Source organism: Drosophila serrata, unplaced genomic scaffold (genome assembly GCF_035046125.1).
Source record: "Drosophila serrata isolate PLE 108 unplaced genomic scaffold, ASM3504612v1 contig_273, whole genome shotgun sequence".
NCBI lineage: Eukaryota > Metazoa > Arthropoda > Insecta > Diptera > Drosophilidae > Drosophila > Drosophila serrata.
In genome coordinates this window covers 1,781,968-1,854,056 of record NW_028257171.1, presented here as the reverse complement: position 1 = coordinate 1,854,056, position 72,089 = coordinate 1,781,968, and the positions used below count along the sequence as shown (strand labels likewise).

Genomic DNA, 72,089 nt, shown 5'->3' with positions numbered 1-72,089 from the left:
TTTTCCCATTTTTTTATCGTCAAAATTGTAAAAATATTGGATAAAATTTTAGTTCTTTTAAATTTTAAGTAAAGTAAGCAGATTTATAGCACTAACAAAAACCAATACAGAACAGTTTTCCGAATTAAAATTAATCCTTTTTTGGTTTAGTTATGAGTTTTTGAAATTTTGGTTTTAGTCAAAAAATTTTCATTTAAAAATATCGATTCAAAAAATTCGAAGATGACCCTATAATTCATTTTTTTTGTATTTAAACTTTGGTTTTCCGCACTTAGTTTCTTTTCTTGTTATTGCTAAAATTGAATTTCCCTTTAGCTAAATTCCATAACTGACACAATTTGCAACACTTAATGTCTAATGGATATTATGTCATCGTTCTCATTCCGCCTTAATCCTCTATATTGATCTTTAATCAAGGCAATTAATTAACATAATGAAACAACTTGCGACTAGCGAAGGGCAAAACTCAGTGTGTCGCCATTCTCCTTGAAGTTCAAGTACCTCTTAAATATGTTTGCAGAAATGTATATGGGTTTTAAAGTTGCTAAACAAATTAAGAAATGATTTTTAAGTAAAATTTATAAAGAAAAAAAGAAGGGGTTTTCTAAATTTTATAAGAATTTGTTATGTAAAAATTATTAGAATTCAGTAAACAAAATATAATGAGACCTCAAATTTATATAATAATAAAAACTTTATATTATAAAAAGGTATTAATAAAGTGCAATTTATTTATAAAACTGATATATGATTGTTTGAATACCTGCTTATTTAATGTTTTCATTCAAATGGAAGTAATTTATTAAGAAAAGAGTAAATGTTATAACATTTGAAGTATGAGTTCTTATTTTTCCTATTGTTTATTTAGATATAGATTTATGTTTACATTTATTATTTGCCAAAATGTCTCATTTTAATATTTATTTTCTACTCTAAAGGGTATTCTTGAGTCGTTTGGAACTCCTTTTTACCGATTCCACTTGTTTTTGTTTTGTTTTTTCGCTGACTTCTGTCTCAGCCACTTTATGGCCCCACCACTTCCACCCACTCCTGTCACTCTGCCACTCCTCAACTGTTTTGTTTATGATTTTGTGCCGTCATTGGATTTTTAATTTGCCTTCCACCCAAAGTTTTGTATCCCCTCCCTCTTCCCCCTGGTTGACTGCCAAGTGCAGTTAATTCCGCAATTGCAATTGTGGGTGACTTGTTGTTGTTTGTGGATTGTTTTTGTCCCCAGAACCATGGAAAACCCCCAACTGGAAACCCCTTCTCTTTTCCCCCAGTGATTTGCATAATTTGTTCTATAATTTATGGCATGCGAAAGCCTTTTCTCCGCCTTACTACTACTATTTACTACTATTATTATTATTATTATTGTTCCATTGCTGTCACTCAGTCAACGTCTCCGGGGAGAGAGAGAACCTCGTCTCGTCTCGTCTTGGGCCTGATTGAGAGATGGCTTAATTAACTAAACGATGCGACTGGAATTTAATTGGAAATGCTGGGCACAAAGGCGGAAGCATTTTTCCCGAGTTTAGTTCTAGTTCTAGAAACATTTCCACACACAGAGCAAACGATCTACTAATGCCAGATGGCTTTAATTTATTTTGTAAATTATTTCCTATATCAAAAGCTATGAAAATACATACATGCCCTCCGTGGTCTATTTTTTTTTGTTCATAAACAATTTTGTTTTTGTTGAAAATACACAACTTGTAGGAACATTTCTTGATTCTTGATGGAAATCAAAGTGAAAATTGGAACGAAAAAGAGGCCTCAAGTGAACCGAAAAACAATAAATAAAGTTTTTCTCCTTGGTTTATAATTATAATCATTCCAGGAGGAGGAGAAGCTGGAGGAGTACGATTTGAGGAAAGAAAAATAGCAACATGTTGCAATTGGTTATGGGCTGTGGCAGGCCATTAAAATAAAGAATATATAGAGGGAATGTTATTGGAATGTTTTCAGGAATTGTTTTGGGTATAAAACAAAGATCAAATTTGTATTTTGTACATATTTGTTGAGTTTGCTTTAAAGTAGAATATGGGATAAATATACGTAGCTAAAATCATAGCCTACTTTTCAGGGCGAATCCTTTGGTATAAATAAATATCTTTGTAATTTATAAAAATTATCTCTGGAATCTTGTTCCTTTAATATGCTAAATTTTATCAGCCATATTTTTTGAAATGTCCTCAAACCTAATCAAATTTTCTTTCTCTAACCATTTCAAAGTCCAGAAAATTAGTCGTAATTATGGTTAGGACAACTCCAACTCCATCTCCTTCAGCATTTCTGTCAAAAAAGACAAAAGTTTCCAAGTTTTCTTGCCTTCTTGAGGATGGCTGTGACTTCCCCGCTCGATTTCCCTTTGCCATCTCATTATCTTTAACTTTGAACTTTTCCATTTTCTCTCAATGAGGAAAAATTCCGCTCAAACCACTCCCACTCTTCGCTTTTCTCTTCATTTTAATTGCGTTGGTCGAGCTAGCGCCAAACGATTCTCGGAATAATTTTCCATTTTGCTGCTGCTTTGGTCTTTTGCTTTTTAATTGAGTACACACACACACACAACCGAAAAAGATGAGAGGACAGGAATTAAAAACAAAGAAAAAATATAAAAAACAACTCAAATTAAATTATGTGCAAAGAGCCCAAAAATCTTTTTTCATTTGAATTTGTATTTTTTTTTTTTTTGGGAATGGAAGGCAGCTGAAGCAATTATGAAATTATTTATTAAATATTGTGAAATCACTCAATGCACATGGGCCCATTTGGAACCTTGAAGTGTCGCCGTCGATGCCGTCTCAGTCTCAGTCTCAGTATCCGTATCTGTATCTGCATCTGTATTTGTATCTGTATCTGCTTATGGTTATGTAGATGAAGGGAGGGGGGAAAGGGAGGAGGTACTTGGGTGCTTGGATTCTAATTGTCGGAGTCGTCAGTCGTCGTCATTCGTTGTCGCTTTTTCATTGGCGTCATCCATTGCTGTCGTCGGGTGTGAGATTTAAGTCAGTTTATCGACAGCATCGTCGCCGATTTTGGTTGCGTATTGTCGCCTATATAGGAGCTATACACGGGAAAAATATAGGAGATACTTGGGGGTGAATTTTGAAATAAATAAAAAGATTTTTATACTTCAAATAATTTAAACAAAATGGTTCCAAGTTATATTTTATTTAGTTATTTTAGTTTTAGCCCGAAGCCTGTAACTTTAAAAGGAGTCATTTCCGACCCTATAAATCATATATATTCTTGATCAGCATCAACAGCCGAGTCGATCTAGCTATGTTCGACAAGAATTTAATTTTTTCAAAATTTTGACATTTTTTTAAGGGCTTACATTGGGCTTACAATTGTCAAAAAATTTAACAAAAATTTAAACTTCTTAAAATGTTAAATTTAGTAAGCAAATTTATTGGCCCAATAAAAACTAACATAGGACAGCTTTCCGAATCAAAATTAATGCATTTTTAGCTTAGTTATGACATTTTTAAACTTTGATTTGTGGACAAAATTTTCATATAAAAATAGCGATAAATATAGATTAAAAGAATGGGAGTTTTCTTTATAATCGATTTCAAATTTGATTCTATAATTTAATTCTATTTATCAGCCGTCTGAATTACTTCCCTTGTTTTTTTTAAGCCCGAATTTTATATTTAATATTAAAAAGTTTGTAAAAAAAATTACTGAAGTATAGAAAAGTGTCCAAAAGTATATTTATTATATTAAATTAATTATTTTCATTTATTTGTATGACTCTAGTAAGCTCGACTCAATTAAAACTTAATACAAATTCAAATATTTATTTTCAACTAAGACTAAACTGAATTGGATTTTGGATATAACAAATAAGAGAAACTATTAAAACGAGAGTTAATTTAAGTCCCTAAAATCGTATAATCTTTCATATAGAATTATATAAATTTTATTTTCAATGTATATCCCTTATTTTCTCTGTGTAAAATCCCCTGAAGCCACCCAATCGATGATCATCATCATCATCGGCAGGCCTTTGTTCGTGTTTGTGCGGCTCGCGCGTATTTCTTCAATAAATTTTCAGTTTATTCGGTTTATTTATTTACTTATATTTGCTATTGCTCTTTAGCTGCGCCCCACCGACACCGTCGCCACCACCGACAGCACCACCAGAACCACCAGCACCACCGCCGCCCCACTTCATTTCGCATGGCGGCGGCATCGGTTCCCTTTCCATTTTGGCTTTTTTTTGTGCCAGTGCCTCCTCCTCCGCTTTGCTTTGTTTTCTCGCAGCTTTATGATTATTTTTCTCAGTTTTCACCTCATCCTCTCCTCCCTCCTCTCTCTTCCCCCCATATTTCCCTATTTCCCTACAACCCGCTCCCCTCATCATCTTCGACTTCGCCTTCAGCGTCTCCGTTCGTCGTTTCGCCGTAATTGAATTTCAACTTGTTTGCATTGTCGACGATGATGATAATTCGTCGGGGTATTTTGCGTATTGAGATCAGGGCCTCATCAATTAGTAAATTAATTTTATGCTCAGCGCTTTATGGAAATAAAGTTTTGCAGTTGAAAATCCGAGGGAGAAAAGTGGAAATGACAGAGAGTAGGAGGAGTAGGCGTCGCCTTAAAATGGAAAGTTTTTCAATTGTTTACTCGGTTAGAAAATTGAGGGGAATATTTAGAGTTTTCTAGATTTATTAAAGAAGTTTTAAGATTTTTATTTTAGAATTTTAAAGCTCACCAATTACATATACTAAATAATATAAATTTCTTTCATATTCCCACTTGAAATATATATTTAAAATATACACCAAAATACCTTTACTAAATAAATCTGGAAAAAATCAATAACATATAAACCTTCATATTATTTTCCCTCTCAAAATATATATTTTAAATATAAAATATAACAAATTATCTGTACTAAATAAATCTGGCAAAAAAATCAATAACACATCAAACTTTCCAATAAAATTATTTTCTGTTATTATTCCCAAACAGTTTATACAATTTCCCTTTTGCATATTTACATTTTTCCCCATTTTGTGAAATGTATAATTTCCGTAACTATTTTTGTAATTATCCGATTCATTTGTTGCACCATTTTGATGTAACAAAATTTCAATTATAATCAGCTTTGGTTTCTGTTAAAATATGGCATACATTTTCCCCCTCATTTTCGATTTGCTCTGATTTTCCACCACTTTACCATTTTCATTTGCCTTTTGCAATTATCATATTTGACTTTTTCGCATAAATTTTGCGGAATTATCTCACCACAAGTATTTTTATTTATTTTAATTATTATTATGGTAGTGTTTCCAGCATTTATATTCTGTGTATATATAAATATATATATATATATAATTTTTTATTACAGAGAGCGGACTAAATATTTGTGCTATTGATTCTTATTTGCGGTTGGCAAACCGAAGCAAAATGTGCAACAAATTATTTCAGATATTATAATTTATTTATAGAGAGAAATAAAAGTTGAAAAAAATTGAGAAAAATTGAAACAAGAGAGGAAGGGGGAGGAAAAATCAATGGGAAAATATGAAATGTGACAATTCAATCACAAATTGCGATATGGATTCGTCCGTTAAAATGCAATCTTCATTTATTTAATTTGTTTGAATTTTTGCTGGCAATAAATATTCATTTTTGACAGTTGCTGTGTGTTGTGAAAATTATATGCAAATGCGATTAAATGCTTTCATTTAGATCTTTTTCGTTGGGAAATGTCACCGAAAAATTGTTATACATGGCGTATACTTAATATGAATCAATGAAAGTGGTAAGTCATAGTTCATAGAAAATGTCAAACAATTGAGCTTCTATTTTATCCAAAAGATTAATCAACTGAGACATACACACACAGAATTAGAGGACTTTCCTGGACATAAGTCTTTTGGCTTTACTGAATATTTGAAATATGCAACAATTCCTTTGGCATTTCCTGGCATATTTTAAGCCGCCTTTTGTCTCTGGTCTGGTCAGTATTTGTAGTTGTAATGCAAATCAATAATAAATTCAAAACTTATTAGAACAAACAAGGATTCATTAGGCACAATCCGTGCGGCATCCGTCTCTGGGATGTTATTTATATCGATATAACAAGGTAATAACTGCACACTTAAGTATGCAAATAGCCCTGGCCCACACCTAGGGGTGTGTCTGTCTCTCAATGTGTGTGTTGTGTGTGTGTTTGCATATGCAAATGTTATCATTTGTGATTAGTTACAGTCCTGAAATGCTAATGCCCCTTGACAAACAACAACAATTGCAAACCGCAAGACAACTCACTTTTGGGTTAACTTGGTATTTGAGAGAATGTGTGTATCCTTTTGATCCTTATGAATAAGCTGAGGCAGAAGCAGGAAACGTAGAATATTCCCTGCATCTCTCTGAATTATTTACACAAATCCAACTGCAATCGTTTGTCAATTTGCCAATTGACAGTGAACATAATTGATGGTGATTAAGGTTGAACAAATAAATAGGCTTTGTCTTTGTATAAATTCGAGTGAATTTTCGTTAAAAGAAAACGATTGTTTATACAATTTAGATGCACAATAAATTACATTAGTGAAAAAAGGATTGAATAGCTTGATTTAATCGACTGTCTCTCTACTCACTTGTCATTCCTGAGGGCTTCTTGCAGTTGCTTCAAGCATCTATCAATTTTTCTCTCCCTCACTTGTGAGCCATATTTGGAGGAGGAATAAGGATCGTACATAAAAGGATAATAGGGATGCGTGTCAAAGGTGAACAAACACGAATCTGAATTGGAGTTTTCTTTTGGAGAAACCTCCTTGACATCCTGTTCTTGCTTTTGCTCCTGCTCCTCCTCCGTTTTCTCTGATTTTTCACTCATTTTGCGTTACGCATACGCCACGTTGATCACACAGAATTTGTATTCTCTCTGCTGCACTTCCGAACGCATCAAACTTTCAATGGCAACTGCCGGCAAAAAGTACCTCATTGTCCAACTTTCGGACTGATTACTTCTTTATTTATTTATTTTTTTATTTTTTAAGCTTTGGCAGCACCTCCAGTGCCTGGTAGCAGTTATTACAGTTGGCCAGCACATCATCATTGCGGCTTAGTGGCTAGACTAATCACAGTCGGCCATCAGCAGCTTGCCTGGCACACGATTGCGCCTTCACCGTTGAGATTTTCTCAAGGCCATTCGAATGGGTATTTTCTTTTTGCGTATTGCGTATACGTCATGTGGTCACCGGGTATCGGGTTCCATTTCATGGTAATATATGCAAAATTCCTGGTAATGCAACACGATCCTACAACTGATTGTCTTAATGATTTGTTTATTCAGTTTGTAGACAAAACGGATAAGAATTGAAGCTTTGTTTAGGTTGGTTTTATATACAAAACTCGAGTTTCTCTCTCTCTTTATCTTTTGTAAGTTAAGTTTACCTTTGATTTTGTAAATAATTTAAAAAAAAACTAAAAAATCGATAAATATAATACTCTGAAATGTAAGCAAAGCATAAGCATTCCTAAAAGCTGAAGCCAAGTTTATTTCCAATAACTTATCTTCCAGGAAGGAAAAAAACCACAAAGCCAATTAATTCAAGGGAAAAATAATAAACAGTAAAATGTTATAAATAAAATCCGATTTTAAGAAATGCCACATTCAAGAGCATCTCCAAGAACTTTAATCTGTAGATGTAACTTAATATTTAGTAAACTGTATACAGATTTAAGCTCTCTTCTTTTGTTTAAACTTTGTTTTCCCCTATTCATAATCCACCCACATTTTGTGACTTTCCCTTGGAAAATGGACACTGAGGTAATGCCTCAAATATTTTCATCATTTTGCTGCTTCAGCTGCTAAAGTGAACGGAAAGAAACATCCAGGAGTGAGAGGTGGAAAAAGTGACCTCATTTGGCGGAGAACCTCATTTCCCGAACCCCAACCATTGGTATTTTCTCTCTTTTTTTGTCTACCACAGTTAAGTGTCCTTTCGCATTTCGTTTGCTTAGCGTTTCGTCCTGTTGTGGGCGGTTGATTTGCTCCTTGGCTCCACCCACATCCTGTTTTTCTTTTTTTTCCTCTCGTCCTGCCTTTGTTTTGCTTTCGGTTTTTGTGTTTTGCGTTTTGTGTTGTGCCCATGTAACTTGCTGGAAAATTAATAATAATAAAAAAACACCTACCACAGAAGGTGGAGAGCAGGGAGTACACGCGTGACCCTATTAAATGTGTGCTAATAAAAGCTTGGCAGCTCCGAGAAAAAAATATATAGGGACAAGCCACACGCAGGACGAAAAGGAGAGGGACGAATAGCTGACCAAGTGCGTAATGTTTGTAGATGGAAAATTTCAATACCTAAACAGGAGAGTGGGATATACACGGAGGAAAATTGAAGGAACTATGATCAGCATTTAACTATGATCAGTAAATAACTCTGAACAAAAATTATCTATAAGCAGTAAATAACTCTAAACAGTAAGTATCTATTACGAGTTAATAACTGTGATCAGTATGTATCTGAGGCCAGTAAATAACTAAGATCAGTAAGTATCAATGAACATTAAATAACTCTGAACAGTAAGTATCTATGTCCAGTTAATAACTATGATCAGCAGGTATCTATGACCAGTAAGTATGTAAAGGGGACCATGGCAATATGAAAATAAATTAGAAGGTAAAGTCTAGACCTAGGTCTGATTCCACCAATAGCTTCTTAATACAAAATATAAATGTCATGGTTAAGACTTACCGCAGTAAGGGACACGTCATTGTTTACTTCCTTCCAGAGTAGTGATCAAGAGTGGGTGACTTCATCCAAAGTGAATTTCTTCCTCGTCATCCAGATGTATTGCATTGGCCACGTCATAGTTTTGGGTTCGGAGGTTGATCACTTGCACTATCACTTGAGATGTTAACACTAGGTACCCCTAGGACAGACTGATGCGCGCGCGACCTCAGCGCCTCTATTTATAGTCCACGAGCAGAGCAGAGAAGAGCAGAGCAGAGCAGAGCAGAGCAGAAGAGAGCAGAGCAGAGCAGAGAAATTGAGTGTGAGTGGGCGGGAGAGTAGGAGTTGCCTCTAGAGATTAACATAGAGCGATTAACATAGCGAGAGTGGGGGAGAGGCAGAGAGGAGCAGCGAGCTGCTATTTAATTTTACTATAATCAGCAAGTAACTTTAATCAGCAGTTAATTCTGAGCAGTAAGTAACTCTAAACAGTAAGTATCTATGACCAGTAAGTAACTCTGATCAGTAAGTATGTATGATCAGTTACTAACTTTGAACACTAGTAAACAATGACTTGCAACTTTTGTAACAACACATTTCTGAGACCTGGCCGGCAGAAGTCACTTCGTTCCGGGGATGTTAGAACTACTTAAAAATCATATTCACACATGTGCGAGACTTGTTTTGGAACAAATTTAAGAGCAAGCTATTTAAATGAAATTATGGAGATATTCTTCTATATAATTGTACTAGGATAAAAATCGGAGAATGGCGAATCGGTGGACTATATAAAAACTTATATATAGCTGCCATAGAAACTATCGGGAAATTTTTAATTTTAAGAAAAAAAATTATAACTTTACCAGTTTTCAATAGATTTTCATCAAATTTGATTTATAGCCATTATATATTAATTTAGAATTTTGTTGTAAAATTGTATGAAAATCCGAAAGATCGTTAAAAATAGATACAAATTCAAAACTATTTATTTAAAACAGTAGAAATAAAATGAATAGGTTAATGATGTGAATGCAGGCATTACTTTATTGTTTATTAATAATAAATATCAATAATGTATATTGGATTAATTCCTAATTTCAATCTGCAAGGGTACATATTAATTGAATGAAAATAGGTTTCGATTAAGAGCTTATCCCTTCAATTTTTTTTTCCGTGTATAAAAATCCTGCTTACAAATTTCCAAAGTGGACAAAGGAGAAGAGAAATTACTTAAAAATTCAGGAAGAACTGACGGAAGATGACGACGTCCGACGTTGGCAATGATGATGAGGAAAACAAAATCAACGCTCACAAAAGCGGAAACATTTCGAAGAGGATGGGCCCCCATCCCCCAAACCTCATTTTTATTTTTGTTTTGGAGTGGGCGCGGTATTTCTATTTACGCTAAAGGTCAACTTTTTCCATTTGCAGCATGGTCATTTATAAAATCTTTGGGTATTATTAAGCAAAGCGAGGAAAACCCACCCAAACCCAAGTGGGGGGAGGGAAAAAGGTGAGGGTAGCAAAAGTCTAAGAAGGTACATAAAGAAAACCCAAGGAGGAGCCGAAGCCGAGTTGTGTTGTGCCCACGATTTATCAAATTAATGAGTATCATTTTATTTTCATTTCATTTTCCATGCGCCAGCAGAAAAAAAAATAAAAAAGGACGAAGGACGAAAGACGAAATCTTTAAGCAATCGAAATTCCTGCAAGGAGAGCTACGAAAATTAAGGTAACTTTTGGCAAAGCCAACAAAAAAATAAAGAAATAGTCAGTGAGTGAGTGGAAAAAATGCACGAAAAAAGAAATCAAAATAAATGAGAATGAAAGGGACAAGGACAGGTCAAAGGTGGGGACAGGAGGGGCACAGGATGCTTTTCCATTTTAGGTAACAAAAAAAATGAGGATATAAGTTTCGGTCAAGGATAGAGAGAGAAAAGTCTTCTATACTCTTAGGGTTCAAAGAAGATATAGCTGGTTCTAGGAGTTTGTTGTTCAGAAAATAATTAAAAGGATAATGTTAGCTTTCCATGCTTGCAGCTCTTGTAGAGATTACTTCCAAAAATTATAAATAATTCAAGGAACTATTTCTTTCCTTCTAAGTATAATATATCTCTTAAGTTTTCCAACTATTTTAGCTAGTAATCATACCCCTTAGGAAGTGAACACAATAAAGAGTAGCAAAACACATGGACGGGCAGCGTCAGGAACTAATGTCGGCGATTACATAAACAGGACACATGAAAGGACGAACCCAGACGAAGGCATGTCAAGGAGTTGGGGGTTAAATATAACACACCCACACACACACACAAGCCAAATAGGAACTCCCAGAAAAAAAACATCCAACATGAGCATAAATCCTCGCACCCGAAAGCCAAACCCAGTTGAACTCCCGCCCTCCCCAACTCGATCCACAAAAAAGGATACAAAACACTTTGCATTGGCAAGGTACAAACAAATAAAGTGACCAAACCCGAGGGGTAGCAGATATAGGAAGGATATAGCCACACACCCACACACACACCCACACACACACTCATATAATAATAAATAAAATGCTTATGCGAAAAAAAAACCAAAGAGTCCCAAAAAAAAAGAAGGCAAGAAGAAACCCAAAGGAAGCGCCAGCGACAAGAAGAAAGGAAACGAAACGAAAAGAAAGGAAGCCAAAGCGAATTGTTTTATATCCCTCATTTGTCCATTTAATGGCAGAAACGAGCCACATCCAAGGAACCAAAACCAAACGAACGAGCAGAGTAGAGGACAGGACAGGACAGGACCCAAACCCAAACCCAAAACCCAACCCAAGGAGCAATCCAGGACATGAGCAAACAAAGCTGGAATGGCAAGCAAAAGGATGGCTGGGAAAAACGCAACCAAGCAAAGTGAAAAAGAATATTGAAACACTAATAAAAATGAGGATAAGCAGGGAATGCATTAAGTAAAATATAGAATAAGTGCCCCGTACATTGGGGGTTGGGTTGGGTTGAGATACATGGGATGTCCGTAAAGGTTAGGGCAAGGGTTTTACCCACCCATTATGGGTTACTCTCTAAGGGTTGCTCTTCCGCCCCCGTTCAAATACAAATACAACTACGGATATAGCCATAATTTAACCCTTTCGCTTGGAGAACAATACCAGGTACAGCCCTGAGCAACAGATTTTTTGGTCATATCTCGGGGGTTATGTTCAAATTTCATGCTTTCCCCCCCCTTCCAGTAAGGATATGGTTGTAATATGAAACTTTGTTTTGCTTTAATACGAAGAAGAATCTCCCTGAAATGGACATACTTTCAGTGCTAAGTAGACTTTGGATATATAATCCGACATATTTCAAAAATCGACAGCAATCATAGTTCGAAAGATTATCTTTTTGTCCATTTGTTTCCTTTTCGAGATTAGTTTGAGTGTGGAGGTTTTCATAAGCGGGTTATTTGTAATAAATAATAATAGATATAAGTTCATATCAGAGGGTTTGCTATGGAATTATTAGATTTGTTTTATATAAATAAGGGAATCTATAAGAAATATATGAAATATTTATGAAATATTCTTAAGGATTTAAGATTCAACTCCTTTTTATTTTAAAAATCTACTTTTCTGGTAGATAACTCCTTGAACTCTTGAATACTTATTCCTACTATTAACATTACCTCTAAATATTTGTTTCTTTACACCCTTATCTAAATTTAAAAGTTATTTAACACAATCCCTAGTTAATTACATTTCCCATTTTCCCAGCTTAAGCCCTCCGAAATCCTATAAGTCTCTCTTTTGGCGGACAATACTCCCCTGAGCGGACACTTGTTTCAGGCTTAATATCCCCATTACCTGGTACTGGTGCTGGCATTCACTCCTTCTCATTGCGGTGAATGTTTTTCCAACTCAAATGTCAACTTTGTCACACTCCCACGCAGTGAACTCTGACCGGAGAGAGGGCGGGGAGGGCGGACAGGTGCAGTGCTGAATGGGAGTTGTACAGTTTGTCAGAGACCCCTGACCCCATATATATATACATACATATATACAACTGAACCGAACCGAAGTGAACCGAGTGAACGAGTCAACATTTTTGCAGTACTTTCCTGCCAGGGGAAAGAGAAATGTAAAACAAAGTTGAAGCCAAATAGAGAAAATAAAAAATGGACAAACAACTCTGGTGGGGTGGCTTAAAAATAAATTTTAAACGAATCAGAATATGGCAAATGGAAATTGGGGGGAAAATGGTGGGGAAAAATAGTGTGTGGCGAACATATTTTAGCTGTTGCGGCTTTGGGCAAAGAAATAAAAATGAGAGCAACAAATATGAATGCAAAAATAGGGTTGCCAGGCTGCTGTGCGATGCACATGCTGAAGTGTGGCAACAACGCGAAAGTTTTTATTTTCTTGGGTTGGGTGGGTTGGAGGGGTGTTGCATGCAACATTCAATGCATACAAATGGCATTTAAGCTTCCAAAAAACGGACCTTCAACGGGCTAAGCGCAACACACACATATAAGAGAAGAAGAGCAACGCAATTTATATGCGTGGCTGAGAAAGAGATAGAGAGAATGGACTAAAAAGAGATAGATAGAGAGTGTGAAAGAGAGAGAGAGAGAGAGAGAGAGGGAGACTCATACAAAGCTGAGGGGACATGGCGAACTTAAACCGAGTCAAACAGCCGGCAAAAGCTACTAACTTACGCACACAGATGCCCAACGCACATACACTAATACATGCAGATAGCAAAGCACTCGGAAAAATAATTATTTTTTTAACTTTAAGAAGAATTTCTAAAATTTTATTTGCTTAATAAATAAAAAAAAGGTGTTGTTTAAGCCTTAATTCTTCTCCATCTCTTACAGAATGATTCATTTTATAATTGTAACATTTTCTTTGCTTAATAATTTATAAAAAGTAGTTGTTAATGCCTTAATTCTTCTCCATCTCTTACAAATGAATTTCATTTTAATGATTTCTTTTTAAAGTTATTGAAAAATTCCCATTTCTCTCAGTGTTATCCCACTCTAACTACCATATAGTATTATTTCGACATGGCCTGCAGCTCGACGGCTCCTCCATTGTGCATAGGCATGGCTCTGTATAATAGTTGAAGCAACTGCCAAGGGGAGGTGGTTAAGCGTGTGGGGTGAACAGGAGGTGTTTTTGGAGGATATAGAGTGTGCCAGGATATGGGAGAGAGAGTGGAAGGTGCCGAGCCGAGTGTCGGTCGGGCTGTTTGGTTATGGTCATAAAATAAACCAAACAAACAAGCCGGAACCATGTCAGAAGGCAGCATGTGTGATATATATATGTGTGTGTGTGTGTCTCGGTGTGTGTGTGTGTGTGTGGGTGTCATGGTGTGTACCCCTGTGTGTGTGGGTGAAAGTGTGCAAGTGTGAGGCGCTAACAGCAAGGACGAACCTCCGGTTAGGGACAGTGGTGTAATTTAGGCCAAGCAATTAAGATATATAAGGAATTCATTGTTAAAGAAATTATAGATAAATAACATATTAATTTTTAAAAGTATTGAAAAACTTACCATATAAATATTTATATTACCAGATGTGCATTTCTAAAAAAAAAATAAAAAAAAAATATATAAGTATATACAAATAATAATATATATAAATATTTACAAATAATAATAAAAATATATATATTTATAATAATTTTTAACATACAAAAATAAGTGTCTTGAATATATTTTAAGTAATTGAACATAAAATAAGAAAGGATATTTCTAGTAAAGTGTCCCCAATCATTGGAAAATGTTGCTAACAAAAAGTATTGCCTACTTTTCAGATGCATTTCCTTAAAATATTCAAATATCCATTCAAGTATTTGATTAAAATACTTAGTTTATGTTTTAATCCCACAGTTAAGCTGCCTGTTTTGGGACGATGGGTCAAGAAGGGTGTCCTTTTTGGTTTTGTGGGTGGCTGTGTGGCTTTTGTGTGTTTGTGTGTGTGAATTGTGGGTGGTGCCCTCGCGACCACGACTAACGGGTGCGAGTTGTTTCATAATTTTTTATACACTTTCGTTGTGCTGCGCTGCTGCTGCGTTTTGCGGTTCAACATAGACACAACCCACCAGCACACACACACACACATTGTAACTTTTACAACTAAGATAAGCAGAGTGTGAGTGAGTGCGAGTGTGTGTATGCTCGATTATTCCTCCCACTTTTCCACATTTTCCTCACTTTCGTATGTGTTTGTATGTCTGCGCATTTATCAATAAAAATTCTCTTGTTGCCATTGTTATTGTTGTTGTTGTTGTTGACTTTGCGGTTTATTTTTTTGTTTTTAATATTTTCACCGCTTTAAGTGTTAAAAGGATATCTGGCATTTAATGTGTATGTCCTGTGTGTGTATCCTGTGCACATCCTTTACGGTTGGCATGTGTGTGTGTGTGTGTGTGAGTTTGGTTGCTTATCGCCATAAATATCATATTTATGTCTCTCTTTCTCTTTCCATCTCTGCGTGTGTGTGTTTTTGTGCTGTGCCTGAACTCGTATATTAAGTATACGCAGTGTGGCACCGGAGTGAAAACAGGGAAAATGAGTGCACAGAACACGAAGTTTGATTAAAAATAAATAGTTTTTGTTACTTTAATTAGAGTTAATAATCTCTTGAATTAATTTTTGTTATAAAGATGACATTATATTGTATACTAATAAGCATTATAATAGTACTTTTGTTAATTTAGAGATGTAATTGTTACTTAATTCATAAAGAAAGAACTTCTAAATATTTATTATACATAAAAAATAGTAAAAAATATATTTGTTTTAGAATCTATTATAATTTATTAATCTAATATAATAATAGTCATAATATTTTCCTTAGTGCACCTCTGTTAGTTTTTTTGGTATCCTACGCTTTTTCATTAGTAAAGCTGAAACCAAAGGATAAAGTTAAATCCCTCTTTTTTTTTTGCTCCAACTTCCCTCTGTGCTATCTTTCTATTTTACAACTCTCTATCTGGGGGGCTACGCTTTTGGTACATTTTATTTTATAATCTGACTTTATTTCTCGAGTGGATGTTTGTCATAAAACTCCCTCAAGTTCTCCCCTCACAATTTCTACAAGTTCTACGCTCCTGTTTTCCCTTTGTGTTCCCCCTAGAGAGATTCGCAATTGAATGTGGACCGCGATGCATTTTTTTAAAAAATGATGTGAACTTTGTTGAAGAGCTCTGCTTGTTCTTCGCCTTTTCACACAGAAATAGAGCTGAAAATCGCTAGAATTATAAATTTATGATTAAGTGTGCGGAGGGGGTGGGCGAAAATGCTGTTAAAACTTTGGGAATTTTATGTTGTTTAATTAAAGTAAAGATGTGTTTTTTTGTTGGAATTAAACGGTTTTACTTTACTTTGTTTGAGCTGTAGTAAAAACATTTAAAGGTATGGTTAAATGCCTTATTTTGTAGTATTGAAATTTTAAATAAGTATTAAATATGTTTAAAATATTTTTAGTTTATTCCTTTTTACATGTCATTATTGTCTATATTCTGATTTTAATTGAAAAAGTTTAAAATACTCTCTTTTCCAAATCCTTTTTTCTTAACTAAACAAAGGGACATAAACCTGTGTAGCAACCCCTACATCTTAATCTCGTTTTTATCGCCTCATTATTCTGCTGTCCTTACAGGCAACATTTCCTTCCCCCCCCTTCGTTCCAATCCCTGCCAATTTTCCTCCTGTTTTTCAGCACATACAAAAATCCTGAAGGAAAAACACATTCTTACCCATTCCTTCAGAGTCTGAATCCCTGGCAATCATCGTCAACGCATTGCTCAAGGTGTCATTTCCGGCTGCCCGGACGGGAATTCTCCCCTCTCTCCTGCGCCTCATCCTGCTCCTGATGCCATTCCATTTCCAACTTGGAGCTGTGTCAGGAGCAGTTGGTAAGTAACAAAATTAATTTTCGTACAATCCGGCATCAACGAGGAACAACAGGAACAACAATGGGAAGCAATAGCGGAGCGTTAAAAAAGGTGCAACCAAGCGGAGAGCTTTATCTGAGGAGTGTGCCTTCCTCACAAGCACACAAAAAAAAGAAAATAAAAACACACACACACACACACACAAAAAACCTACCCACACCCAGAGAGTCCTGCAGCATCCTTAGCCATGTCCTTTTCTCTGCTTCTCTGCTTCTCTGCTGGCCTTTTGTCCAGTGGAGCATGGCAAAGCGGCTCCTTGACAGGGCACAGGAACAATCGCAGCGTTTTCAACATGTACTAATTTTCCACTCCACACCAAGGAACAATCACGCACACACACACACACAGAGAGAGAGAGCGAGAGAGGGAGAGAAATGAAAACTCTCTGGCAAGGGGGGAGGTGGTGGGAGCACAGAGGACAAAAGCCATTGCAAGGACTTGGACTTGACGCGTTTGGTCCTCGGCACTACAAGGGATTAACCTCAAAAAATCTCATCAAAGTCAAAGCCAAGAGGAAGACAACGGACACGAAAAAAATGGAAAGATGGTGTCCAGGGAAATGGTTTGGGGAAAGGTTGATGCACTGAAATAAAGGTATATTTTACTTTAAAATTTAATTAATAATATTTTATGTTACTAAAAAACTTAATGAAACATTTTTAGTCAAAGTTTTTGGATGAATAATAATAATAATAATTTTGCGAATAAAATTGCAAAACATTAATTTAAATGTGTCAAGATTGGGGGATTTTTATAGATTGAATTTAATTATTATTTAGTATGTAGATTATATTATTAACATATATATAAATTAATCATTAATAATAACTCCAAATATCGTTTTGTCCCGTTTTTCAAAGCATTTTTTGCCAAGTATTCATAACTTTTAATATGTAATCGTATTTCTTTTTTTTTTAATTTGTATGTATAAATTAAATTTAATTACTATTAAGTTTGAGGATTATTAAATTCAAATAAAATTTTTAATTAATTAAATATTAACTTCAACTATATTGAACTTTTTGTATGTTTTTTCATAGCACTTCTGGCTTAATCCTTATAACTTTAAAAAAGTTAACATATTTGCTGTTAATATTTGTATGTATAAATTAAATTTAATTAGTATTTAGTATGGATTTTTAAATTCAAGTAAACATAAATTATTAATAAACTAATAAAACCAAGCATGTGCAACTTTTTTTATAGTTTTTTATTGCATTTTTGTCTAAGTTTTTATAACGTTTAGTATGCAAACATATTTGTTTTTAATATTTTATGAAGTCTCAAAGATAGCCTGTTAAAATAAATATGTTTTTTATAAAATCTATGGGTTTGGACTTATTTTTGATAACAAAAATAAACAATAAATAATTTAAAAGCTGTCATAAACCACTTTATATATTTAGAAAATACCATTTAATGTAGTTTTTAAACCATTCGCTAACCATATAATAACTATGGATTAATATTATCCATTTATAATATCATTTTATCACAGCTCTAAATACCATACCCACTTTTATTCCCAGTGCATCGCATGTGGGTGTGAGCCTGCAAATAGCATAAGAATCCTACGCAGACACACACACAAACACACACACATCGTCAAGGAAGGCAACCCAGGAGAAGGAGAGGGAGAGGGAGAAGGGAGCTGCAGAAAACTGTGGGGGATGGAGCCATAAAAATAAACCACCCAAAAAGTGGGCTAAAATGAAGTTGTGTGTGCCAAGAACAATAAAAATGGCAAAGGGAAGCTGCGAACAAAAAAAAAAAGAGCAGGAGAAGATGCAGAAGGAAATCAAGAGAAGAAGGAGGAGCAGGACTTGCAGGAGGAGAAGGAGCAGAAGGAGCAGGATCACGATGATGATGGCTAAAAGTTACAGCCCCGAATGAGAGGCGGAATAAAACCCCCCTCCCAAGCCCAGCCGGGAAAAAGAAAGCTCGCAAGGAGCAGGCAAAGGAATGAAGCAAGGAATAAATGAAAAAAAAGACGTGCCACACAGACAGAGCGAGCTCACAAGAGGGGGGGGATGGGAAAGCTGCACCAGAGGGTGGCAAGGCGACAGAAAAAATTATACAAATACAAAAGGAAGAAATCAAATGGGCACAACACAAAAAAGGGACAATGACAAAAGAAAAATAATACAAGCGATTGGGCCGTCAGTGTGTGTGTGTGTGTGTGTGTGTGTGGGTGGGTGGCAAGGACTAAAAAGGGATGAGAAAGGAAGGGGTATGAGAGGCTGAGGTATATCCGAAACGGGGGTTGCAATGACGAACGTCCGATGACAATGACGTTTTTCACCATACATATTCTTCTTGAATAAAACCTGTGCATATGCAGCTCACATTTATATCCGATATTTTTCAGCCCAAAACGGAAATGTTGAATGGGGCGCAACAGAAAAATATCCTGGCAGCCTGTCAAGAGGGTCGCAGAAAAACAAAAAAAAACACCGAGACTCTAAAGGTTTGGGGTAGAGACACTCCTAGGGGATGACAAACAGTGGCAAACCTTCTTATGGAATAATATCCCAAATATGCGTAAATTCTGTATAATTTTTTCTGCTCTTCCTCTCTGCCTGATTCATTGTCCTATGCAAATGAGCCGGAATCTGGGAATCACAGGACCCGCGAAACGAAACTGGTATGGATAAATGGAAAATGACAGAATTTTCAAGCGAAAACCGCAGGAACTTTTGCCTTGCCTTGAGTATATATCTATATATATGTTTTCGCCAGTCAAACCAAAAATTCCTGCCACTTAACGTGGCAGCTTCGTCATCTTTTGGGTAATTCGAAACTCTTCCCGAGGGCTTTCCTTTTGAGGGGTGTCCAGGGTGTATTTAGGTGGCTATATACTGTGGCATGTAAGTTTTTGGCTTGACTATTATTTTAACAATCACAAAAAAAAAAAACCTGCAAAAATGTACAGAGCACCCTAGTCTGGTGTCCTTAAAGCTGCTGCTTTGCTTATGGCCATCTCATTCTGTTCTCTGTGTGTTTGTGCCACCCCCTCCTAGAAAACCACCCACATCAATGGCAAACGACCTTCGCTGCCAAAATGCACAGTGGCATGGAAAATTAAACTGATGCTGAGGGAGATTTTCCTAGAAAATGGGTAAGGGAAAACATTTATATAAAGGGGAGAGTATATTTTATACTTTTGCATGTACAATTATTAATTGTTTAAGGTCATGAATATCTACCTTTGGTAATAGAAATATTAAAAAAAAAAATTATTCATAATATTTAAATGATTTTAAGGTATTACTTCAGTCTGAAAACAAAAGAAGAATTATTTGTTCCATAAATATCTATCTTTGGTAATATTAATGTTCAAATAAATAATTATTGATAATATTTAAATAATTTTAAGGCATTGCTTCAATCTTAAAACATTTAGAAAAAGGAGATTATATGTCAGAAACAAACAAACAAATTATACAAGACAAGTATTAATTGTTTAAGGTCATGAATAGCTAACTTTGGTAATAAAAAAGTTAAATAAATATTTATTTATAATATGGAAATGACTTTTAGGTATTCCTTCAATCTTAAAACAATCTATAAAAAGGTTTATACATTTTTTTTTATAATATTTATGAAGTTACAGGTATACCTTCCCTAACCCATTCCCACCTGTGGGTTAAAATCCAAAATGAAATGCTTTTCAAATCACAGTTTTCGTCGCTCTTTTCTCCTCCCATAAAATATAGCTTAATTTGTGGTATCTGCTGAGCCAAGCTCTTAGGGATTAATCCCTTAATTTTCGACCACTGTGCCCATGTCTGTGTTGACTGGCTGTCGCGATGGCTCGAAGCTCTAAGCCAAACATTGTGTTGACGGCTTTTAGGCATGTGCGTGGTTCTGTGTGATGGACTGGGGGGATGGTTCTGGGTTCCATTCCAGCCCGGGGTTTGGGTGTGCCAGAGGGGGCTGTAATAACAATGACGATGACGATGGCGAGGACAACGTCGCCTGGCAGAGTTGACAATATGCGCAGAGCCGACGAGCCACCCACCACCCACCACCCTCAAAAAGTTTCACCCAAAGTTTCCCCCTATCCTTGCCACCTTCTGTGTCTCCAACAAGTCGCGTCAGTCTGTCAGTCTTTCCCATCCCCTTTCCTTTCCCTTTCCCCATCTCTAGTCATAAATGTCTTCAGCCGCTTTTCCAGCGCTTTTCACCCCAAACCCATGCTCATATTGCTGGCAATTTTCTATAATCCTTTTTGCCTTTTGCAAACATTTCTACAAGTTGTTCGTTGTTACCCGGTTGTTCGTGTTGTTGTTGTTGTTGTTGTTTTTGTTGCTCTTGGAGTTTTTCCCCATTGTTGGTGTTGCTGGTGAAAGTTTATGAAAAGTGACTGCGTTAGCAGAAAATATTATGCTGCCAGTGGCAATGACTACACACAAAAAGGCAGCAGCCTCAGAAAGGGAGCTCCCACCCACTGAAAGAGGAAAGAGGAAAACTGGAAAAGCAGCCCCTACTCTAGCTCATTCCCTACTGAGTACGATCCCCACTTTTAGCCATAAACTCTTTTTTATTTCATTTTGTATTTATATATATATATATTTATATATATATTCCGTTTTTAAACCTTTTTTTAACTGCAAGCTGGCAAAAGTTTTAACTTTTGGCAGCAGACCCAAAGTTGGCAAAATGTTTAAATCCAACAAGAGCACACAGAGAGAAATAAAGGAAAGACATAAAAATAAGGTTTATAAGTAGGAAAAAAAAGAAAACAAAATATTGTATAAAAATTAAAAGACTGTTGAAAATAATTATAAAACAAGAAAGATTAAAAATAATTCAAGTTGAGTTGCACAAAATAAACTCAAAATCAAATAAATATAGCTAGAATTAGATGCAATATTATCTTTTCCTTTAGAAAAGTATGCGAAGTAGAAGCTATTTAATTATAAAACTTAGTAAATTATAAAATATTTATTATTTTTAAATACTAAGTACTTAATTTTCAACTTAATTCCAGTTTTTTTTCAATAGAAACACACTCAAATACACAAGGCAACAATGTTGTGTGTTGGCTTACAGTGCGTATGCGTGATATACTTGACTCCATCCACATAGAATTTTCCAACCCAAAAACTTGCACAGCTTAAATCAAACTTTTTTTTGGAGAGAGAGAGAGAGAGTTTCGGGGTCCAAAAGGATATGTGTTTGGAATGGGCAACCCAATGAAAAGTCCTTTTAGATCTGCACTTCAACTTTTGGGTCAACGTCTGTTTGCCTATTTGTTTGTCTGTTGCTATCTGCGTTTGTCTGTTCATGTTGTTGTTGGGGTTTCTCTTACCAATCTCGGTGTGTGTGTGTGTGTGTGTGTGTGTGTGTTAGTCCCCCCACTCACCCCCTCTCTCCCTGTCACACTCAATGTCTGCTCGATTTGTTTGTACATTTCCCTCACACACACACACACCACCCACGGAAAATGCTCCTGAAAACTTTTCGAGCTGACCATTGGACATTGTCCTTTGCCATCTCTTTTGCTCTCGGTTCTGGCGACCTTTTTGGTAAATTTTTGCCTTGACTGACTTGTCTGTCCTTCGTCCTTCGTCCTTTTGTCGGTCACCTCGCCTTTTACCCAAGTTGGAAGGAAGCCTTGGCCCCACATTCTATGACTGCTTCTGCTACTACTACTGCCTTTCTCTATTAACTTTTCGTTTTAGCTACTTTTTCTTTTGTCCCTTCTGTCCGTTCGTCCTTTTGTCGTCCTGTCCCCCCTCCCAGTACGTCTGTGACCTGCAGAGACTGATGACCAAAAGGAGAAGGATTCAGGGGGTTTCAGGGGTTCGGCTTGGTTAGGTTTTCCATCTGGGGGGGAAAAGGAAGGGACTTCGGGTCGGTTTGTCGCTCGAGTGTCGCCAGCTGAGGGGCGAAAAATGATTTGTGGATGGTTAACAAGAGGTTGAAACTATTTAGGGGATGAAAGACCCGGCTTGAAGGGCCACTGATGAATAATTGGATGGAGTTAATGCCATTGCTGGCAGAAAAGGGGGGATGTATATTTCCCATTTCTCATTTCTCATTTTCATTTGTGTGTATTAATTATAATAAACATTAGTTTATACATAGCTTTTGCTTATTTGAACTTTTTTTATTAATAATAAGAATAATCTTTCTGGTAGTAATTTAAATATATTTATTTGTGTATTAGTTAATTAAGCCTTGAATTTATTTATAGTTTTTTAAGTGTGTACTTCATCTAGGTTTATAATTTGATATATATTTAAGTGCCACTTCATCTTAAATATCCCGATTTTTTTTGTGGCTTTTGTATTTATAGATTAAAAATAAAAAACTACCATGTTGCAGAGCAATGAAGTGTTAATTAATATATAAATTTCTATGGCACCTGATGTAACTAAGATTTTTTTTGTAGTATTTTTTAAGCTTAATTATAAGATTATACAAATGTTTAATCATATATTTTTGAAGTCACCATAAAGGTGATACTGAAACTTAATATACTGGGTAAGTAACTTTTAATTAATTTATGTAAATCTTTGAAAGCAATAAAGCAAACTAACTTCGAGAAACCAAAGTTTCTATGTTTCTTCAGTTTGCATTTGAATTATAAGATCGTTTCGGACACCAAACGTAGCTAAGCTACAAATATTCGCATTTCTTAATAAATAATTATCGATATTTTTATATGACAATTTTTTCGACATATCGAAAATTAAAAATTGTCATAACTAAGCCAAAAATGCTTAAATTTCAATTCGGAAAGCTGTCTTATGCTAGTTTTTAAAAGGTTTATAAATCTGCATACTCTTTTTAAAATGTAAAAAATTTCAATTTTTTATCACTTTTTTTTTTAATTTTAACCTCTCAAAATTATTTAAAAAATTAAAAAAATTTTTTTCCTTTCAAACAGGCCTAGATCGATTCTCCTGTTGATGCTGATCACGAATATATATGATTTATGGGGTCGGAAATGATTCCTTCACTGAGTTCTAAGATTCTGATTAAAATTATAATACCCTGCAAGGGACTAAAAGTAATACTTATATGCTATCCAATCTATACTATCATGCTAATTTCCCCTGATCTTCTTAGAATAAATCTATTTACCATGTTTATCTCTAGAGGGTTTTTATTCCTCTGCAAAGTAACTATACCATTTCGGATTCAAATTGCTTTTTCCCATTTCCATCGTCAACCATCCCCTTGAGGCAATCATAATCTATCATGTATTTCCCAAAAACAGCGTATTATCATCACCATCTTATGAGGCATAGCCTCCATCCTCCATCTATCCTCCCGTTCATCCTTTGGCCATATTGGCCAGCCTCGTTCTCATTTCGTTTAGACACCACCACTACGACTCGATTATATTCCAAGTTGGCAGATGACAAAACATCGCACCAAAGTCGACAGTCGCCGTCACAGTTTCTGCCGGCTCATCCTTCTCGTCCTTCCGAAAATCCAAGCCAAATAAATACAGCCATCTGCCTGCCCTTTCCCCACACTCTGTGTCGACCATTTTCCACCACCTGATGCCCGTTCCTTGGGCGAAAAACCATAGCAATGCCATAGTCCACGCTCCGAACGGTCCGATGTCCTTAGTCCTTAGTCCGCAAAAGGACATGCTATAATTTCCAGCAACAACAGGCAGTGTGGGGGAAAAGGCAGAGATGCCAAATGAGAGTTAGAGGGAGAGACCGAGAGAAATAAAGAAAACCGACAAAAGTAACCAAAGGAGGGGAAGCAAAAAAAAGCAACAATCCCAGCGGCAGCAGCAACAAACAACTTAGGCCAAGCCATGTCCCTGTGCGACCAAAAAGCTCGCCCATAGTTGTCCTTTGCCAGGCTACTTCACCTCCACCCCTCCTCTAAAGCCAGAGGCATGAAGATACAGAGACAAAAATTTGGGGTGTAATTTTGTAATAGAAAAGAGGGGTTTAAAGAATACTTAACAAAAGGTTTAGATTTTACCTCTTCTTGGAAGAAGATAAGTTTTGTTTGAAAGTCTCATGTAAAAGTTTAAAGTTTAATGTTTTTTTATAATATTTCTCTCAGTGCATCTATCCCTGTATTGGTATGCATGCTCCTGGTATGCCATCACGCAAAATGTTTCACAGCAAAACCCCTCCATCCCCCAACGACCCACCTCTTAATGGGTGGCTTGACAGGGTTTAAGCTCTTTTACGGGGCAGATTGTGTTTCCACAACAGCAATAGCAACAGCTAGAGAGAATCAGGACGAAGGACTAAGGGTCCAAGGTGGAGAATGGAGCTGGCAAAAGTAAACTCGAAAAAGGTTGCATTTGATGGGCGGAAAAAGTTTTTGGGGAGAGAGAGAGCAAGGTGCGGGCAGGAAAAGCTAAAGTGAACTAGTGATGGTTGTAGGATGCATCAATTAAGATGCAAGGATAACTATTTATAAGGCTTTGGATCTAAAAGTATTATTATGACACCTTATGTGGTAAAAATTGTAAGGATTTCACAGGATATTAGGGAACCAATTGAGTATTTCAAAAGCTTTTGCATCAAAGAAGTATTTCCTACACCTTAAATGCCTTAAGGTTATTAAGAATATATATAAAAACATATTAATCTTTATATCCTTTTATCCCAGAATCCTTTTCGTGACACGATTCAATGTCATCACTAAATTCGCCAATGGAAAAGACGTTGGCGGAAAATAAGCTGGCAAAAAACTTGATTCTACTTTGGCGCAAAACTTTCTTAGCTTCGACTTTTGTTAGTTGTAGGCCCCCCGCCCTTCATCCTTCGTCCTTCGTCCTTTCTCCTAGTCCCTGTTCATGCTCCTGGTCCTTATCCTGCTCCCCTTCTCCTCTCTCTACCATCACTTGAACTTCTCCTCCTTTTCTTGCTGTTTTGCTGCTGTGTTGCTTTTGTAAATTGGTAAAAGTTTGAGTTTAATTCAATTCGGAACGGTAGCTGTGAGTGGTAGCTTCCTAAAGGATAACGAAAATGTTGCCACGACGGGTCGGAAAATGTATATATATATATATACGAGTGGGTGTGTGTGTGGGTGTAAGGGATATCACGCGCAAATTGCGGTGCCTGACTGCGAAAAAGGGACGAAAAGTGAAGGGAAAGGACAATGGTTAGGAAAGGCCCCACGTTGGGAGCCATGAAAAGTTAGCATTTCTCTGTAGGAAAAACAAGGGGAAAAACAAGAGGGGGAAAAGCGAGGCATTGGCTTGTTGCTCGGCGCACATGCAACCAACTCTTGGCACGTAGTTGCCCCTAAATGTGACATGTTTATAGGGGCAAGCGAGGGAAGGGAGGGCAAGGGATAACAGTTTGAAAAACAAATGGTTGCAACAACAACTAGGATAATAACAACACCAACAACAATATACAAAACACTTTTTGGAGGGGAACACCCACACCGCCCCCATTTTGTAGCCTGCATTTTATAGATTTTGGGTAGAAACACCACCCAACCACCCACCCATCGTTCCATGGCATTTTATTAGCAATTCCACACCCCTTGGAAAAAGGAAAATCCACAACACCACCCACTCCTCGCACTCAACAGTTTGTTGTGTTTGTTGGCTTTGTTGTCGCTGTGCATTAAGTGTTGCCAACTTTATTTAATGGCATAACAGTTGACTGCCAGTCATTGGCCTCGCACACACACACACACACACACACACACACACACAACACACACAGTCGTGGCTTTTTGGAAAATAACACTGGGAAACCCTTTTCAATGGCACTTACTTAATAGATTAGCTAATTTATGAGGTAACTGGAGCTGGAAGCCAATTGAAAATTCATGAACCATAACTAAGAGTGAAATTAATCAAAGTTAGATTAATTGGAGTGCAAAACAGGTAAAGGATGTTCTGATAAGTAAGAATTTGTTAAAGGATTTGAGATATGTGGATTTTTGAATACTAAATATATCCTGAAAATATTACATTTCGAAGATATATAGTCTTTTCTAACAATACAATGAACATCTCATAAATATCCTTAGATCTCTCGTTTTTCTAATAAATAAATCAAGGCATATTTTTACATTTATTTATACAAATTTCACAGAAAAATGTAAATTCCCTTGCTGATAGAAAGAAAAGTGAAAACAGAGAAATGGAAAAGTTATTACTTTGTGTCTGTCTGTCTCACAATTTTACTAATTCACAGAAAATATATTATTCTGTGGCTTGGTGACATTTTTCCGCTGTATTTCTTATTACATTTTGGGTATTTTTATGTATAAATGTTTGTTTGTTTGTAAGCAGGGCGTAAATTGTCAGAGAGAGAAAAATTGCTGCACATTTTCATTATGTTTTTCTTTTTGCTTTTGCCTTTTGTTTTTTTTTTCGGCTAAGGGATGAAATTTAATTAAGATACTTTGACGTCTCGCAGATACACAAAACAGAAGGCAAACACACCCACACCTACACCCAAAGTAGAGAAACATTTGGTCCTTGGTATAATTCAATTTGTGTATATAATATGTATGTATGTATGTGTGTGTGTGTGGGTGTGGAAAATCATCAATATACAAAGACAGCAGCCAAAGACGTTGACAATGTCATGAACCACCCATCAAACCCCCCTCACATCCCACACACACAGAGAAAGCAGCAACTTTTCCAAAGGAGACTCACTTTCGTTTTTGTCATTTCGATAATTTTCGCCTTGTTGGAGATGCCTTTGGATTTTGCTTTATTTTATGGGGGGAAAATGCCTCGAAAGGAAAGCGCCTTTGCCTTCGGTAAATGTACATATATCCCAATTTTATTAGGGGGAGAAAAGACAAGATTTGTGTGTTTCGGCAATGGCCACTTGTGTATTTCCTGCGATAATGGAATTACTAAACGATATATCTATGCTGATTTGACAAAAGAAAAACTTGAAGCTAATAGAATTTAAGGATGTCTATGAAAAAGTAAATATATTTTAAGAAGAAAAACAGGAAAACAAGGCTTATTAAATATATAATTTAAGACGAATTTGTTAGAATTACGAATATTTAAGTTTATTTCTTATTTATATACCATAAATATATATTATATTATATACTATAAATATATATTTTGTTTATATGTTTTTCTAAGAAATTTGCTAAAAATATTTATACTTTAACTTAAAAATCAATCTTAACTCTGTCAAGCCTGCTTTACATATGCAAATCTTTTAGAAAATTAATTGTAATACCATACAAATTTCTACCATATCAATTTCAGTTAATTTTAAACCAATAAATCACAAAGGTTGGCAACGAAACGAAAAGAAGATGGGGCGGTTTGGAAAAGTCACTCGCATGACGCAATCTGGCAATTATCTGGCTGCCATCCTGAAAGTTTGATGCCCCACCACCCAGGAAAAACCAGGAAAACCCTGGAAGCGGCATCGTTTGTTCTATTGGAAATTTAATTAGGTTTACATCATTTTCGTGCGGATCCTGCCAGATGGGCCACCGCCACGAAAAGAACACACGGGAGGGCGGAACAACAATAAGGCAGCAACAGCAGTTGGTCAAAAACAACTTTCACTTTGGACTTCCCAAGCATTAACTTCTTTTTTGCCGGCAAAATGGAAAACGAAGAACGGAAAATGAGTGGCTGGGAGGGGGAGGGGCCACTCAATTAGAGAGGCGCATCTACAAGTCAAATATTTTGATTGGGCAATGGAACAATAAGAGCATCAGTCGTCGATTAATTAAACTTCCCCTCGATTTTAGTAGTGAGGGAAAATTATAAGAAAAGCAGGCTGTACCAACGAGAGGCAGACAGCAACACCACCACCCAATAAAATATTAATGGTTACAATTATGTGCTACGTGGCAAGGATAACAAAGTTCGCATCCTAACGCAATTACAACACAATCAAAAAACCAGTGGCAGCTGAGCAAGTTCAACCAGAAACACATACAATAATTGTTACACCATAAAAAATGGAAGAGTAATAGTTGCTAAAGGATTTAAGGGAGAAGAAAATTGGATTTCAATACAATATTTTGGGATTGAAATAATAATAAGTAACTCAGGCATATATAAAATATATTTACTTCAGATTTTATTATTTTTTTAATACATAAAGTAACTAATAAACTTTATTAATACCAGGTGCTTTGTTTAATTTGGTTCAGTGAAAAAAATAAAATAGCTAGATTCGGATATTAATTATTATATTAATTTATTAGCAAAGAACTTCCCAAAGAGACCTCAAATAAGATCTTAAATCGGTAAATATATATATATATATATATATATATATACATATATATATATGTATATATATAAATAAATATATTGGAAAATAAGTAAAACTAATCCTGTTTTGGCATTATCTTGGTAAGTTCAAATTTATTAGATTAATATTAATATCATATTAATATTAATAAATCTAATATTAGATAGTTTAATCAAATAATTGCATTTACAAAATTATTAAATCATATTTTTTTCAATTTTTTGAACGATTTTTATTTTGAAAAATATTAAAAATAAGATTGGTTTTATAAAGAACATGGCTATATCTATTTTTCTTTTGATTTTAACCAAGAATATGTACTTTTTATAGCGTCTAAAATTGCTCCTTCTCATTAAACACATAAAAACGTGAATAAATATATTAAATTTAAAAAAATATATACTTTAATTAATAATTTTAGTTTTTGTTTCAGTGTAAAATAAATGCTCGGCATGGTTGAAATAATTCAATGAACACACACACACACAGGACGAACCACGAACGAACATTCGTTCGCAACCCAAACAAGTGGGGTTGGATCGCCTGGAGATCCCGTTCCAGAACCGAGAAGTGGATTTTCACCCCCCCACTCCAAACACCACCCACACCCCACCCCACCTTAACCCCCCACATTGCGCTAAATAATTCGTAATGTATCTAACCTCGAAAACCTAATCAAGTCCAGTTAAGCAAATGTGTGCACAACAAGGCTTGGGGTCCTGCAATTACCAGCACACCGCGTCAGTGACAGGACTATGGCTTTGGGACCATGCTCCAGGTCCTGCTCCTGTATATCGGTCCGATGATTTCCCCCTTTCGCTGAAATCCCGGCTCAGGCCGGTCCGAAGCCGCACAGAACGTCACACACGAACGCAACACGCTGCCGATGGAACAGGCGCCCAGAAGTCATAGAAAGCAAATTTTTGGGATCCAATTTCGAGTCCGGCTGCACTCCCATGGCATTCCCACATGCGCAATGGCACGTGAAACCCTGTATCTATATATATATATATCTTTATATATATGTTTATAGATGCTTATGTAGCAAAGTGGCATTGTGTCCGTGCGAACCAAGTCGAACAATCGAACCGAGGCAAAGACCGAGGAGTACCGAACTGCGACGAACCCAAACGAACGAAAACACCACCCAACGGGTGAGGGCGCCCAGTTCGATGGTTTTATGGGAGCTAGGGTATTAGTATTGGAAGAAAGGGGTATGCTCGAATTTAGGTATGTCTAAAATAAATTATAGTTAAGTAAACAAAAGAGATATATAGTTGAAAACAAGTAAGATAAATGCTAGTTTGTTAAGGTTTTCTTTCAAATTAAAAATTGTTTTTTTTAAAACATTCTAGATTTTTAGGTGAATTTAATATTAAATGTAGGAACAGTATTAATTTTAATTTTTATAGTTTTAATATTATTTAAGTATCCACCCAAAGGTGAGGGCGTCAACATTGATGGCTTTATGGAGGTTAGGGTTATTGATATAATGAATAAACAAATTCTAGCCTTTTAGGTTAATTTAATATTGAATGTAGAAACAGTACTAATTCTAATTTTTATAGTTTTAAAATTATTTAGGTAATCACCCAACGGTGAGGGAGTTAACATCGATGGTTTTATGGAGGTTAAGGTATATGTATTGATATAATGAAGGGGTATACTCGAATTGCTATATATATTATATAAATTATGGTACATTTTAGAAGAAAACTATTAAGTTAAAAACAAATTAAATTAATTGTAGCTTGTTGTTAATTTTTTGTAATACGAATTCCTATTTAAAATATATTCGGCTTTAAAAGTTTGAAGTTTTTAAAGAAATTATATAGTAAATTAAGGGACAATATCAATTATTTTTCCCGTAGCTTTAAAAGTTGGAGTTATTTAGGGAATTTAAATATTAAGTTTTGGGACAAAACTAATTATTATGCTTTTTTTTATTATTTAATTAAGGTTTAGTATGTTATTTTTAAACTCAACTTTCGAAAAAGCCTTAGAGGGAATTCGTCAAAAACCTTAACTCCCCTCGAAATGCACCGTTCGCCTTGCGTGCTTTGCTCCCGTCGTTGCCTGCAGTTGCCTGCCTCTGGAAATTATTCAGCTGGCAATTTACCACCACCTCACCCTCCGACTCACCACCCACCACCACCCACTCTGCCCCCTGCCTGGAACCTCAACGGTAGAAAAGCAAGCGACGAGCGGAAAATTCACTTTTCGCCATCGCTGCGCACTTGTGCCGAAAGTCAGTCGGGCACGTCCGCCCTCCGTCAGGTCCACGGGTCAGTTGTCAGCTGTAGCTTTTGGGTGGGCGGAAAAGTCAACCCCTCCCCTCCCCCTTGTGCGCCAGTGGGTGGCGCTCTCCCTCTCTCTCTCTCTCTGTGTCTCTCATTTGCTCGCTCATTCGATTTAATCGTTTAGTGCGCCCTTTTGCGCCTTATCAACGTTTCATTTAATTTAGCCCGAAACCTTTTCTTTTTTCGGTTTGCAATTCGTTGAGTGGGAGGCGGTAGCTAGTCCTGGATTGAGTTACGGATTTCGATTTGGATTCAGGATACCGGATTCAGGATTCCGTTCTCCGCTGGATAACCCTCCCGCCGAGTTGCGGTTGATTAGGTGTTATCGTTATGATTAGTGGTCGCTCGAGTGGCAACTCCTTTCGTACCGGGAATCTGCGGTTGCCGCTTTGCGACCCTTTTTGGTTGTTGTGGGTTAAGCAAAAGGCATTGACCAGGGGGGAGTGGGAGTGTGGGGGTGTGGGGGGCGGAACGTTATTTGCGGTATGTGGGCGGCGTGCGAAAGTGCGGACAAGCGAATGATTAGTTAGAAAGCAATTGGGGAGGATAAACATCTCAATAAATTGATTGTAAACTACAAAAGACTCAAGAGTTTTGTAACCACAATTTAACTTCACTCGAGGTTAACAAATGCTTTAAAACATTTAAGGGGTTAACAAGGGATTTATGTAGTGTAAATGGGGTTAATTAGTGGAAGTTTTTGTTAGTTTGAAGCTGAAATACTTAGAAATATTTTTAGGTTTGTATTTAAAAACATTATGCAAAAGATAATACAATTATTACGGTATGAAAATATGTTTTGAAATAAAAACAAACAAAATATTCTAAGATTTAAAAATAAAATAAAAATTTCAAGGGTATCATAATGACATTCAGAAGCAGTAAAGGAATCATTTCCGACCCTATAAAGCATATATATTCTTGATCAGCATCAACAGCTGAATCGATCTAGCTATGTCCGACTAAAAAAATTTTTTTTTTTTAATTTGAAAATTTTTAAAGGCGTTTTTTCATTAAAATAGTGAACAATTTTGACAAAAAATTTAATTTACTAAAAACTGAGTATGCAGATTTGTTAACCTTAAAAAAACTTGAACAGAAAAGCTTTCCGAATTGAAATGAATACATTTTTGGCTTAGTTATGAGATTTCAAAAACATTAATTTACCTAAAAAAATTAGCATATAAAATTATGTATTTAATATTTTTCTGATATTGTTTAACAGCGTCTCCTTTCATATTTTTTATTATAATAAAACATATTTTCAAGTCTTCTTATAATCTCCTTTCAAAAAACCTTTTCCAACCACTTAACTTTATTTATTTTAATCTAAAATAAACAATTCCAGAAGCTCATCTAAATTCACAGTTAGTTAGTGTAACCTGATTTAGCAATTTTTCGTATTTCCCGCTCCCTTGTTTAGTATGTTTGCACGTTTTTTTATTCCTTTCAGCTTGCACTTTTTCTCTCACTCTCTCCTCAAATATTGCTCATACGCCGTGTGTTTCGTTGGGAGGAAACAAAAAAAAAACGCGACGTGTATTGTGGAAAATTGGGAAAGGGAAACCGTGGGTATCCTTGTCCCACAGTAGCGGGGATTTATTAATATTTTTTCAGCGTTGCTGCACCTTCTCCATTTCCATTTCCCCCAAACTTCTCTTTTTTCCATTGCTTTTTTTGTAATATTTTTTGTTGCATACATTTTGTAATTTCTTTGTGGAACTCTGTTTCCTCTCTCACTCTGCACTCTTCGTGTCTCGGTATCCTTGCTATCCTTGGCGCTTTTATTCATTCATTTATTTGCGCTTTTCTACATTTCTTTATTTTTTTTTTCTTTGAGCGCTTCCCCCTCGCTCCTGTACTCAATTTCTTTGGTAACTTTCCTTCACGACTTTTCTTATATATTTTTTGTAATAATACCCAAGCTCGGGGTATGGGAATTTCAATCGAATAGTGAAGGGGTAAATTGTGGTTTTGAATACTCTAAAATATAGTTTTTTAAATCTGATTTTATGAGATTATAAATATATGTAAATATTTTTAATAGGGTAAATGATATAGAACTAAAATATTGTATTCAGCTTCATATCTGTAATATAAGATATCATTTTGTAATCATAAAATATTATATATATATATATATTTGTTGTACATTTACTTATCTATTTATTTTAATATTTATTCCCTGTAGAAATTTCCCTCAGCAAATAAGAGCATTTCCTTCTTCGTTTACATTTATTATTCCGACACTTCTGTTCGTTTCTTTTTTTCAGCTTTCTTCTGCGTCCTTTTTCCAGGATTCTTTTAGCTTTCTTTTGCATTTTCTTTTCTCATTTTTTTCCTCTGAACAAAGTTGCCGCTTTATTGTTTCGATTTAAGTTACTTTGTATGCTGTCAACGTTGGGTAAGATGGTTATATAGCGAGTGTCGAGGAGGAGGTCCTGCCGAAGGAGGGTTCACTTTGGGTTTGGGTTTGCTGTGGGGTTTTTTTGCGAGGGGGGTTTTCTCCGAGTTGGTGCTTGTGGGTGGGCGGTTGGCTGATTCCTTGGTCCGACCGAAATCGCTTGGGAGCCGCTTTGGGTTTCATTGTTGCCTGGTTTTTATTTCATGGCAAGGAAATAGGGAGTGAAAGGACTCCCTCTCCCTGTGGCTGGTGTGTACTTTGATTTGTCGGGCCCCGCAAAAAAAATTTCGTTTCGGTGCCCTGGCTTCCAGTTTTATGCTCGTTTAATGGCTGCGAATTTACTCGCTTTATGCGTCTTCGATAAGCATTTATTAGCGCCATGAAAAAAGAGGGGGAGGATACCATAAAATCAGGCCTAGGGTTGGGGTATTGGGTAGGTAATGGTTACGGTATTGGCTCACTTTTTTTTCACTGGGCGGCCGATGGGGCGTATGATTTATTTTATGTTATTCATTTATTTTTTATGCCTTGTCTTTCCATGAGATGGGGGGGGGGGGAGAGGGGCTTGTCTCCTGGGCATTTTGTTGATATCCTGCAAATCCTTTTTGGAACATATGCTGACAGTTTTTTTTTTTTTTTTTGTTGGCCTTTGGGAAATCTTACAATGATATATTATAGGGAATTAGTTAAAACTTGTGGGTTGAGCAGAGGGAATAGAAAACAATCATATTTTGTATTGTTATTATTATAACTTGAATTTAGATTATATTTATGATAATTATAACACTTTGTTTTTAAAGTTTTCTTTGGTTTTTCCTTATAATTGTAATATATTCTTAGTTTTGTTTGAAACTAGCTACAGTTGTTAAATTTATAATAATAAGAACTCTTTGTTTTTATAGTTTTCTTTTGATTTACTTATCTTCTTACAGCATTTTCTTATTTTTTTGGTAGAAAATAGCTTCCGTTGTAAAATTTTTGATAAATATTACAATTTGTTTTAATAATTTTCTATGATTTATCTATGTATTTGTAGTATTTTCTTGATTGTTTCTTAGAAAACATCTTTCGCTTTCAAATATATGACAATTAAAGCACTTTGTTTTTATAGTTTTCTTTTGATTTACTTATCTTCTTATAGTTTATCCATATTTTTTTGTTAGAAACCATCTTCCGCTTTAAATTGGTTTCCCATCCATTTTTCCAGCTCTTCATCTGCGTTTTCCCGTTCCCTTTCCCCATTTTTTTTATCCTTGTCACTGCCGCAGCATCCTCTTTTCCATGGCCATCAACGGCAGCCAGTCCCCCCAGTTCCCTTTTTATTTTTTCTGATCTCCACCCATGGCCACTTTTGGCTATTCCCACCCATTATGGCTACCAACTCAACCCACGCCTTGGGTATATTGCAATTTTTGCTGCTGCTGCTGCTGTTGCCCATAAAACTTTTCCACAATTTTTCCTCTTCGGTTTGGGTTTCCTTTTTTTTTGCTGCTGCTGCTGCTTCCTTGCAAATGCCACGCCTCCTTCTGGGGGGAGTGGGATAGCAACAACAAGGACAACATTTACTTGTCTGCTTAACTGCAAAGACAAACCTTCCCCCACTCTCCCTGGGTTTTCCTCCTTCTCCCTTAGAAAGCTGCTTTGCCTGTCATCTAAAATTCATTTTTATACTTGTATTTTCTCTTTCTCTCTGTCCCTTTTTTATTATTATTTTTTCTTATTTTTTGTGTGTGTGTGTTTTTTTGCTGCTTTTTTTTATTTCAGTTCGTTTTTGCCATTTTCTTTTCTTGAGCCATTTTTATTATTTTTGTCATAAGCTTGCTCTGCATGTGTGTGTGTGTGTCAGTGTGCGGATGTGTTTGTGTGAGTGGCGGCTTCTTTATATATTTTTCATTGTGCCACACTGGCGCACATCCTGCCATTTCCTCTGCCGCTTTTCCTCTCCTCCTCTCCCTCCTCACCCTGAGAGCCACCGTTTCATCCAAAACTCACAGAAGTCAAATACGTTTTAATATCTTTTCTCTCTTGACATTTTCACTACAGTTATGTTGCCATTTTTCCTCTGCTCTTGTGTGAGTGCACTGGGAAAATTATTAGTCAGGGAAAACTGTATTTAATTTTGGGAAAATATTTACTTAAACTTTATATAAGATCAAATGATTAAGTAAAGTTTAAAGGTGTTTAAATAGAGTAAGGCTTTGAATATAAATAAATATAATAGCTTTACAAATCCTAAAATGGTTTTTAAGAAATCAAATAATTGTCTTTAAATGGAAATTATTTAATTTTTTAATGCAAATCCTTCTCAGGATATTAATTTATAGTTCTTAAATATTTTCCCCCTACTTTTTTCTCTCTCTGCATCGGTTTGAGCTCGTGTGTGCCAGGATATATGTCTCTTAGGCGCTTGTTAAGTGTATGTGTGTGAGTTTTCCTCGGCTTCTATAGCTCACAGCTTCACGTAGTCGAAAGTCGCGCCAAGTTTTTCTTATTTTCCTGTTTTTTTTTTTTACTTCTTCGCTTTTCTCGCATCTGTGTGAAAGTATGTCGCTTTGTGTGTATGAGTTTATCATGGAAAAACGCATCCTTCGCTTGCTGACTATAATGTTCCATCGTTCGTTGGTTGTGTGCGGGTGGTGTTGTGCATGTGTGTGTGTGTGTGTGTGAGTGGGGGCAGCATAATGCCTTCTGCCACCGTTTCGAACCCACTCTGCAACGTCCTTCGTCCTTTGCCGGCTGTTGCAGGCTGCTGTCATTGTAGGAGCCAACATGTTCGCTCTCTCTTGGCTTGTGGCGCTCACCCCTTGCCTGGGAAAACCCCAATCCTCAGTTTTTCCGATCTCCCCACACTCTTTCACATTTTCTTCTCCATTTCGATGCAAGCGTAACATTTTGCGCCACAATTTTCCTTCGCTTTTTTTTTTTTTGCTTAGTTGTCTTTTACGCTGGCAAAGGGGAGCTCTTTCTTACCCTAACTTAAAGGATCTTGGGAAATTGGTATATATAAAGGATAATCTTAAGCTTTATGATATGAATGTGATTTTTAAATATTTTTATGAAATTCCTATTTTTATAATAACATTGTTAAAATATATTGAATATGAAATTTTTATTTATCAATTATATTTAACCTTTAAAAAATTATATATTTCTTTAAGATTAAACCCTTTCTATAATTTTCCTTGATATTTTTATAATGTTTTCTCATTTAAATTATCAAATCTTTTTTATATGGGATCAATATAAGATCCTCCTTAAAATAAAGACTTAATCACATTAGTAAGAGCATCCTAGTATATCCTTTCTCCTTAGCTCTTTGCATACCTATTTCGTGTCCTTCTTCTGAATTTCCACTCCTTTCACTCCTCCCACTACTAGCTACTCCTGCCGTATCCTTTTGCATCTCACTTTGTCCCTGTCCCTGGATGGCATGCAATTTTTTCCTCCATCTGTGGAGCTTTTAAAAATATATTTTTCCTGAATATTCCCATTCGCGAAAAACACACGGAAAGTTAAACAAACTAAGGAATTTACTTATGTACCACAGGATATATATATATATATATAAAAGATATATAAATATATGTACAACCAGGGTCTAGTCTATGAAATGGTCAACCATTTGCAGAACGTGTAAACATTATGCAAACATTGTGCTGTACACATTCAGACAGAGAACATTCCCAATTACAATCCCCAATTACCATCACCTGACTGCATAATTAAATACAAAATGATTTTCCTTTTAATCTGCGGATGGTGAACATCACAGGAGGGGAAAACACACCACCCCCACAAACAAAATACAAAAAGAAACGAAATAAAAACCCCCAAACAACCGCAAATAAATAATTAAAAAGGAAAATTCCGCAAATGCAAAAAGGTCAGCGCATAAAAATTACAAAAATCGAATATTAAATTACCAACAAAAATGGGAAAGCACAAACACACACACAGACACAGAGGAAAAGCTGGAAAAGCTGACGTCGACGTTGACTGCGCTGCTGGCGCTTGCTCGACTTAACCCAACTTAACTACTTGACAGCAAATTTTGTAAAATGTAATTAACCAGCGCCAGGCTACAGCCCAGTGAAAATGGAAAATGCCAAACAAAAAGAAAAGCAGAAGGAGGAGGAAAACCGTAGCGAGGCGAGGCAGAGAAAATGGGGCCAGAGACGAAGGAAGGCAGAAATAAAAGCCAAACGAAATGGGGAAAATCAACAAAACTCGTTGACATAATTTTCAAGCATCCCAGAGTGTGAGAGAAGGGGGAGGAGATATGGCACAAAACACACACACACATACAAAAAGAGGGGTGAAAATGGGGAAAAGTATAAGTGTATGAGAGTGTGTATTTATCCTGACTTTTATGGCAATTGCTTGCTGTCCAGTTCTGAGCGCCCAGTTGAAAGAGCTGGACTAGGAGATACCCGATACCCGTTGAACTCCACAAAAACCACCAAGAAATTACAGAAGCCCAGGGGAAAAATAAGTTAACAGCGAGCTAACAGTTAAATATAAATATACAAGTTTAGATTAAGTGGGAAGAGTTGTACAAGTAATGTTAAAGGTCCTCATAAAGATATAAATAAATAAGGTAGGGAAAGGTAATATAGATGACTTGGTAGTTGGGAATTATAGTGAAATTTTAAAAGAATAACTTGTAGATTCTATTATTTAATTCTACTCTTAATAAGTTAGTTCATCCTTTTATTTTCTCTTCCTTTATTAATTACTTAAAATAATACCTATACCCTCATAACTTTTAGGTATCCTCCTTATAACTCTCCCTATAAATTAAAACCACTTCACCATAACCACTATTTGCCCTCATATCATTACCAAATAGTATATATGCCTGTACATTTTTCCAGGGGGTTTCGGTTGGTTTTTTGGGTTTCCAACCATTTGTTGAACCTTTTTTGGCCTTTTATTCGTGTTCTGTTTGCTCGGCCACAAAATTTGCGCCTCATTTTCACAGTGCCACTCACACACACAAAACAAGCGAGACGGACGAAGGACAAATACCATCTCTCTCTCTCTCTCTCTCTCTCTGGATATACCCATCTCTGTCCAAAGGGGTTGTGGCTCTCTTTCGCTCTATCCGCACGTGGCTGTCAGGAAACATGCTAAGCAGCGGCTTCCACATGCTGAAAGTCATTTTGATGGCCCAACAAATTCATTCACTCCAACCCATGCCACATCACCATCACCATCGTCATCCATCCATTCATCCATCCCTCTTCACCTCTGGAGGGGGGAGGGGGGGGGACACCACCTTTCTCCGGTTACAAAACCACCCAAAGGGACCCCAGAGGCCTTCAACCCTCCAGGCCACACTTGGCCCACCTCAATTCAATTTAACTTTCAACTTTAGCTCTCGTTGTGCCTCTCACTCGCTCTCGTTTGTACTTTCTCTTTGCCTCTCTCTCCCTTCATTTCTCTCTCTTACTTTCTCCCTCTCTCTCTCTCTCTCGACTAGTGTTAAGCGCATTTTCCATTAGGAGGATTTTCCTCACTCGGTTTGCCTGCTGGAAATGCTGGGCGCCCAGTCAACTCCCGCGTTTGTCGAACGCAACCAACGAGCGAACGAACCGAAACAACCAACTGAACAACGAACAGATGTTCGAGCGAGTGCGACGAAGCAACAGCGAGTGAGACGAAGCGTCCGTCGAACGATTGTGAATTGTGTGATTGAGGTTTGGGTTCGGGTTAGAGTTCGGGTTGGGGTTAGGGTTCGGGTTCGGGTTCGGGTTTGCTTTAGTTGAAAGTTACACTGAGGAAAAGTAAACGAATTTCGATATAAATACAACTAATATGATTAACTTGTTGAAAAAGATATTTATTTTAGTTTCAGAAATTTGTCTTAGTGTAAAAAACCCAAGTGGGTGGCATTCTCTCGCTACTGATTGTTACTGTTGTTGGCAAACGACTGTGCTTTTATCGTTTATTTGTGTCTGAACCTTAAGGGTTTGGGGGGGGGCGAGTGAGTATAAAAGGGGTTGGGGTTGAGTTGTTGGAACGAGTGAGGCGGCGGTGTGTTCGCGGAATGTGCTTGAGAGCAAGTGGCCGTGCCGAGCACCTCGGCACAAAAGAGGATGCCAAGGAAATCGTTTAGCGGATAAAGTCCTTTTTTTTGGGGGTGGACCACGAGAAGGCTAAAAAAAAATCAAGTAAAGCCAGAACAAGAAGCTAAAAACTTGGCTTTTACCAAGCCAAAATAACAGGGGAACAGGAGACTCCTATAGATTTATAAAATCTAATATAAAAGGGAATATATTTAATTAGATTATTCTTAGAAAATAATATATGGTAGGGTTAAATTTATAAGATTTAAGATTAAATTACTCTAGCTACTCAGGTAACCTTTCCCCTAAGAACCTTCTCTGACTTGTTTACAATGCCTGTCTAGATCAAAGGGAAAAAAATGCAAAATAAAAACATAATAATACTAAATTGAACAAGGGTTTTTCTTTTTTTTATGTTGTCCATATCCCCAACAGAGTCCTTTCAGATTCCATTACAAACTCCATTAATCTGCCGGCAAATCACAAATCGAACCCGCTCTCAGTGGTTCATTTAACTGTCAGGTCCAGTCTGGCTGACCGGGGATGTCCTGGAGTCTGAGTCTGAGTCTGAGGCTGGGACCACCCTTAATCGACAAACAAATATTGTCTGGGGTTTTTTTTTTTATTTAACGGACAGTTGCCAGGAGAGTGCGGCAAAAATTCAATTGCCACATCCGCCAGCGACTTGTCACGGGTGGTTGAAGCAAGACGCTTCTCCAACTTCAACTTCAACTCCCAACTCCAAAAAAACTCCTGTTTTATTTCTGGGTGCGCAGTTTCCTGCTCGATCCCTGGGATCCTTGAGGGTTGCTAAAACAGCCAGTGGAGTTGTGTGTTGTCATGGTCACTCGATTGCTGCAATTAATATTAAAAATGAAATCATTCCCGGTGGCTGCGTCCTCGAACCCTCAAAAAACCCAAGCTCTGGATCTGTTTTTGGCATGGGAATGGGATAAATCTACTCTCTATGCCGGGGATTCCCCCTCCGATTGCGATGGTGATGGGGTGATGGGTGGTGGTGTGTTAATGCATATTTCAGACACGTGCTGGCTACGCTTCTTTGATTTAATGCACAAGACGGCGGTTGAGTGGGTAGGAAAATGGTCTGGGGGGGTGGTGTAAGAACCTTCCTCCGCTAAAGGTTGAAGGGCAATGATGAGCGGCTTAAAATATTTGTAAAACCTTTTTATTAAAAAACAAAAATCGGTTTTAAAGATTATTTGTTTTTGACTGGCATCGGGGAATAAAGACTAGAACGATGCCATCGCCTTTTCCACCTTTCTTTCTATCACGGATTTGCTTTGTTTGCCTGGGCGTGATATTTTAATTACGACCTGATGATGTCTGGATGTAGATATGTAAATTCGAGTGTACGTGTGTTTATTGAGTGCTTTGAATCCCTGTGACTTATGCTGGAATCAAAAAGGAGGTAGCCGTCGCCCTGGAGGGTTGTCCTCAGACACATCACACACAAAGGGGTTAAATATTCGAACTATTAATGGAAATGGTAATTTTTGGAACCCAAAAAGTTTTACGAGAAGTCTCTGGGACTGTGCGTCTTATCCTTATAAACTGGCAAACAATGAAAGGAAGTGAAAACGTTATCAAGCAATTCAAAAGGAAATGACTTAATTAATAATGAAAAATGTTGAGAAACTTTAGTTGGTGGAATTGGTTGGTAAAATAATGGGGATGACCACCTTGTTGCCCTCGGAACATTTATTTTGAGTGAACAAATTGGGGAATTAATTGGGGGTTTATTTCCTTGGAGGGGAGTATTTCTTAAAGTGCTCTTTACTGAGTATTTTTGATTTAATTACTAGTAAAGGAAGTAAGATTTTCCAAGGGTTTTAAATGTACTTAGAAATTATATTAGGAAAGTCAGAGTTCAGAGTTGGTAGATCTTTAAATTAATTTAAAAATCATGTCAGGTAAGACTTAGACCTTAATTAACTTAAGGATTTATTGCTTACATTAAATCTACAACTTTTTCTAACAATTATTCATTCCGTATTCTCAGAATTTTTAATTCCAATTTAAAAATACCTTACTTAAGAATTCCTAACAGGTTACTTCTAGAAATTAAATGAGGCCTTAATTACGCAAACGATTTATTGATCCCTGGAGGATTTGCCACACCTATTAAGCTTTTTCAAAAAGTTATTTTATTTCCCAGCCATTATCCTTAGCGATTTCTTGTTAAATTCCTACGCTTTTTCCCTAGGACATATGCTCTTGTGTACTTCCCCCTACCTCGTGGGTATTCCCCGGGCATATGCTCTTTCCAGCTATAGTAGATGGATCAAGTGAACTTCTCTTTTTACTATAACCCCTCTTAGTAATATTTTTTTCTACTCCCCCCCTGGGCTGTGTTTGGCACTTGCGGAGTGCGTTTTTTATGCCATGTTAAGGCCACTTTATGCGCTTTTTATGGGTCCGCAGCATCGTAAAAAAAATTCTTTTCTCACCCATACACAGAAATATATATAGTTATGCTCTTGTGTGTGTTCCCACACACATACAAATTCATTTATGATTTTTTCCACTCACTTATGTATATATTTTTATATTTATTGATTTTGTATTAAAAATGTAAGTGCCGGGCTTTTAGTTTGGTTTTCGACCATGGATGGCGTAAAGTTTTTTATGGTATTGAAATAAAGCGATATACATTCAATATATATAAACATAAATAAATAAATAAAGTTAAACAGAACTAAAGGTTTTTGAGAATTACATTCTGGGTAGAGTGAGAATGCGGTGAATCAGATGGGTTAAAGGTTTATATCAAATAGTTTTAGTGGAGATATAAAGGAAGGAAGGAATTTTTTAATTGGTTCTGTGGAAAAGGTATGACAGGTTCGTTAGGAATTAATAAAAAAATTCAAGAGATTTTTTTTTATATAAATAATGGATATCAAAATGTTGTAACCATATATTATTTTATATTTATGTATATAACAATGCTGGGAATTATCATTTTATTCATAAGCTTGTAACTCTAAAATAAATCATTTCTGACCCTATAAAGTATGTATATTCTTGATCAGAATCGAAAGGAGAATCAATCTGGGCATGTCTGGGAAAAAAATTAATTTTTAAAACATTTTTCAAAAAATCTAAAAATTGATAAGGTCATTCTTTTTTCCCAAAAATCGACACAAAATTTATTTATTTATTTAGTATGCAGATTTGTTAATCCAGTAAAAACTAGCATAGAGCAGCTTTCCAAAATATTAATGATTTTTTGGCTTAGTTATGAGATTTTTAAACTATGATTTTTTGACTAAAATTGCTGTTTTTATACCTTTTTGCAAGGTTATTTTTATTTTAGTCAAAAACTTTTAATTGCATCAAAAAACGTAGTATGCAGATTTGTTAGTGCTTTAAAAACTCGCACAGAACAGCTTTCCGAATCAAAATTATGGCTATTTCGGCTAAATTATGATATTAGGAAAACATTGATTTTTCAATGAAATTGTCTGTTTTTATACCTTTTTTGCAGAATAAAATTTCAGTCAGAAGATTGAAACGCAGTGAAGGAATCATTTCCGACCCTATAAATCATATATATTCTTGATCAGTATTAATAGCTGAGTCGATCAGGTTCATCTCCGGGAGTAAAAAAAAATTTTAATTTCTTTCAAAATTTTATTAGGTGTAAAAAGGGTTTGTAAAACTGATAAAAATTTCAATTTTTTTAAATTTAAAATTTAGTATGCAGATTTATAAAACTCACAAAAACTAACATGGGACAGCTTTCCGAATTGAAATTAATGATTTTTTGGCTGAGTTATGAGAGTTTTAAACTTTGATTTCTCTAGAAAATTGACATACAAAAATATGGAAAAATATATATTCAAAAAATTCGAATATTTTAATTTTAGTTATGACTGATATCCAAATAAATCCTATAATTCAAATGTAAACTGCAAGGGTATTTAAACTTCGAGTTCCCATAGTCAGCTTCCTTTCTTGTTTTTATTTTACTTCTCAATAGAGCATCGCCAAAGGGTAAAAGCACAAAAAATATATATTTATACATCATATATACATTTAATATTTTGATACAAACAGGCGACGATTGCGACTCGATTATTTACAATTTGATTTTATTTTTACACAGCCATTGACACACACACACACACACACACACAGAGAGGAAAAAGGGGGTAAAGGAAGGTCCCGGAAAAGCCCCAGTGAGTGTGTGCGTGTGTCCTAAAGGCAGTGAGAAAAATCAATCAAAATCGATTTAAAAGCACAACTTCCGTTGCGGATTTACCAATGTCCGTGTGTGTTCATAGGGCGCTGTGGGTGTGTGTGCATTGAGTTTGTGTGTGTGTGTTGTGAAAATGTTACCAATTTATTTGTTTTTATGCCCTCGTGTGTGTTTTATTGCCTCTGCTTTTGTTGCTGTCATTGTCGCTTTGTTGCCTTCATCCAAGTCCATTTCCATTTCCCCCTTCTCCATTTCCCCTCGATTTCCCACACATTTTCCCGCCCAAAAAGAAAATAGGAGAAATTTATAAAAAAAAAATAACAGGGGAATCACTTTGCATGTCCTTCTTCTGCTTTCACACACATATTTGGTCAATTTTCAATAACGGAATTGAAACACAAACACCCTTCCCACACACACACTCACACTCACATTTACGCATTTACAATTGGATTTTCGTGTTTTTCCCATTGTTGTGTGAAAGGATTTTGCTTGGGGATTGGAAGGCCGAACAATAAAAGAGTGGAAATGGCATAAATACGTAATTCAGGACATTTGAATATTTCATAAGGACATGACCCACATACAAAATAAAGCACACAAAAATTATTACAATTCTCTGGCTGGTTGTTGGAAAATCCTTCTCTCTCCTTTTGGGTGATGGACATTTTTTTGCTTTTATTGCTGATAGTTTGCATTGTAATTGAGTGGAGAGGGGGAAAAAAGGACACAGAGAAGAGGATGGATTCTGTAAATTACCATAAGATGAATGTGGAGAACTTTTCCATGTGTTCCAAATTACTTGTTGGAAAACTGTGACTTGCTGCAAAGTCTCGTGAGGATAATAGGAACAATATGGATTTTAAAGGATTTTTAATAAGTTGGTTGGGAAATGGTTACTAAAAGGAAATTTTGTAAATAAAAATTATGTTATATCTAATTAGGATTCTGTTTAAAGTTAAACTGTTAATATTTTAATTATTTATATATGAGAACATAATATTTTTATCATTTAAACTTTAATATGTTCTTAAAACCTTTAAAAATGTGTTAAGAAGAATGCAATGCAAATTGTAAGTTACCAAATTTGATGTACTGTATTTTTTATGATCTTAACTTTGGTATTCTACTTCCTAATACTCTTTTAGAGATCTCTACTTATAAAAAACATATATTTAATACCTAATTTCCAATCCCATATCTCCCTTAAAAACCCTAATTTAAACCCAACTTCAAACTCAATTTCCTAAGGGACAATCAAAACCAAGAAAAAAAAAAGATATTGTCACCCTTGTTCAATGATATCACATTGCAGGTATAAGCAATAAATCACAGGATGTCCCTTACTCCCCTCAATCATTTCCCCTTAACTTCGATTAAATTGACACCAAACACCCGATATTCCCTGATTGAATTTGACCGATATATCGTATGAAATAGATAAGGAATCGGAGTTGGCCAATTATGGGCCATCCTGCTTTTGCTGCTTCTGCTGCCTTTTTGGTCAAAAAACCAACGAAATTGTTGACTGACATTTGGCATCACTTGAGTGCCCGTCCGTCCACCTGACAAATGCCTTTGGATATCATTCACGCCCGGCACTCATTCATTCACGTTCGCATTCACATTCATACATTCAAACATTCACATTCACATTCACTCATACTTTACACCGCCTTGCCACTGATTGGCATTGACAGACGGCGATGGTTGTCGCCGGGCAACTGCAATTTTGTATCTTGATAAATTACTTATGACTGGCCCAGACACTGATGAGGAGTACTTTTGCTGGGTTGGGGGAACAAACCGACAGACGCAGCAAAAATCACCAAGTGTGCACCTGAAAACATTTAACGATAATCGAAAAAACAGGGCAGGTGAAAGTGGCTAAGGGATACTCTTTATAACTATATATTTTTTTAAATATTTTTATATGACAAGAAAAGAGATATAGAACAGGGGAACTAAAAGGTTTTATTATAAGATATTAGTAATATTTTTTGCATTAAAGTTTATAAGTTGTGCTAGAAATAATGGGAAAGAAGAGCTTATAAAATGTTTAATTTAAATGCTGTCTTTTTGTTATTATCATATAATTTCATATCTATAAATGCAGCCTTATGTATATTTATTATAATATAATTTTAAGTCTATAAATGCAGCCTTATTTTTATTATAATATAATTTCAAATCTATAAAATATATACCTACAAGACACAAGTTTTCAATAATTACAATCTTAAACACATATCCCTTACCTAACTCTCTATAAAAAACCAAATTAAATATCTCGAAAAGAATCCTTGCTCAGAAAAACATGGAATGACAAGAAAGTTTTCCAAAAAATCAACTAGATTTTGTGTAGAAAAACAAAAAGGCTGCAAAGGAAAACTATTCCAAAATGAATTAGTAATAATATTTTTTTGTTTGCCTTTTTATTGCCCTGCACTTTTCATGTTCTTTATTTTTCTTTTTATATATTTTTTTTCTTAGCTAAAACTTTATTCTCTGCCTTGGCTATATAACGATTTCGTTCGCCTTTTTTCTGTTTCTGTGTGTTTTTGGCAGCCAACAAAAGGCGACAGGAAAATGGGTTAGCAGAAGGGGAAATCGATGAGACGACAACTTGTGATGGCAAATGGTTGCCTGATGGGTGGCACTGACTTTGCCACTGGTGGCACCAACAGTGGAGGCGTCTCCGGGACAGTTAATGGCGACAAACGGCGGCGTCGTGCACGTCTGGAAGAACCCAAGACGAGTGGCGACGATCCGGTTGATGGTAATGGTGACAACGACGGTGTCGTCGACCAGACGAAAATTCAGCAAGCCAAAAACAACAACAAGAACAAGAGGAAAATAGTGTCCTAGACAGACTCCTTGGACAGGACTCTGAGGGACACCCCATCGGTTGAGTAAATCAAACCAATTTCCCCAAAACTCAACTAACTCAAGTAGACAATAACAAATCATGGCAATTGAAAGAAGAGGGGATGTGATGAATGGTCAATTTGCTAGATGTTATTATAACACTATAAGGGGGGAAAAAGGGGATTTTAAAGCAGTTTTCAGAGATTTTCAACCACCTTTTCTTGTTTTATAATCCCCTAAGGCTTCAAATTGAATTTGAAAAGGTTAATAAAAGTATTCCTTGGGAGTTAGTAAATAAAACCAAACTGTATATAATGATATTCTTACTTTATCAAAATATTTAACTTATTATTTAAGTAAAAACCTCTTTGTTTTTATATATGCACACTCTTCAGAATCTCTTAATCCTTCAAACCTTTTATTTCTATGAACAATAAACTCCCCAGAAACCCAAACATATCTTTCATAACCTTAGCATTCTTATCTCAAAACTTAATCATAACATTTCAGAATTCATTAAATGAATAAATTTAGGTTTTATTCGTTGATCTGTCAACCTTCATCAAGCTTTATTTTTTTTATGAACTCAATCAATGAATGAAACACTGGCACTTCATCCCTTTTATATCAAACTATATACATATATATATATTAGTATATATCAGGCAGACAATTTGAAATTACTTTTTTTTTGGTTTAGGTTTGAGGCGCTGATCCAGCGGGTGAACTTCTTAACAACGACTTCCGAGGGGAGCTTAAACTGTTTGCTTTTGCCTCATTGATTGTGTATTTTCTGCATTTGTTTGTTGTGATTCTCTCTGATTCGGCGGTATACGGATGCACACGCGCCCACAGTAAACACACTTGAAAAGCGATTCAGTCAACACAGATGAGAGGTTGACTCTCAGGGAAGCAGCTGATGACAAAGGGGGACAGGGCTGGGAAAACAGGACAGACAGACAGATTCCACCCACGACACTGACGCCGACGCCGATTTTCCTTCATGGCATTTGTTGTTCTTTGGTAAACACGCAATTTTCCAGTTTTTTGAGCCCAATGCTGCACGTGCTGGCAACAACAATGCCCAACAATCAGTCAATAAGTAAAATTAAAATAATAACAAAAATTTTTTATGAAAGAAAAGCACCAAGACAAATATAATCAAGGCAACAAAAGTATGAGATACTCTTTGTTATTAAATTTTATTTGGGAATATGTGAGGAAGAAAGTACGAAGAGGAATGATTTTGGAGGAAAATATATAAGAAATAAATATAAAAAAATATATACATATATTTCTATAATATCAATTTAAAGTATTTACAATTATTTGTAAAAGAAATTTACAAATTGTGGATTCTGTGAGGAAAAGTTTACAAAGAGGAATGGTTTTGGAGGAAAATATATAGGAAATATTTTTATAATACCTTCAAAAAGTATTCACAATTATTTATAAATGAAATTTACAAAATTTTGACCAATTTGTAAATAGATTTGAAGTATAGTTTAAGATTTCTCTAAGCCTAACCTTGACTTTGACTTTATATAAAGATTTATACCAATTTCTATGGAAAGTATACAATTTTCCTGCATTAGTTTAAAGGTTTAAATATATTTCAATATATCCCTAATAATAAATATATTCTACAAACTCCTGATCAAATTATATATACCCTTTCCAACTTTACAAAAATAAATCCCCATACCATAGATTCCCCCGCCAAAAACTGTTTGCAATTCAATGGAAAACATTCTTCCATTTAACTCATAAAAATTATTTCGTTTCAGTATTTGTTTAGAGATTTGTATTTTGTATCCAAGAATGAATATTAAGTAATATATATACATATATGTGTGTGTGTGTGTGTGTGTGGAATGTTCCACCAAAATGTTTATTTTGTTTACAATGCCCCGGCAACAAGTTGATGGCTATTGAGTGGGAGAGAATGAATATGTTTAATGATTGTTTTTATAATTCTTCTCAGCCAAGAAAATTGCGCAATTCCCCTCAATGGAAAATGCCCAAAAAAGAAAACAAAATAAATATCTATAGTATGATATATACACTTCCACAACTGGAAATAAATCAATACAGAAAAATCAAACCTATCATATCTTCAGCAACAAATTGCTCACTTTTCTTTTATTGCTTTTATTGTATATATATATATAAAGTTCTTTCAAGGAAACCGAAAGAAAACCCAAGCCTGTCTTTTATCCTTTTCGTAGGCACTCCACTTTGCCACCCAAAAAAATAAATAAAAAGAAAAGAGAAAAGCGAAGCGAAGAAAATGTTTTGCCCACTCCTTGTCGTGGCCCTAATCAAGTAACCCGAACACGTCCTTTGTTAGATTTATATGGAAAATATATATTTTTATACATGCAACCCAATGAATTCCCAACCCCAACCCCAACCCCATTTTCCTGCCACCGCCTGCTGCGCGAAAAACTCTTGGCTCCCTTTTCGGGGGTGGCTAGACTTTCCCGGCTAGTCAAAAGTGATATTTTACATATTTTCCGACAGTTTTCCATTTTTTTTTCCTACTCAGTCCCTTCTTGGCTGCTCCTTTTTTTCTCTGCCCAGCTTTGCTTGCATTTTATTACTTAACGCTTAAGTGTGCTTCTTAGAGGAAAAAAAGGAGGAAAAGAACAGGGAATGGGAAAATTCTTGGGTGTTTTTCTATGTATTTTCCCTCTAGAGTTTTTTCTCTTTTAAATTGAAAAGTTGTAAAAGGATTTCTTGGGTTGCTGCTCCTTTTTTGGTAAATTAAACACTTCTTTTCTTTTTTATTTTTTTTGGGAAATAATCAAACAGAAAAGTTTTTTATTCAACAAATATGGTGGAATGAAGATTTAACAAAGAATGGAAATGAAAATGTGGAGGACAATGACAAATAATGGAACGGTGGTTATGGTTTAAATATCACAATTACCAGCTGCCGGCACCACCACCCTGAGGTGACCAACCACCACTGGAAGCACCACCCGAAGACCAGCCACCACTGGAAGCACCACCAGAAGACCAGCCACCGCTGGGTGCACCACCCGAAGACCAACCACCAGCGTCACCAGCTCCAGAATCCGACTCGGAGATAATTTTGATGATCTTCACAGCTGTGGGAGCTTCAGCAGCACCACCACCCGCTGACCAACCGGCAGAACCACCCGAAGACCAACCACCACCGGATGAGCCACCATATCCACCGCCGCCAGATGAACCACCATAGCCGCCTCCATGACCACCAGCCGATCCTTGCTGCGAGATGATCTTGATGATCTTGATCTCCTGACCGCCACCACTGCCATGGGAGCTTCCACCTCCATAGCCACCGCCTCCTCCTGATTGCCAGCCTCCTGCACCACCGCCTCCTCCAGATTGCCAGCCTCCAGCACCACCTCCTCCTCCTGATTGCCAACCTCCTGCACCACCAGCTGGAGCGGATTCGTGGATCACTTTGATGATTTTGACGGGCGGGGAACCACCTCCACCACCACCATGATGATGATCGTGATCAGAGCCACCGCCATAGCTGTAGCCTCCATCGCCGCCGCCGCCGCCATATCCTCCTCCACCGCCACCACCTGCTCCTCCAATGAATCCTGCATGGGCCACAGCTCCCAGAGCCAGCAAACAGACGAAGATTTTCATGTTGACCTGATGGAGATGAGCCAAAGCGTCGAACTGATGCCACAACCAGGTCGTGGTTTCACTTTTATAGAGCAAAAATCCCCCACAAAAATCTTACATAGTGGCCTTGTCCGGAAGCCAACGCAAAAGGCTGCACTGCACCATGGACACCCCCGGGCCAGTTAGAGATATTAACACACAAGGCTCGAGTGGCTCCAACGAAAGCCTCTAGTGGGTTCATGTCGAAAGACTCTACCCCCTTAACCGCCATTGAAGGTTACATTTGCTGATCAAATCAGTTGGAAAATTACATTTTTGTGGGGGGTTGGAGATGGGATTTATATAAAGAGGAAGTATATACTATATAAATAGGAAGTTTTCTTATATTAAAATATATTTTATATGCATTTTAATACCACAATTTCAAGAAGAAGTTAAAAATTAAAGTTATTTCATAAGAAATTCTATTTCTTTTTGAAATAAGACAAATTAAGCTTTTAAATCTTTTCAAAAACCTTATGAATTTTTTAAAATATTTATTCTAAAATATATTTTAAGACAAATGAAATTGAAATCGACCCACTTTCTATCTTTTAGAGTATCCCATCATCGACTTTAATCAAAATTTGTTATACTTTCTCGTGATTTGTTTTGAATTATGTAATCAAAAGCATAGTTAACAAACAAATAAGCAAGCAGCCAGCATTTTTTTCTTATTTTTTGGCGCTTCGAGGGCACTTGAACCGAGTTTTTCCCCCAAACCATCTGCCTTTGGCACTCTCTCTCTTTATGTACTCCAACCCAAAACCATGATTAATGAGTGTGCAGAGTTCAGATCGCAGGTGAGCGAGTGCAGGTGAGAGGAGAGACAGAGACAGCAGGCGAGGTTCGTGCGCTTTCAACTTGTCCCTGACATCGATTTCTGGGCTACCAATTCAAGATGTTACGCAGGCAATTTATCCAGAAAACACTGGGAGAAAATTCAGGGGGTATATATTTAAAAAAAAGGAGAAGAAAATGCACCAGATTTCAGAGGATTTATAAAATCAAAGAACCCAACAGCTTTAGATCTCCATACCTCACCACTGTAACCTACCTACCGACCTTAGATCTCTAAAAATGATCATAAAAATAACTTCAAAGGTTTTAAATTCTTTCCAAAAAATATTAATAATTTTCCTCACCTTTTGTTATTCAAATATTTCTTCCAGTGCTTGGTCTCCTGTTATATTTTTCTTTTGTAATCAACCCATGCACATTCATTCATTCATTCATTCCAGCATTCATTCGTTCCAGCATCACCTTTTGCATTCATTCATCGATCATTTGGTGGAATGAAACTGGGGGCAACAGTTCTCAATGAGACGTCAAGTTCTCATTAAGACGAGAGAGCCGCATGCAAAATGCCCAAATCAATTAATCAATTTGTTTTGCCAATAAATACGACTAAATATGGCCAACGATCTCTGGCAATAAATGATAAATGGTTTCACCAACTCTCGTTCACATTTTGCTTTATTTCATTTGCCAAAATGAATTCAATTAAGCGAAAAGCTATGAAAAAGAAAAGACCAAAGACAAAAAACTGAACGTGGGAATATATTTTTGTGGCCACGCAAGACAAATATGCCAAAATGCTAACCTGCTTCGTGTCTAAATAGATCACGCATGCAACATATTGCCATTGGCAAATGATTTTTAAATAATTTCATACACTTTTTGCAAGACTTGAGACTTGGAACGTTAGATAAATTAATGGTCATTCATTTTCATTCAGTTATAACTCTATTGGGGGTCGATTTGCATTGGATACGACAGGTGCAACAAGTAGGAAGTTTATATAGTTGGATATATTGATTAATGAGAGTGAGATGAGATATATGATAATGTAATATATTTTGTTATGTTAAAATTAAATAAAGAATTGGATTAATTGCAAAAGAAAGGTTTATTTAAACTTTAATACAAATATGCAACTAATTTAGAAAACATATTGAATTAAATATTAATGAAATAAGAACTATTCAAGGAAATCGCATTATTTTTAGGTCTTATGAGGCGATAAATATTCATTCATTTCCGTCACTAAAATTGATCAAAATTCGAATTGATTCATTGATATTTTAACTATATAAGGTGTGTTTTTAAAAGGAGATATGTTTCTATTATTATTAATATCGTTAACATGCTAAGCTTAATCCCTCTTTAAGAAATTCTTTAAAATATGAAAAATGTATTAAATAAGATATGTAAATATATTATTTTTAACAACAATGAAGTTGTTTTAGTGCAACTAAAAAATTTAATTAATTAAAAAACTCCTGTGATAATAATTCCCAACTCTTCCTTGTGACCCCTGACTGTCCCTGTGCCCTTTCCCTCTTACGTCACAATTTAGTCACACTGACATTTGGTGGAAAAATATTGTTTGGAAATAGTTGGTGGACGAAAAGTGAAATAAAGTTGCAATTGCAGCAAAGAGCTGTCAAAATGTTGCTGCTGTCGCTGCTGTTGCAGCTGCTGCTGGGCTCGGCAACCTGCTGACTGCTGCCCGTCGTTTTTTTCTTTCCCATGTGAATGCTCAACCGATTGCAAGTGTTTACCCATTCGCCCCCTACTAACCCCCTTTTGGGCAGCTGCCACTGCTACTTGGTTGATATTTTTGCTATATCTTTTTTTTTTTTTGTTTTTCCAGAAACAATTTCGACAGTCGCGCATTTTTCACGCTGCCTCATTTGCAGCGATTTTCAATGCGATATTTGTTGCTGTTGCCAGTTGCAAGTTGCAAGTTGCAGTTGTTGTTGTTGCTTGTTCACATAACCATAACTCCGCATGGCACCTTCACAGATTTAACTGAGCTTTTCCGATACCCTTAAATGGGGGCATTCATAGTTTGATATTCATATATGGCATAATTTTCTATAAAAGGTTAAAAGGGGATTTATAGATGGGAAAATTTTAAATTAATATAATATCTCGGGGACATATTCAGTAATTTATGTTATAAATTGTAGAAGTATTATTATTTCATAATATATTAAAATTAACTTCAAATAAGATGTACGGTGGGGTGAAATTGTATTAAAGAAATTTGATTTTCTTTATGACATTAAACAAATATTTAAAGAAGTATTTATAGTATTTAAACTTAAGTTATTAAAGCTTGAGCAAATAAAATACTTTATGAAGCAAATTAATATGTTTTAAGAAAAGTTAATAATGGAAGTATTTATTAAATAATTCAATTAATAATTAATGAAACAATTAAATGATTTTATTTACAGTTAATAATGGGAACTAAATATTAAATAAATCAGTTAATAAATATAATAAGAGTCCTTGGTATATTTGAATAAATATATTCTTAAATAAATATTATTCTTACACAGTTTTGTTGTAATAACTCTTTCAAAAGTAAACCTCTCCCTTTATAAATCTTTTGAAAAAATTGGTTAATAAATATTTAAAGAAACTCTAAAAGATATTCATAAAATATAGTAACATATCAATTGTATAGTGATATATAATTTAGTAATATAATTTAATTATAGTATTTAATATAAGAGTATTTACTTCACACACTTTCCTATATTTTTCCTTGGGGTTTTCCTCACATATGCTGCCGCATTGACTTTTATTTCGTTTGATTTCCTCGCCTTCAGGATCGTGACACACGGCAATGGATGTTGCAACTTGCAACTTGCAACTTGGCCACAGCAGCTGAGTGGCAACAGCAACTAGAAATACTTGCGATTAGCTTGGCCTGGCCCTAAATGAAATCAACGGCCATTTGCAGTTAAAACATAAATGGCAGACAGCAGCCAAAAACCTTTTGGCTAATATGTCATGAAAGCCCATCGACAAGTGAGGCTTGGGTCAGCTTGGGTAAAGACATTAGGCAATTGGCATTTTGTTGAAATGTGTGTGTGTTAGGTGTGCACTTGAAATAAACTTTAAACTAAGAGTTTAAATTAAAATTTGACAATTTTAAATAATATTTAAAACAGCAAAATAATTCCTTTAAATATACATATCTCCTGGAAAAGTATAAATAAGTTCTCCCCAAAATTTCTTATTAAGTAAATTACATTTTCTAAGAGTGCACTTAGTGTTATGTCTGCGTCTGTACTGGGGTGTTGTTGTGCGATCCATTGAAACCAGTTTACAGTTAGCACACACATCTGACACAACTAGTACAGTGGTGACCCATTAAAGCAATCAGCGACAAACACATGTAAGTCAAGTGGCAAATGTACAAAATCCCCCTTTTCGCTTTTGAGTTTTGGGTTTTGTATTTTGGATTCCGATTTCGATTCCGATTTCGATTCGGTTACGGTTGCGGCTCATTACGCAGCTCGCTTTGATTTGCATAGCAATTGAATGGAGTTTCTGGCCAAAATGTAGAGTTGGCCCCTTGGGTGTTGGCCACCTTTTTCGGGGGGGCGACGGTTGGGTCTCTTTGATTTGTGTGACATGTGCACCGAGAATTATTTGCTTATTGTTTAAACATTTGCGTTTGAATAACTTGTAAACTGTCAGCGGGTGAACAACATTAACCCCCTTGGGAGTGCTTAAGGATCTGTGTGTGTGTCTCCGTTTGTGGGAATTGAGTGAATTAGTATAGTATTTGGTGGAAGGCTCATGTTATTCCTTTTGGGATTGAGTGGAAAATGTAATTAATTTGGGGTTAAGTAAAAGGTTTTTGATTAATTAGAGCAAAATCATTTGAATTAAGTTGAGGAAGAGTAAAGGAATATTGATTTCTGTGAGTTTATGAAAAAATCAAATTAATAAAAATTGTAAAGAAGAGATTAGGTTAAGGATTATAGAAATATAAATTAACTGCCTTATTGGATGTAAGATTTTAATAATAAGAAAAATTATTTAATTCAATTAATTGATTTGGAAATGTGCCTGTTTTTATATGAATTTTAAAAACCAATCTAAAGAAGCTTCAACATATCATATAGTATTTTAAATAGCTCTCAAAACTATTATCTTATATTACCTTATTTAGAAAATTTTTTATGTTAATTTGAAGCTTCTTTATTATATAATAATAATGATACAAAAAATATATATAAAATATATAATAATAGTGATAATAACGATAAAATATATAAATATTATAATAATAATTATTAATAGAAAATAAAGAAGCCTCAAAATATTTTATATATATAAAAAAAAAGTTATATACACCTCTAAAAAATATTTTTTGTATTAATAAAACAATTAATTCAATTTTAAATCATTTCCTTTCATATGTAATAGGATCTATTTTCCTGAAGATATAATAAAGATCTATAATAATAATTATAATTAAAATATACGAAAGAAAACTGAACATATCGTAAGAATGGTTATATATACCCCTAAAAAATATTCTTTAAATAAATAAATTTAAATAATTCACTTTTGAACCATTTTCTATCATATGTTAAAGAACTTATTTTCTTGGTTTAGTATCTTTATACCTTCTAATCTCTTTTATTCCTCATTTTCAATGGGTTAATAACTCAAGTCAAACATATACTTAGCATTATTTGCGATTGTCATATTCGGGGCGGCATTCCTGTACTGTCAATGGAACGATTGGCGATTGTCGATTGTCGATTGTCGATTGTTTGTGGCCATGCAATCCAAGCAAAAACCAAATAAACCCAGCTTATTACCGGCTCCATCTGATCTCTCAGATTTTGTTGGTGCGACACACGCGGCGTATGCGCAATTCCCATTCGATCCGTTCCCCATTTTTGTATTTTTTTGCATTCTTGGCCGCCTTATTGCATTTTCCAGCAGCGCTGCCCCAGCACTGACCATGTCACATTCGCTTTTCATCTCAATTGCAGTTGAGAGACAAATTGCGCACCATTGACAGTTTGGAATTTGACTTTTTGATTGACAACAGCAGCGATCTAAGATCGGCAAATCGATCGATTGATTTCGCAAAAGCGGTAAAGTTCAGTTTCAGGCTGCTTTTTTTTTGCAATGACCTCGAAAACAAACAAATTCAATTATGCAGACAAACCGAAAATGAAGAGAGAAGACGAAAAAAATCACTGAATTGGCCAAATTTGCAAAGGCACCTACGCTCCTAAGCAATTTGCCAAAAAATTGGCTAAAACCGAAAAAGACGGCAGCCAAAAAAACAACAGAGACAAATATCAGAGTGTGACGAGAAGACCCCCGGCTTAACCCCCGCTTGCCCGATTAACCCATTCCCCCCACAAAGAAAAACATCAATGCCAAGCAACAAAAGTGAGCGACAGCCAAGGAAAACGGGGCAAGTCTTTGCCACCTTCTTCTTCTCTTCTCTCTTGCAAAGAGATCTCCGAAAATGTTTTGAGAAAAAACAAAAAAAAAAAAAGAAATCCAAAAATTCAAGTGAAAATCAATTGCAGCTGCCAGAGAAAAAGTCCGGTGAGATTTGTGAAGACCGAGCAATTCTTTCAGTTTAGTTTCTTTCAGTTAACTCGTCAACTTCTCCGCTCTAAGCCAGAAAATCAGAAGACAGAAACTGCGACTGAGTCGCATTTGGACACTGAGCCAGCTGACGGTTACAGGTTTTCAAATCTGGCACATTAATTTTAAAGACAAATGAAACGAAAATAATACAAGATGAAAGCCTAGTTTTAGATGGTAACGAACAAGGGATACTCTAGTAAATAAAAGTTATAGTAATTACGAGTATTTTATAATGAAAAAATACAGTATGTTGAAGCTTATGTTGGTTAGTGTTATTTATAGATATTTATTGGCTTGAAATATAAATTATTTCTAAATTTAATACTTTAAGTATTACATTTTAAGCGCCAATAATAAGTTAATACAATATTTTCAATTTCAAAAAATTAGTTAAAGCTCAAACAGATCTCTGTTTTAATTTTTATAAAGAGCTTGTTAATGTCTTTTTTAGAAATTAAGTTTTATAAATATTTATTGACTGAAAAAATTATTAATTTATAGATTTAATACTTGAATTTTTACATTTTAAACTTCCATAATACGTTAATAGAATATTTTTCGTTTTACAAAATTACTTAATCCTCACAGAGATCTCTCTTTTAATTTTCATAAAGAGCTTGTTAAAGCCTGTGTTAGGTATTGGTGTTTTTAAATATTTATTGGCTTGAAAAATAATTTATTAATAAATTTAATACTTTAGTTATTACATTTTAAACTTCATTTTACAAAATTATTAAAAACTCACAGAGATTGCTATTTCAATATTCTTAAGGAGAATATTGAATAATAATAATAAACCAAAAACACTTCTAAAACCCTTCTTTAAAATTTCAAAAATAATCTTAAAATATAGTCCAGTATCAAAACAGGTGAAAATATCAACCTAGACTGGTTTGAAAACTCCAAAAAGTTAGAGTAACGATAACGGCTCACCTCGATGTGGATGGTGGACCACCTTGTGCGACCTTCTTTTCAGATGCCGACGTCGGGCCAAACCAAAAACAAAACCAAGACACAAAAAATAAAAATAAAAACAAAAACCGAATAAAAACAACAAAAAACTAAAAACGACAATAAAACACAAACCAAAAAAAAAAAAAAAAAAAAACGGCAACAATTACCAGCAACAAACATCAGAGCCAAGCCAAGAGATAATAATGGGCAATAGTCTTGCGAGTCTTGGCCAAGCTTAGAGAGCCAGAAACAAATACCCGATACTCGAATTTCAAAGCTCACTGCAAAAGATCGCCAATGGCCAAGTCAACGTTTTTGGCCAGACTTTGAGTCTTAGCCATTTGAAAGTCTCTGTGCGAAATGAGCGTCAAAAAAAAGTCAGTTGGAGATGGGTGTAGATATATGTATGTACAATATTATAAAGCCAGCTCAGGCCTTTCCTTTTTTTGTTATTTCTCCTCAGTATGTGTTTTGTGTGTCACTTGCTGCGAAAGTCGCAAATGTAAGTTGAAAGTTGAATCGATGGCAGATTTTCACACCACATGAAAATAGAAATACAAAAATAAAACAAAAATCATAGATGGTTGTATCATTAGCCTTGGTTTGCTTATCCCCCAGGAGGTCTTACCAGTTATTTTTAGGGCACAAATGGAAATGGGGGAATGGGAATCTCAATTTGTTTACTGGCAATTGACCGCAATTAAACATGGGAGAAGTGAATGGATTATGAATGGTGGGGCAGAAAAAGAAATGATGTTAAATTAAAAACAATTTACTAATAGGACAAGTAGGAAAGTTAGAGTCAAAAGTGAATGATTGTCAGATACCCAGAGGTATCCAAAGCATATTTCTTCTTTGATTTATCTAATTATGCTTGAATTTAGGAAAAATATTAAAGTAAACATAGCTGAAGGCAGGTGAAGGACACTATAAACATGTTTAATATGTAGTTTAATATGTAGAAACTTTATTTTCTATTAACTATATTAAGCCGGAAATTAAACTGTAAATTCCAACTAAAAGTGCTGTAATTAACATAACTATGTACAAATATAAAACAAGTGCAAAAATGTATCCCCTAGCGGTATTTTGACATCCGTTAAGCATAGCGAAAATGATTTTTAAAGCCTTCCCCTATAAAAGAGAATCATAAAACCACACACATTTCTCTTAAAGTTTCCCAGGATAGTTAAATCCAGCTGAATATATATCTCCCCAAGCCTAATCAAGTTCTGGCCAGGATTATAAATTAGATTTATCGTCTTGGTTTAGCTTCGGTATGCAATGTTATAGATTGATTGTCAATTAGAAAGATACATAAATAAGAGGATGCATTAGCCAGAGATGGACACAGATGGCACAGAGTAACTAAACTCCATTATCCATTTTCGCTGCAAAATGGCAAACTCAATCATCGTCATCATGGCCACATTCTGGACTTCTTTGCCCCACCGCAATCCCCTCCCCACCGTAATCCCGCTGCTGTCGACTTTTAACTCTTATTCCACTGTGGCACAGATAATTTGCCATCAGCAGCGCCAAATGTAATCCGCCATATAACCGTCTAACGGTAACTCAAAGCCAACATAAATATGCGCAAAAGCCAAAGCAACAACAAACACAATCAGGCGTGCAAACAACAAAATGTTTGTTGTTGTTGTTGTTGTTGCTGTTGCCGTTTTTCGTTAACAGCTTCTACAATTTTTCATCCAAGTGCAGCAGCAACAATAAAGATGCACTGGGAGAAACAAATATTTGAAGAAACAAATATTTTGTAAATATTTATTATGCACAAAATCAGAAAAAAGCATAGAACTTTAAAGCATTTGTTTCTAGAAATTATTTTAAAAAATTTCATCGTACTTAAATACTTTAAATCCTTTATAAACAATTTAAAAATAAAGAAGAGCAAGAAAGAAGCTTCGTTTGGAAGACCGATTTTTGTATACCCTTAAAATTTGCAATTTGCTCAGATAACCGAATTTCAATGCATCATAACTAAGCCAAAACTGCATTAAATTCCTTTTGGAAAACTGTTCTGTGCTAGTTTTTTATAGCTTAACAAACCAGCATATTAAAATTTAAATTTAAAAATATTAAAATTTTTTGTCAATTTGTAGTAATTTTTATGATGTAAAATGTTTGAAAATTTTTTTGAGTTTTTTTTTATCTAGCTAACTTGTCAGATCGATTCGGCTGTTGATGCTGATCAAGAAAATATATGATTTATAGGGTCGGAAATGACTCCTTCAATGTATTTCAGGCTTTTGACTAAAATTATAATACCCTGAAAATGGTATAAACAGAAGGCGACCATAGACAAGGGATTAAAATAAAATATATATAATATAAAAATATAACTAATGTTTTAAAATTATTAAAAACAATTTAGACGATTTTATTATTCCCAAAATATATGGGGCTGCTAAAGAAATAAGAAATCAAATCATAAGGTTTTTAAGACCCTAAAAAGGATGTAGAAAATATTCTTAAGTAAAATGAACTAATTCTAAATTTTATAACTAATCAGTTTCCTGACATATATTTAGACACATTTTAAAAGGATTTTTTAAAACCTTTTTGATCACTCCAGATATATATAAAATTTTATTAAGGTTCTATTTTTTCTTCTTTAATGATTGAATATTTTTTAAATACGGTTGAGTACAGCTTTAAGTCTTTATATATAATTCAAGTAATATGTACATGAAATTTTTAATTAAATTTCCTTATAATTTGCATATTTTCTTTAGTATTTTCTTGTAGTGTCCTAAGCTGGGTAGAGTTTATTTCTTTTTTCTTCTTCTTTTTTTTGAGAAGCCAAGCGATGCCAGGCAAACAAACAACTTCATGGGCGACGTGCAAAAATTCAATTGCTACAACATCCACGTTGTTATTGTAGTTATTTTTGTTGCTTTTGTTGTCAGCAGCAAATCACTGGCAAAATGCTCCCAGCATCAACTTCAACTTCAGAGAGAGACTGCATCGCATCTGAGTTCCCAGTCTCTTGGAGGAGATCTTCATGATCAGTTCCCGTTTTTTCCCCCTTGACAGCCTGGATCCCAGGCAAACATACATATATCTCTCGGTGAGCTTCGAGTTTTATGCATTTGTCAGGCCACACTTTGGTCTGCGTCGTCATCAAAAACAAAATATAAGAAAAAATAAAAAAACGAAATAAACCATAAAAAAAGCGCAAAAAAAATGTCAGTCAGTCAACGGCAGTTTCTTAAGAGACTCCCCCCTCTGGAAGCCACACTCCAAGCGCTTTCTTCCGTCACATTTGTCTGTTTTTTCCATGCCCAAAGACTTGGCCAGTGCCTGCTTTCTGACAAGAGCTGAAATGTATCTTTCACCAAGTCACAAGTATCTAGAGATGACAGCGTGAATGGAGAGATATAAAAATGCTAAAGATTTAAAGTTGAGAAAATATGAATTTAAATAAGAGAGAGTATGTGATGTACCAAGCTTAAAAACCTAAGTATAAAATTTATATAGTATCTTTCAGTAGTATTTATATAAAATGGGTTTTTGACAAGAGCTGAAATGTATCTTTCACCAAGGCACAAGTATCTAGAGATGACAGCGTGAATGGAAAGATATTTAAATATCAGAGATTTAAGGTATAATTTAAATGAGAGAATATGTTATATACTAATCTTTAAAGCCTAAGTATAAAATATATATAGTATCTTTAACTACTAAATGTAAAAGTTTAAGATTTCAAGTTGAGAAAATATTAATTTAATTGTATCTTTTCCAAGTTCCGAGCATCTAGAGATGGCAGCGTTAATAGATACATAGATTTATAAAAAAGTTGTAGATTTGAAGTTAAGAAAATAATAATTAAAATGGCGGAGAGTATGAGACTTACTATCCTTTAAAGACTTAATATAAAATATACATAAGTAGTATCTTTAACTAGTAATTATATAAACATGAGTTTGGGTTTTAAAGAATAAAATATCATAGATATTTTAGAAGATCTTGAAAGTGTTTTGGATAACCGTAAGTCTTATACCTTAATCAATATATCACAGTTTTTCCTCTTTGTTTTTAGGCCAATTTGGTAATAATAGTTCTATATATCTTTATCTAGTATTTATATAAAAATGAGTTTTGTTTTTAAATAAAAAGCATTCCTAAATAAAAAGCATTCCTCTGTAACACTTTTAGTCTCATCTCTGAATCAATAGATATATTTTTATCAAGCTAATATGATAATAATGGTATTATATATATCTAATTATATATATAATTATATAAACATGAGCTTTGTTTTTTAATAAAAAGAATACCTTAATATCTAAAATCATCTTAAAAGGCCCCTGTAATACCTAAAGTCCCATCTCTGACTCAATATATCGATTACGGGTCACCTTTCCCCTGCTTTTTTTTTGTTACCACGCTAATATGATAATGGTCTATACATGTGTCTGGGCCAAGGTTCAGGCCATCTCCTGAGAAAGCTAAGCCCCGTTCTCGATGCACACAAATAATAAACCCAGATCGAAGCACTCCCTCTCTGGCCGGGCACATATCACTAACCAATACCCATTCCATCCTTGTTCTCACTGTGATGGAAAACCATTTTCTCTACAAACTCCAATCGACGCTCCACTTTTTTTTTGTGCTTTTTTCTTCTTCTTTTGCTAGCTGTTGTTTTGGCTTTCTGCTCTTTTTTTGTTGCTGTTGTATTATTTTTTTTTTTCGTTGTTGTGTGTAGCTAACATTTTTTATGCTCCAACTCCAACTAAACAATCAACTTTTCAAACTGTTTTTTTGTTTCTCTCTCTCTCTGTGTTTCTTTATTTTTCCCTGGCTATTGCTTTTCCTATTTGCTGTTGGCTGCACTTTTTGACGGCTTTTATTGTTTGCCAATTTCTGGCCCCCGAGACCAGCGAAGCATTCCATCCTATACCAAACTGAACCGAACCGAACTGAGCCATAGCACTACCACAACACCACTTCATTCCGCAACGCACTCTCTGGGTCTAATCCAGGTCCGACCTCCTCCCTGCCCCCCCAACTGGTTGGTTTGCACTGAGAAAAATGTGTTGTATACATATTTTTAAAATGGTAAAATACATTTTTGAGTTGGTTACAAAGTCTTAAGTTGTTGAGATGCTATTTAAATATATTTAACTATAAGAGAAGTCAGATTTAGTAAGAAGAAATATATATATCTGACTTTTTAAAGTATTGTAATTAATTTAGATGTTTCTTTATTATTTTTCTACATTTTAATTATATTTCTCTGTAAATTCTAAAACCCTATATATACTTTTTTATACTTTTCCTATACTTTTTTACCTATTGTAAATACTATTTGAACTTATTGAAATATTTAAGAAGGTAATAAAAGCAATATGGCATATTTTTTTGTTTGAAGAACCCACCATAACTTAATGAATTTAATTTCTAACTTTTTTACAGAATTTTTCCAAATTTTAATTATATTTCTCTGTAAATTCTAAAACCCCATATATACTTTTTTATACTTTTCCTATACTTTTTTACCTATTGTAAATACTATTTGAACTTATTGAAATATACATATAAGAAGATAAAGAGAGAAGATAACAGCAATATGGCAAAATTTTTTTGTTTGAAGAACCCACCATAACTTAATGAATTTAATTTCTAACTTTTCTTTTATTTTTTTAGTATTTTTATTAATATTTTTCAGTGTATTCTAGTGCCCCCTTATACCACCTCCTGGCTGCGCATCCATTGTAAATCCGCTAGGCAGTTGAGGAAGCGTTTTGTTCGGCTTGTTTGCCGATCGAAGGAGGTTCGCTGACAGACGGCTTAAAAAAAAAACAGAGTCAAAGAGCTAGAGAAAGAGAGATAGAGATAGAGAGAAAGACAGAGAGAGAGAGAGAGAGAAATGGGGGCTTTACCAGGAAAAACTAGGAGAAGCAAAGAGGGTTTCCCTCCGCTTTTCCCTCTACAATCTCTCCTATTTATTTGAGTTATTCTCACTGATCTCTACCTCCTCCTTCAAGAAAAGAGAGAAAGAGTCTTGGAATCGGCGGCTGGTTCGATTTAGATGGCATGTCTGTGCATTTGTTGACGTAAATTGGCATTAACCTTCTCGGCGACCTCCTTCCGCAATGCACATTCAAAAAAAAAATAATAAGAAAAGAGTTCGGAAAGTTAAAGCCACAAGGGAAAGGCCTGCATTTGGTTATTGCAATTTATAGATCTCTGTTTTTTATGGGTTAATTCCACTTTTAAAGCATAAATCTCAAAAGCATAGCAGACAAGTGCTGTTATTAAGGTCATTGAGATCAATGTAAGGTAGGGGAAAAGGTTTAAAATAAATCATATATAAATAAAGAAATAGTTTTTGAGCTATTTAAAATAAATAACAGAATTAATCGACGTGTTTTTACAGAATTTGTTTAAAATAGAAAGAATATAGGATATATAATATATCTTAGCTTAATGTTTATATAAATATTTATATTAGTTTAGTGACTAAATGGTTTGCAAAATATTATTATTAGCCTTCTTAAACTTCCTAGAAATATTTTCAAGTAAAGAACTTAGTAACCCTCTATTTTCTCTCCAACAATTTTAAATGTTTACGTATTTTTACACTTTAAAAACATGTTTTCATAAGCCATTTCCTAGAATAATCCCAAAAAAACAAACAATTCCCAGACTTTAGCCATTACGCAATAGATTTGTTCAAAGTCACCACAAAATTGGTTTCGGATGATCTAATTGCCTTGTCGGAAGCTTTTTGACCTTTAACATTCCGCTTCAGTGCAAAAAATACACAAAAAAAATACAAAATAAACGTAAAAAAACGTTGTTTGTTTTCAGCATTCGTGTTTTTTTTTTTAATTTTGTCCGCCAGTCGTTTATTAATTAGCGAGTGTCGAAAATATGCAAATCAAACATTTCTTGTACATTTCCGAGGCGTGGAGACAATGAGACAAAGTCTCGTGAGAAATCGAGAAATAGAAAATTATAACGCGTCTTAGAGAAACAAAAGAAGAAGTAAAGTAAAGTAAAGTGAAGGAATCAAAAAAAAGATGAAAACAAAAAAGCATTTACAGTTAGTTGATTGTGCCCATTTCATTTTTGTTTTGGCTTTTAGATGGTTACCAGTCCAAACTCCCCCCTTTTATAACCCGCCAAAAAAAAATAAAGAATAAAAAAATATATATGTATATAAAATCACACAAAAGAAGCCAACGAACGCAATGTCTCCAAAAATGAGAGGAAGCTACAGAAAAAAAGGCGGGAGAATACAGTAAAGACAGGGTAAAGTGAACCATTTAAGGGTTTACTGTATGAGTTTTGATTCAATTCAATTTTAATATATATTTTTACCTTGTTTTTAAATATTTTAAACCTGTACTGTAAGAATTTCGATTGAATTGAATTTTAATATATTTTTTTAAATTTGTTTTGGCAATATTATACATTTTAATAATCTCATAATACTTTTAAGGTTCTTTAGTTACTTTCAAATATTAAATAGTAAATTTTAAGATACTTCTTGTGTCGGAAAATTAATTCAATAAAAATCTCTTTATACTTTTAGGGCTTACTAGTTGCTTTCAAATATTTAATATTACATTTTCAGAAGTTTCTTGTTCAAGAAATATAATTAAATAAATTATGTACCCTTTAATAATAAAAATTCCATTCAATATAGTCTTTACTGTCTGAAAAAGTATCCAAGAAAATGTAAAAGAATAACGCGGGTGGGTCCGCCAAACAAACAAACGAATTATGAACCAATTTACAAATTACCAAAGCCCCCAAAAGAAGGGAAGCCCCAGACAAAGGCAATCTTTGGGGCTGGTGGAGCAAAAGGGGTACAGTGAACTATGGACACAGAGACAGTCAGTCTGCTTCTGATGAAGCTGAAAACTGAAGCTGGGTGCCCCTCGAGGAGAGATTAAATCCAAGCCTCTTCTAGGCGGAGAAGCCATTGACCAAGTAACGAGTTTCGAGACCCGATTTCGAATCCAACAATCCACTTGCCATGAATTACTGAACTTTATTTACAAGTTGATGAACTTTGTTAATAAAAGAGAGAAAAGGGAATACATTTTTATTGAAATTAATTAAAAATATAGTTGAAATATATCAACAAAGTAAATGATATGGAATTTTGAATAGTTTAAAATCAATTAATACTAAAAAGTTTGATTTAAAATCAATGTTGTTTTTTCAGGTTTTTATATTGGGGGTCTTTATATGAAACTGATAAATATATATCCAGTTAAATATACGAAATATGAAAATATTTAAATATATAAAATCAATAATAATATACTGTTTAAATAAATATCAGAATATTTTAGAATTTAATCTTTTTTGAGGGGAAAAAGAAAGATTCCTATAGAGAATGTAAGGAAATTTTAAATGTATTCTTATTAAAAGGATATAACTTGAAGTGTATATTATAAAGTGCGTATTATAAAGCATATATTTTAAAGTATGTCTTCCCCTAATTTTTTAATATTTTCATTTCCTTCTTTTTATTAAAAAACCCTTCCAAATAACTCATTAAAGATAATAATCAATCTTTGTTGGTGCCTTTCTCTAACTGGAAACCAAACTGTTCAAATATAAACCCTAAACCTCCCTTTATTTTTTTGTTGTTGTGTCCCATACTTTTGGAGGCTTCTTTTGCTCATTATTATTTAACCGATTTGCTCATTTTGCTTCCTTTTTCCTTCATTTTATTTGCTTGCAAGCGAGCCTGTCGTCTCGTTTACGGTCCGCTTATGGTTCCCGTACTTGGCAGATACAAAGATACTGAGATACACTCGCCTCGACATGAGTAAGTGAATATATCTTCTGTTTGGCGGATTCTTGGAAATTGTGGTGTCCGCCATCTGCTCCCAACCCTCCTCCTCCTCCTCCTCCTCTTCAATCTCTTCTCTTTTTTCCGCTCTTTTCTCTGTCTGTTCACCTCGCGAATTCAATTAAAATGCCGCTCTCCAAGCTCCGAAGCTCGAATCTCGGCTTTGGTCTTTGGTCGCTTTGGCTTAGTGTGTTGAACCCGGACGATGCTCCACATCGACATCCACATCCAGAGCCAAAAGTGTTATTAATTTGTGAAAGTTCTGGTTTGCCACGCCCCCAAATAACATCACAGAACACACCTGCCGAAGATCTCTTTAAGACACTTTCATGGCATTATATTTGCTTGAACTCAAGTGTCACAGATCAAATGGGTGAGAATTTTGGTTTAAGAAATTTTAGAAAAATGTTAAATGGTTTAATAGGAAGTATAATAAACAATTATATACAATTTAGGAGAGAAAACTATAATAATAAACCTTTAAATTATCAATAATCAATTGAAAAACTAAAGAACCCTTTGTAATATAGTAATAAATGTATTATAAATATAAACGTATTATATTGAACTCAACTGTCACAAATCAAATGGGTGAGAATTTTGGTTTAAGAAATTCTAGAAAAATTTCAAATGGCTCAATAGAAAGTCATATTGTATTTATGAAAATAAATCTATAATAATAAACCTTTAAAATTGTCAATAAAGTAATGTAACTCGAACAGAAACTATAGAACTCTATACAATATCGTTATAAATGTATCTTTAAGTTCTTCCAAACTATAAATACATCCTTTTATCTAACTTAAAACAAAACAACTAATAATAAAAACCCAAGAAACACGACTCTCACTCAACACTACAAAATCTTTCAACACCTGGCTGCATTTTAAGATAAAAGCAAAATGGTTTTCGCTTTGCCTTAATTCACACAAGTGCCACAAATCGCACAGCATCGAGACATGAACCTGCCACATTTGAATTACAAAAACGATTTTGGTGCGAAAATCGTATCCGATCTTGTCGCATTAATTACGTTTAATTTGCACACGCTCACGCTTCTCGTTATCCATGAATTAGCATTTTATTGGCCATCGCATTGATTTCGGTTATCAGTCAAGGATATCGCCAAGCGATTTTGTATTTCATCAGAGTTTCACTCGATGAGTCAGCTAAAAATTCTCCTTCTTATCAAAAAGATACTCTTTCTCCCCCGGCTGATAAGATTCACGGAATGATTCAACACTTTTATGAAAGTATAAATAGCTAAAAAAAAAACAAAAAAAAAAAATATAAAAAATCGTTGCATAAATCGAAACTTGTTTCCCTTTCTCGGTCTCTTGATTTTCAATTTCGGATTTAATAATCTTCCTAGAGAGAGAGAGAGGCTGAAATTAATTTAGCAAAAACAAATAGCTTTGGCTACCCGTTCGACAAAAGATACAAATAGTTGCAGATACAACTCGTGTGTGGTTGTTGTTGCTGCCACTGCTGCTCATTGCGCAGTTAATTTGTTCATTCGCTCAATGCGTCAATACCATTTGACTTTCACTTATTTGCTCCACTCGCCACGGCGGCAACGACGACGACGGACACCCAAATCTGAACAATGGTGAAGGCGGTGGAGGAGGAGTAGCTGCTGCTCAGATACAGATACAAATATAAAAGACAAATGCAGATACAACAGGAAGCTGATTATGCAATCTAAAAGGGAAGATTTAAAGAGATAGTAAATAGAAAAGGTGGAGAAAATTCTATTACATTATTTATGGAATAGGTTAATGATCTTTATAATTTTTTATCCTAATCGAAATATAAATATTAGAAATAAATTAATATTTCATATATGATAATTTACTAGATATTTATAAAAAAGTTCTAAAAATCCACCAACTATACGACAATAATAAATGATACCTTCATAATTTTTCCGACTTTAACATATCACCAACAGATTCGTTGGAAAAGAAAAATATATTCCCCTGACAAGGAAAAATAATATACTTCTATGAAACCCTGGGATAATGACCTCAGATTGATACTGTCACTTTCAGATATAGTTCTTGCACCCTCCACTTATATTTTGTGGGGGGAAAAATACTTGGTGGTGTCCCCTTAGACACTTTTTTTTTCTTGACTCATATGTGATTCATTCTTTGCAGCAGTTTTTCCCCCCATATATAGTGTTGCGATACAGATACAGATACAGCGGCAGCAGATACAACAACAATCCGTGAGATACGATTTCTTTTGGGTCGCATTTGTTGCTGCTGTTGTTGTTGTTGTCGTCTGGCGCGCGCAATTGATGTTGTAACATGGCTACCACGAGTGCAACATCCCCACCCGCCCCACAGTTCCCCCAAAAAGCCACCATCCCCCTCAACAGAGCGGAGCACTCCCCCAATCCGAAAATGTGTGACATAATCTGTGCAGACTTCGATGTTGTTGTTACACTGGGAATTACAACAATTACACCAATGTTGGAATATAAATTGGTGTTTTTGGGAAATTCATTGTAACTCAATTTTAATTAAATTTCAAGTAAATATGAGAAAGATTTATAAATGAATTCTTGTTAAAAAAGGGTAAGAAAATATTGACTCCTATTAATAACAAATATTTGTGTTATTCAGTCTGTTTCAAAAAGATTACAAATCTTAAATTTTTTATTTCTAGAAACGAATTACAATAGTAATTCTCTTTTTTCACTATTTCTTTACTATTTAGTATATTTTTCCCTCTGTGTATTTGCTGCTTTTGGGGCTGCTGCTTTTTGCTTGCAGTCTCACTCATTCAATAAGTCAGTCAGAGTCCAAGACGCCGGGGAGTTCAATGAACCAACTCCACCGCCACTACTGCTGGCTTTTGTGTAAAAACAAAAAAAAAACGTAAACAACAACAAGTAGTTGAAAAAAAAAACTTAAATATTTTTTGTGGCCTTTTTGGTCGAATATGTTACAAATTTTGTTTCTCTCAGTTTTTTTTTTATATTTTTTGCCAACAATGTTTGTTAGTTTTGCTCGCCCCGCTCGATGGCAGGCGACTCTGTGAAATCACTTACTGGTTTTTATGCGACCAGCCAGGAACAACAACATTAACATCAAAAACAAAAAATACACCAACAACAACAAAAACAACACCAACAACAAGCGCCTTATGAACAACTGTAAATTTGTTGGCAGCACGTTACTCATTTAGCCGCTTCGCACCTTTTTTTAACCAGCAATCCTCCACTTAAGGTAAAAATATCAACTTTATCAGAGATTACACAAAAAAAGAGGCAACAAATATTTTAATTTAATTTGTAGGAGTTTTGTAAAATATGGAGAGATCTGTGTGACAACTATGAAGAGATTTGGGATATTTGAGTTTATTTGGAGAGTAATAAGACATAGTTGGGTCTTCAATTAAGGTTAATATAATGCGTATTTAAATAACTCAAATAAATACTTGAAATATTTGAAATTATTATGAGTAACGCGTTCTAATTATCTTCTATCATTTAATGGTTAGATGTAATTGTTAAATAACTATACAAATACTCCTTCTATAGACCCTGCCTTTGTTTGCCTGACAGTTGTTAAGTATTATCTATCATATATCTTTTTTACTATTTAAGTAACTTCCAACAATTTTTGCCCAATGAAACAGCATTGAGACGTCACCCGATCACTCTCAAGTCTTAGGAGACCTTATTGACTATATAAACTATGTGCGCACATAGAGATATTTCTATAATTACTAAACAAATGCCAATGTCAGGCCAATGCAATAACTGCAGCCAGCTAGCGATGGCAACAATCACTTCAGGTATTACAACAGCAAAACAATCATAATTATATGGCAGTCTTGAGTTCAGGTCCGATCCAAAAGTGATCCGAGTTTACCCAGAGCCGGAGTCGGTTCAAAGCGTTTGCCTCGTTTCACACTTTTGTTTATGGAAAAACCTAATGCAAGACGATCTGACGGTGACGAGTGTGACCGCAGAGCAGGCTGAGGGCGGAGGGAAGATTGAAAAGCATTTCGTAAAATAATTGTTGAGAAATTTGTATGGCCAAGAGAGCAATTACGAGGCGAACCAGACCAAACCCAGGCCCAAACGGTGCTGCTGCTGCTGCTGTTGCTGCTGCTGTTGCTGCTGCTGTTGCTGTTGCTGCTGCTGTTGCTGCTGCTGCTGCTGCTGTTGCTGCTGATGTTGCTGATGTTGCTGTTGCTGTTGCTATTGCTGCTGTTGCTGCTGTTGTTGCTTTTGCTGTTGCTGCTGCTACCGCTCTATGTAGCCCCCCTTTTGAGTCTGGCAAATCCACCCTTTACCCTTTTGCTGCTACGCCCCTGCACCTTGAAGTCGCCCCCTCTCTTCGCTCTCAAGCTCACACCATGGGCCGCTTAATGATCCTATTTTAATTTCAAGCATCGCTTGTCCATCGCACTTTACGGAATTTACATTATACGCATACATATTTCTCAGTCGCTTATTTCGGTTTTCGTTTTTTTTTTTTAGCTTTTCTTGTTCCCCTTCTTTTTTTTGTAGCTTTTGAAAAGCCGCCCTGGAAATGGCGTACAGTGGGAGAAAATGGAAAGATCTGGAGATATAACATTATATTATAAATATATAAAGAAAATAATTAATGTTTTACATATTTTTCTAAGTAGATAATAAAATATTTTGCTAGAGCTTGAAGTTTCGAAAAGGTAGCTTTGAAAAAACATTAAAAAACATTTAAAAATTTTTACACAAAAATATTTTATTTTTAACTAAGTTGAAGAAATGATTTCAATTTTAAGAAACTAATTCGTTACTAATCGAGGAAACTATTTTATTTAATATATGTTAAATTATCTTCTTTGGCTCTTTGAATATTTATTTTAATTGAGTATTCTTAAATAAGTTGAAGTTAACTATTGAATCAAGATCAAAGTAAATATAAAAATTAATATAAATAGGATTCGTTGGAGCTAAGAATATTTATCTTCTTTAAATACATTAAAAAAGGAAAGCCTACTTTAAAGAACAATTCTTTTTTTTAACAAACTGTTAATTTTTTGGAAATATTTTTAGATTTATGGCGAACTTTTTTGCTATATTTATCTTAATTAATTAAATTTAATTTTTTAATTCATTTATTAGTTTTTGTTTTATTAGTTTTTGAACCACTGTGAACCCAGTGAAGAAGCGACGAAGTAAAGTTGACTTTTGGACGCTAATATGACGACGATCTTGGCCTTTGGGTGAGGCAACAACACATCAACGGCAGCCACAGCAATATCAACAAGAAACAAAAAAAAATGAAAACAATGAGAGCAACAGCAACAACAGTAACAAGAGCTAAGGAAGCCATATATATATATATATATATATATATATAAATATATATATATTTAAGACAATGGAAATTCATTTCATTCGCGCGAGGCCTGAGAGACAGACTTCTTGGCCAAAGGCAAGGTCTTTGGAGGGGAACCCCCTTTGGCACCTTTTTCTCCCTCCTGAGAAATTAGCT

The 72,089-nt window shown here is 35.1% G+C and overlaps 2 protein-coding genes across 2 annotated transcripts; both read right to left on the bottom strand.

Annotated features, from left to right (window-relative positions):
- Positions 1–25,390: 25,390 nt before the first annotated feature.
- LOC147643453 (uncharacterized) lies at positions 25,391–33,932 on the bottom strand. The gene is given in 4 exon segments (XM_086834754.1): positions 25,391–25,519; positions 33,703–33,747; positions 33,749–33,796; positions 33,798–33,932. Coding segments are annotated over 4 exon segments (357 nt in total).
- A 13,348-nt stretch (positions 33,933–47,280) lies between these two features.
- Positions 47,281–51,609, bottom strand: LOC110178680 (uncharacterized). The gene has a single exon (XM_086834743.1). The coding sequence runs from the start codon at positions 50,352–50,354 to the stop codon at positions 49,635–49,637; it is 720 nt and encodes a 239-aa protein (XP_086690869.1). The 5' UTR covers positions 50,355–51,609; the 3' UTR covers positions 47,281–49,634.
- Between the last annotated feature and the right edge of the window lie 20,480 nt (positions 51,610–72,089).

What these genes read in the sequence shown, in the direction of transcription:
- LOC110178680 (XM_086834743.1), bottom strand. Translation starts at nt 50,354, where the DNA reads ATGAAAATCTTCGTCTGTTTGCTGGCTCTGGGAGCTGTGGCCCATGCA.